Below are 72,089 nucleotides of genomic sequence, written 5' to 3' on the forward strand. Positions count from 1 at the left end.
GCCAGGAGAGGCCGGGTTAACCCCATAAGTAGTTCATTATATCTGAAGCCCATGAAGACAGACGGTGACGCTTTATGAAGGCCCACGGCCCAAAGCCGGTTTAAGGCCTGTAGACATAAACCGACATTAATATGTAAACATGTGTTGTAAGATAGAAGGAGCAGAGACCGAGCCAGACACGTTTATGAGCCGGCCTCGGGATTCAGTAAACCGACGGGCGTCAACCCGTGTATATAAGGGGACGACCCGACGGCGGTTCAAGGGGGACAGAGCACAACTCGAGACTCGGGCAAAGCGTATTCGCTCCCTGGTCATCGAAACCCAAGCAATCCCACAACAACTGGATCGTAGGCTTTTACCTTCACCGCAAGGGGCCGAACCAGTATAAACTCTCTTGCGTCCCTTGTCCGCTTTAACCCCTTTAAGTTAACCCATAGCGATGGCTCCACGACTAAATCCTTTCTCTAGGACATCAGCCGTGACAAAACCACGACAAATACCACAACTTAAAACAAAACAAAGGATTTGGCTTGCGGAATAAGCCGGAAACAAACATATGATAGAGATTTCTCCCAAAGTGTTCGTGATGAGGCCCCACGGGCACGACGTACAGCGGACGTCACGAATGACAAACAAGACGTCCCCGAATCGGCATAGCCAAGGATTCTTTAAGACGCCTCGCGACCACTGTAAATCGACCATGAAAAGCGAACCACTAGACGTTGGACCCCAATCTCAAATCATACATCTGTCGAAAAGATATTCTAGGAGCTACTTGAATTCCCACCTATAAACTCCCGAAACTTTCTGGTTATGCAATCTGGTGTTGGGGATACAGGGGAAGCAATATATCTCACCCAAAGTAACAATCCCTACATCCAGCTGTATCCATCTGTCAACACATAACCAAGAAAACTCCGGAAATCGTGTACCTCAACCTTCGAAAAGCATCCGTTATATGAGTTATGGCAATACTCCCGAACTCCCGTCCCAGTATTGGGTGGCGTCGAGGTTATCTCACCAACAATTACATAAAAGAGATTTTCGATGTCGGCAAACTCAGGTATTCCAGAACTGCAACGATAAAATTGTGACAACAACACCTCGGAGCTCAACTCCCCGGGACACTGCCACAACCCCTAAATGTCAGGAGGCACCAAGAACAATGTTCTCGTCACAAGAATATCAGAATGATCCCAAGATACCCGCGTGATCCTAAATTTTTTTTAGTGAAATTTGAGGAGAGGAAAGTCAAAACATCTACGTCAGGAGACCTCACCAGAGCGACGAAGGGACAGAGGAGTAAAAACAATCCCTCTCCGATATATATAATCCTAAGACTCAAAACATTTTGTTCTAGACTCAACAACGTCAGCGATTCAATCAAGCAGGGGGCTCCTAAGTCGGGGATGGCTCTGATTACCAACTTGTAACACCCACGATGCGGCTATATCTCCCACGTGTCGAGGCACGAGTTAGAGGCATAACCGCATGGTGGTTTTGTCGCAAGAAGGGTCATCTTCACACAATCCCATGTAATGAATAAGAATGGGATAAAGAGTTGGCTTACAATCGCCACTTCACACAAAACATTAATTAAACATACATCATTCAGAGTACACACATAGTCCGACTACGGACGAATCCGAATAAAAGGAAGATAACCCCAAATTCTAGATCCCCGATCGTCCCAACTGGGCTCCACTACTGATCATCGGGAAACGAAACATAGTAACAACCAAGGTCTTCATCGAGCTCCCACTTGAGCTCGGTTGCGTCACCTGTACTGGTATCATCGGCACCTGCAACTGTTTGGAAGTATCCGTGAGTCACGAGGACTCAGATATCTCACACCCGCGAGATCAAGACTATTTAAGCATATGGGTAGGATGAGGTAGTGAGGTGGAGCTGCAGCAAACGATAAGCAAATATGGTGGCTAACATACGCAAATAAGAGCGAGAAGAGAAGCAACGCAATGGCCGAGAAGCTAGAAGTGATCAAGAAGTGATCCTGAAACTAGTTACGTTCAAGCATAACACAAGACCGTGTTCACTTCCCGGACACCGCCGAAAAGAGACCATCACGGCTACACACGCGGTTGATGCATTTTAATTAACTCAAGTGTCAAATTCTCTACAACCGGACATTAACAAATTCCCATCTGCCACATAACCGCGGGCACGGCTCTCAAAAGTTTATACCCTGCAGGGGTGTCCCAACTTAGCCCATCACAAGCTCTCACGGTCAACGAAGGATATTCCTTCTCCCGGGAAGACCCGATCAGTCTCGGAATCCCGGTTACAAGACATTTCGACAATGGTAAAACAAGACCAGCAAAGCCGCCCGATGTCAACAATCCCGATAGGAGTCACACGTATCTCGTTCTCAGGATACACCGGATAGGTCAAGCTACGAGTAAAACCAGCCCTCAAGTTGCCCCGAGGTGGCCCCGCAGGCTGCCCGGTTCAGACCAACACTTAGAGAAGCACTGGCCCGGGGGGGTTAAAATAAAGATGACCCTCGGGTTGGCTGACCCAAGGGAAGGGTAATAGGTTGTTAGGCAAATGTAAAACCAAGGTTGGGCCTTGCTGGAGGAGTTTTATTCAAAGCGAACTGTCAAGGGGTTCCCATAACACCCAACCGCGTAAGGAATGCAAAATCAAGGAACATAACACCGGTATGACGGAAACTAGGGCGGCAAGAGTGGAACAAAACACCAGGCATAAGGCCGAGCCTTCCACCCTTTACCAAGTATATAGATGCATTAATTAAATATAAGAGATATTGTGATATCCCAACATATCCATGTTCCAACATGGAACAAACTTCAACTTCACCTGCAACTAACAACGCTATAAGAGTGGCTGAGCAAAAGCGGTAACTTAGCCAAACAACGGTTTGCTAGGAAGGAGGGTTAGAGGCTTGACATGGCAACATGGGAGGCATGATAACAAGTGGTAGGTAGCGCGACATAGCGATAGAGTGAACAACTAGCAAGCAAAGATAGAAGTGATTTCGAGGGTATGGTCATCTTGCCTGAGATCCCGCAAGGAAGAAGAATGAGTCCAAGAAGAAGACGAACAAACATAGTCGAACGGATCCTCACAAGCGCAACATAACCGGAACTATCGAGAAGAAGCACAACCGGAAAGAAGCAAACAACACGGTAAACAACCATCACATAATCATGGCATGATGCACAAACAAGTATGATGCATGTCCGGTTTAAAAGCATGGCAAAGTGCAACAAACAATACTACAAATTAAGTGGAGCTCAATATGCAACGAGTTAAATATCGACGAAACACCACATTCATTTATTTAGATCTCTCCCATTTATGTACCCAACAATATTAAATGTTGTTAAACATGGCAAGAGGTGAAGCATAAGTAAACTAACTATTTAAGGAAGTTTAAATGAGGCCGGAACAACAAATAACAATTCCGGAAAATCCTCATATGCATATTTCGAATTTGCTACTGTTCTGCCCTAAACACAATTTTAATGTTGTTAAACAGCAAAATAAAGTGCACCATGTTAAACTAGGCATTTTTCTACCCCATTTACATATAAGGTTTATTTAAAATGGAGCTACGGTTATTTAGTTATGGAATAAATCATTTTAACATGGCATTTATGCAAATTAAAGCAAACAGCAAGTTAAACATTTTTAACATGGATGAAAGTTGCATATTATGAAACTAGATGAAATTCTAAGCACTTTACATATTTAAAACATTTTAATCCGATGCACGGTTAGTGAGATATTAAATGCATGAACAAGAGGGTTTTTCTGTAAAACAGTAAACTTCTGGAAAAATTAGCTAAATCCGTCCAGGAAAAAAACATGAGTTGGCCCGAAACTGGCTGACCCAACAGGAACAGGGGGTCTTGCGGGCGATGCTCACATTGGCTGGATCTGGCTGGGCTGGCGGGGCAGATGCGGGTGAAGAGGCCGGCTTGGGGTCGCGATCGATGCAGCGGGACGCGGTCAACGCACGCGGGTGAGCACTCGTCCTCCTGCTCGAAGCAGAGGAAGCAGGGGGCGACGACTGTGGCCGGACTTGGCGACGGGGACGACGAGGCGAGGTGGAGTGCTGGATCTGGCGAGGGGAGGTCGGCACTGGCGCGCGGCCATGGCGGGGCATGCTCCTATGAACAAACTCAAAGAGCGAGAGAGTTTAGAGAGGAGAGATAGCGAGGAGAAACGGAAAGAAAGGCAAGGGCCAGGGGACGGCCTGATGGTTCGGCCGTCGGCGATGGCGAGGCGCTGGTCTGCTCCGGCGACGGTGGGGGTCCTGGAGGTGAGGCTCGGGCGAGCATAGCACGAGGCAGAGGCAAGAAACGGCAGGCGGCGGCGGATCCGGGTCGCGGGAAACGGCAGGGACGGATGGATCCACCTCGGATCTGGCGGGGCAGGGATCAATGGCGCGAATTGGGCTCCTCTTGTTCTTCCTGAAGAAAGAGAGAGAAACCGTGAGGTTAGGGAGAGAGAAGAACCAGGGGAAGAAGGAGAGGGAGGCGACGAGGAGCTGCAGAAGGGCCAGCCTTGGAGCACTGGGGCTCAGGGCGATGAGCATCAGGGAGGCAGGAGGCCTCGGCGCCGGGCATCCACGAGCTCGGGGGCTACTCAACGGCGGGAGGACGGAGATGACGAAGCAAGGCGACGGTGGAGCATCTGGGCACGGGGAAGCGGCCTGATGGTGCGGTAGTCGATGGCTGGCCTCGGGAGAAGCTCGTTTCCTTGGGTCGATGAGGAGGCAGGGACTCCAGGAGGTGCTCGCTGGTGATCCTTGACGGTGGCGGAAGGGCGGCAGCGCGGGAAGCAGAGGATGTTGCGGCTCGGGTGTGGAATGGATCGAGGGGGAAGGTGGAGGCCGGTTAGTTCGGCGCTGAAAACAAGGAAGAGTGGCGGCGGCCGAAAGGGAATGATGGGACAGGAGGCCTAGGTTTTAGGGTTGGACCTCTTATATAGCAAATGAAATTTAGGAAGGGGCTAGAATGACCTTCCGATTTAGATCGGACGCTCAAGATAATTAGGTTGGGGAAGTCCAACAAATAAACGAAGATATTTTATAAATGTTTGGGGATGATCCGGACCCAACGGTAACGATAGTCCGGTTCGGGTTCGAGGCAGTTTCGGACACGGGCAAGGGGGCGATGCACTCTGCAAAGATACTCCGGTTTAGGCAAGAGGGAAAACGAGGAACAAAGTTGGTCTCGGAACGGTCAACAAAAGCAAGGGGGACGCGGCAACTACGAGCGGATGCAATTTTAAAAAAAACAATGACGACAACGAGTGCCGATGCAATGCGGATGATGACATGATGAATGCAGCAAATAAATGAATACACATGACGATAACGAAAAACATGAAAAGCGTCTGAAGCGTCGGTCTCAGGTGAGGAAGAAAGCCCCGGACCGGCAGTCGTGCTCGGACGCGAAGGTCGAGTTCAGGAGGGCGAGGAGCTTGAGAGAGGCCAACAGCGTCCTGTTATTGGAGATGTTAGAAGTAAGTAATCCGTCATCGTAGGTCGAAGTGCCCGTAGCCTCTTGTATGTATGTACTACACACACATGTGTCTGGGGATAACTTGAGCCTACTGACAGCCTAGATGGATATGTGGTGACCTGCCAGCAGCTTGTACTATATTTGAGATTTCCATGTTCCTCTTCTGCTGTGTAGAGACTCTCTAATTGTTTGCCGTGAAATGAAAGGGAAGGTCTACCTGTGTTCTTACGCTCGTCTAACTGAATTTGCTGCTGCAGCAAACTGAATTTGATGTTGAGTGTTGGAAACGAATGTTTTGGCAATGCTTCACGATGTATTGATCGGTGCATAGCGCACGTATATATGGAGTACAAGGTGGGCCACAACCTCAACTATACAATGACTAGGAGGTGGGCCGGGCTATACAATATACATGCACAAACCATATATTCAACACCCCCCGCAGTCAAAGCGTCGCCGAAGACGCAAAGACTGGACCTGAACTCCTCGAAAACAGAAGTAGGCAGTCCTTTTGTCATGACATCGGCAAACTGTTGCGCCGTCGGGACGTGGAGGACCCGGATGCGCCCAACGGCCACCTGCTCACGAACAAAGTGTATGTCGAGCTCAATATGCTTCGTTCGTCGATGGTGGACCGGGTTGTCGGAGAGGTACACGGCGGAGACGTTGTCGCAGTAGACGAGCGTGGCCTTGTGAACATCACAAAGCAACTCCTGGAGCAACTGACGAAGCCAAGAGCATTCAGCAACGGCGTTAGCCACTGCCCGATACTCTGCCTCGGCACTCGAGCGGGAGATGGTGTGGGCTATCGCTTGGAGGACCAAGAGTTCAGAGACGGCCCAAGGTAGACACAGTACCCCGAAGTGGAGCGCCGTGTGTCCGGGCAGCCAGCCCAGTCCGCATCAGAGTAGGCGACGAGGTCGGTGGAGGCGGAGGCCGTCAGTGTAAGTCCCATGGATGGGGTGCCACGTATGTAACGGAGGATACGCTTCACCAAGGTCCATTGAGAGTCACGCGGAGCATGCATGTGAAGGCAGACCTGCTGAACGGCATACTGCAAGTCGGGGCACGTCAGAGTGAGGTACTGCAAAGCACCCACAATGGAGCGATAGAAGGCCGTCTCGGATGCAGGAGAACCCTCCAGAGCGGAAACCTTGGCCTTGGTGTCGACAGGCGTGGGAGCGGGCTTGCAGTTAAGCATGCCGGCTCGATCGAGAAGCTCATGGGCATAACGCTGCTGGTGCAGAAATAACCCATCTGGCCGTCGAACCACCTCAATGCCAAGGAAGTAGTGGAGGGGCCCCAAGTCCTTCAGGGCAAACTCGTCGCAAAGACGAGCAGTGAGCCGCTGGAGGAGCGCGACAGTGGATGCCGTCAGGATGATGTCGTTGACGTAGAGTAACAAGTAGGTCGTGTCAACCCCGTGATGGTACACGAAGAGGGACGCATTGGAGCGAGTCAATGTAAATCCGAGCGTCTGCAGGAATGCAGCGATGCGCCGGTACCAGGCCCGAGGCGCCTGCTTCAACCTGTAAAGGGAACGGGAGAGCAAGCACACATGGTCTGGATATGTGGCGTCGACGAAGCCAGTGGGCTGCTCACAGAACACCTGCTTAGCGAGGTGGCCATGCAAGAAGGCGTCGGAGACATCCAACTGATGCACAGGCCAAGCTCGGGAGACGGCTAGCTGAAGCACGGTGCAGATCGTGCTCGGTTTAACAACCGGGGCAAAAGTGTCGGTGAAGTCCACGCCCGCACGTTGCCGAAAGCCTCGAAACACCCAGCGAGCTTTGTAGCGCTCGAGAGTGCCATCCGGACGAGTCTTTTGCCGAAAAACCCACTTGCCCGTGATGATGTTGGCACGAGGCGGCCGAGGGACAAGCTGCCAGGTGCAGTTCCGTTGGAGCGCGTCAAACTCTTCCTGCATCACAGCGTGCCAATGAGGATCCCGAAGGGCGGCTCGAGCTGACGATGGGAGAGGGGGCGGCTCGGGGACGGAAGCAGCGAGAAGATACTCATCGCTGGTGTACCGCGTACTCGGGCAGAAGGTGCCAGCCCGAGAGCGAGCCATCGGGCGGGGCAGCGAGTCCGGGTTGGCGACGGGCGAAGACGAAGAAGAGCCCGCCACCTCCGATGCCGCGGGCGAGGCCGCGGGCGAAGCTGCCGCGGGTGTGGTCGCAGTCGAGGCCGCCTCGGACGAGGTGGCAGGCGAGGGCGCGGGGGCGCCGAGGAGGCCCGTGCGGCAGCCGGGGAGGCCGATGGCGGCGCGGCCGTCGGGTTGGCCGAGGGCGCAGTGGGCGTCGCGGGCGCCGGGAGGGGTGCAGCCCCTAAGGCAGCCAGCCGGGGAGGAACCTGACCCGTGGCGCGGGGGGCACCCTCAAAGCCGGGAGGCGGCCCAAGAGAAGCACGCGAGCGGCCGTCACCGGGAGCGGGCAAAGCCGCAACATCCGAAGGTACCTGCTGAAACGGAAAAACCATCTCATCAAAGTAAACGTGTCGGGAAGTGATCACCCGGTGTGAGATAGGATCATAGCAGCGGTAGCCTTTGGTGTTGGGGGGATAGCCAAGAAAAATACATGCCACGGACCGTGGTGCGAGCTTATGAGGAGTAGTGGAAGCGATGCTAGCGTAGCACAGGCAACCGAACATGCGGAGCTCGGCGTAGGAAGGTGGCGTGCCGAACAAAAGGTGATGAGGTGCAAAATTCCCGCGAGTGTGACAGGGACGGATGTTGAGGAGTAGTGATGCGGTGGCAAGCGCGTCGGGCCAAAAACGTGGTGGCACATTGGCGTGAAAGAGGAGGGTGCGGACGCAGTCATTAAGAGTGCGAAGCACGCGCTCAGCGCGGCCATTTTGTTCCGAAGTGTACGGGCAAGTGAATGAAAAATCGTGCCGTGTGTGGCGAGAAGGTTGTGGATCGCAAGATTATCGAACTCCTTCCCGTTGTCTGTTTGCAACGCATGAATGGGTCGACCAAACTGCATGGAGACATAGGAGTAGAATGCGGTGAGAGTGGCAACAGAATCCGACTTTCGCCGCAACGGGAAGGTCCACACATAGTGCGAAAAATCATCAAGTATAACAAGATAATAAAGATTGCCCGTGTTACTTGCAACAGGAGAGGTCCAAACATCACTATGAATTAACTCAAATGGGTATGATGCAACATGCAAGGAAGTGCTAAAGGGAAGACGAACATGTTTGCCGAGACGACAAGCATGACAAGTGTGATCGTCGATCTTATTACACGTGAATGAAAAACTCCAAAGAATATGACGAAGGGTGGCGGTGTTGGGATGACCAAGACGAGCATGCCAAAGGTCCACTCCGGCGGAAAGCGCCATGGGTGCAGCGACGGAGGAGGTGGATGAGTGGACCGGGTAGAGCTCGTCGGGGCTGTCACATCGGTGGAGCACCATCCGGGTACGGGCATCCTTAACAGAAAAGCCAAACATGTCAAATTCAACGGTGACAGGATTTTCACGTGTAAGAGAACGAACGGAAATAAGATTTTTAATGATGTCAGGTGAGACAAGTACGTTAGAAAGATATAATGGCATGGAGTTAGAAGGAAAAGCAGCATGGCCGACATGAGTAATAGGCATGGAGGAGCCGTCGCCCACGGTAATGCGACCAGCGGTGTGAACGGGGTGAGTGGTAAGAAGGTTACCGGGGTTGGCGGCCATGTGAGCCGTGGCTCCGGTGTCCATATACCAGTCGCACCGCCAGTGTACTGCTGTGGCGTGGGGGTGGTGTGAAGGGCCGCTAGCAGCGCGGGGTCCCAAGGCGCCGGCGGGAGGGCCGGGGCCGACGGCAGCGGCTGTGGCGGCGGCGCCGCGAACCCATCGGCCGAAGGCAGCCCATAGGCCGCAGAGGGGCCGTAGAGCGGCACCGGCGGATACGAATGAGGAGCCGCGTACAGAGCCTGATGAGATGCCGGGCGGGCGCCAAAGAAGCCGGGGACGGGGGCGCGCGGTATAGGCATGGAGTACGCGTGAACGACACCCGTCCAGGGGTTCTGGCCGGCCTGCCAGGGTGCCGGTGGGAGCTGCTACGGCGGCTGGCGCGGTGCCCCGCCGTGGGCAGCCGGCTGCTGGTGCTGCTGCTTGCGGCCACCTCAGCCGCGACGCCCGCCCCGGCGCTGCTGCTGCTCGGCGGGGGGCGACGGGGGGTGGGCCTGCGGCGGTGCTGGGTAGGGGAACCCGGGCGGCGGCGGTGCCTGGAAGGGGCCCGGGGCGGGCCGCGGCGGGGAACCGGGGCGGTGGGCGGTGCACCGCCGCGGGTACCAGCGGTGTGGGCCGTGTGGGTGATGAAAGGGATGTTGGAGGCGGCGTTCCCGAAGTCTTCGTTCAGGCCGGCGATGAGGGTGCTGAGAAGAAGCTCATCGGAGACCTTCTCGCCGAGGTCACGGAGCTTGTCAACAAGCTTCTTGAGGCGCATGCAATAATCGTCAATAGACGAATCGAGCTGCTGGCACCCAAAAAACTCGCCGTTGAAAGATCGTGGATGTCGCCTAGAGGGGGGTGAATAGGCGCTTTAAAATAATTACGGTCTAGGCTTGAACAAATGCGGAATAAACCTAGCGGTTAATTTGTCAAGCACAAAACCTACAACAACTAGGCTCACCTATGTGCACCAACAACATATGCTAAGCAAGATAAACAACTAGGTGATAGCAAGATATATGACAAGAAACAATATGGCTATCACAAAGTAAAGTGCATAAGTAAAGGGCTCGGGTAAGAGATAACCGTGGCACGCGGAGACGACGATGTATCCCGAAGTTCACACCCTTGTGGATGCTAATCTCCGTTTGGAGCCGTGTGGAGGCACAATGCTCCCCAAGAAGCCACTAGGGCCACCGTAATCTCCTCACGCCCTCGCACAATGCAAGATGCCGTGATTCCACTAAGGGACCCTTGAGGGCGGTCACCGAACCCGTACAAATGGCAACCCTTGGGGGCGGTCACCGAACCCGTACACTTTGGCAACCCTTGGGGGCGGTCACCGGTACCCGTCAAATTGCTCAGGGCGATCTCCACAACCTAATTGGAGACCCCGATGCTTGCCCGGAGCTTTACACCACAATGATTGAGCTCCGAACACCACCAACCGTCTAGGGCGCCCAAGCACCCAAGAGGAACAAGCTCAAGGGCACCAAGCACCCAAGAGTAATAAGCTTCTCAACTTGTAACTTTCACGTATCACCGTGGAGAACTCAAACCGATGCACCAAATGCAATGGCAAGGGCACACGGAGTGCCCAAGTCCTTCTCTCTCAAATCCCACCGAAGCAACTAATGCTAGGGAGGAAAAAGAGAGGAAGAACAAGAAGGAGAACACCAAGAACTCCAAGATCTAGATCCAAGGGGTTCCCCTCACAAAGAGGAGAAAGTGATTGGTGGAAATGTGGATCTAGATCTCCTCTCTCTTTTCCCTCAAAAACTAGCAAGAATCCATGGAGGGATTGAGAGTTAGCAAGCTCGAAGAAGGTCAACAATGGGGGAAGAACACGAGCTCAAGAGATAAGATTCATTGGGGAAGAAGACCTCCTTATATAGTGGGGGGAACAATCCAACCGTTACCCCCACTTCAGCCCCGCAGAGAGCGGTACTACCGCTTGGCCAGCGGTACTACCGGTTGCCCCTACAAGCGGTACTACCGCTCCCCCTCGCGGTACTGCCGCTGGGCCTAGAGCGGTACTACCGCGGTGGCAGGGCGGTACTACCGCAAACGAGCGGTACTACGGCCCCCACTGCCGCGGCTAGTACCGTAAAACCCGACACGAAAACAGACCCCTCGAATCGAGGCGGTACTAGCACGAGACCGCAGCGGTACTATGGCTGGGGGCTACCAGCGGTACTACCGCTCCGGAGCGGTACTACCGCTCTAGAGCGGTACTACCGCTTGTAGCACTCAAGCGGCACTACCGCTCCGGCCCGCGGTACTACCGCTAGGAAACCAAAACTGCCATAACTTCTGCATATGAGCTCCGAATTGAGCAAACTCAAGCTTGTTGGATAGAGGAAGACGAGTAGCATCAAAACAGCGAGCTAACAAATAGAAGAGGCAGGGGAGGTATGCCAACAAATAGAGGAGTGAAACCTCCAACCGAGAAGAACCGGCATAACCTCCAACATCGAAAACATCATAGAAGATGCGAGTGAACTCCGTTTTCGATGAACTCGAGCTTGTCATCAAGATGACCATAAGCTCCAAAACTCACAAAGAGAAGAACCAAACAGGAACCAATAAAGATGATGCAAGGATGCAATGGTTTGAGCTCTCTACGAATGATACGATCAAGCTACTCATCGAGAGCCCCCCTTGATAGTACGTCAATCGATCCTATAATCCGGTCTCCCAACTACCATCATGAGACCGGTAAAATAGAAAACCTATCAAGGGCAAACCTTTGCCTTGCACATGGTCCACTTGAGCTAGATGATGACGATCTTGACTCCCTCAAGTTGGACCACCTTTCTTGGTTGCGTTGGCTCGATGAAGACTAGTTGATTGCTCCCCCATACTCCACTATGGGTGAGCCACTCTTCCGCACATCTTCACAAGTCCATTGTCACGACAATGGACGACAAGCTTCAAGCATTTGATCTCTTCATGATGCTTCACTTGAACTTGCACACCGCAACCTAACCCCACAAAGAACTCTCACGAAGATCATGGGTTAGTACACAAAGCGTATTTGACAATGCTTACCACACCATGGGATCGCTTGATCCCTCTCGGTACATCTTCTACGCTTTGTGAGTTGATCAAGTTGATTCACTCTTGACTTAGTCTTGATCAACCATGAATCTTTTCAACTCTCTTCATTTGGATGATGTCTTGAAGATATGCATGAATGATCACACAATCTTCTTCTCCAAGACATGCTTGCAATAAGCTCAACTCTCACATGACCAATCTTTGGATAATTCCTTAATAACACCTTGGTCACCACATAAACTCCTTGAAACCAACACATGAACTTCAAGAAATGCCTATGGACAAATCCTTCAAATATAACTCAAGGCAACCATTAGTCCATAGAGATTGTCATCAATTACCAAAACCAAACATGGGGGCACCGCATGTTCTTTCAGTCGTGCAAGAAAACCTTGCGTTGGAGCGCGTTGTCGGTGAAGAGGCCGTTGAGCTTAGTCCAAATGGCGTGAGCGTCATCGTCGACGGAGACCACTGTGTGGAAGAGGTCCTTCGAGATGGTGGTGTAGAACCAACGAATCAGAGTGGCGTCGATGGACGTCCACTCCTCATCGTCCTCCATGAAGCGGGAGTCCACGGAGCCATCGATGTGATCCGGGAGATTGTACTCACGGAACACAAGGGAGAAGTACGTCTTCCAGGCATAGTAGGTGGAGGTGAGGTGATCGAGGACGACGGGAACCCGAGCGAGGATGTTGAGATCGCGGATGACGACGGGATCGGGGCCTTCGAACGGGTTGGTGCGGCGACTGCGGGTGGTACCGGTGGAACCGTGGGAGGCCATGTCCGAGAGGGGGGTGCGGCGGCGCGTGGTGAGACGGTGCGGCAAGGGGGGTGGCGGCGCGGCTTGGGGCGGCGCTGCGGTGTGCAGGCGGAAGCGCGGGCGGCGGCGGCAAGGGTTAGGGTTAGGATTGCAGGCATGATACCTTGTTGGAAACGAATGTTTTGGCAATGCTTCACGATGTATCGATCGGTGCATAGCGCACGTATGGGAGTGACTAACGCGCGCGCGAGCGTGGGAGCGCTCGATTTCCGACCGGGCGAGTTGTTCCCGATTAAGTAACTGCATCCAGGACACATTATTGCTAATCAAGAAAAGGAGGGCCCACCCGGCCACCCCGTTAAAATCAGGGGGGGCATGATTAATTGAGGGATGGAAAGATGGGTGAGCCCAGCCGGAATTTCAGGTGCGGTTGTAGATTACACGTGCATGCATGGCTGGGTTAGTTGCATTATCAAAGGAATAGTGGGGCCATCATTTGAATACATGGAAACAACGACTGTGGTTGATTTTGAAAAGAGATATCCGTGTCGGAAGCTGACTATGGTTGCACGAAGCGGATCGCTCGTCGCCAGGCTCGGCCGCGAAAGAGTCTTTTCGCGCACGTATATATGGAGTACAAGGTGGGCCACAACCTCAACTATACAATGACTAGGAGGTGGGCCAGGCTATACAATATACATGCACAAACCATATATTCAACATTGAGCAACTGAATGTGGTGATGGTTGGGCTAGCGGCGCAGGGTTGTTTCTCCAGGAAAGAGCTGTCTTTTACAGTCCTCATGCTTCTTCCTCTTTTGGCAACCTCTATAATTACTGATTTTTCCTGCAATTTGGTGAATTTGCCAAGTCATTCTGTCACATAATCATTTCTCTCTTTCTGCTGTGTGTGTGTGTGTGTGTGATCAATTTAGTTTTTATTTCTTTTCCATGGTTCTATTCATTCATGCCTGACGCATATTCATTGGATTTGATGCCCATCGATTCACTCTGTTGATTAATGATAGCCCTTCTGCCCTGGAGGTATTCGACGAAACGCCCCGCCGCTTGTAAAACCTACCTCAAGCTGGTTTGTCTATCAAGCAATTTGATCCTTCGTGCGCCCACCCTAGCACAATTTCCTGACATTAGCTGATTGCTGTCTTTGAGCTCATTGGCTGTCCGTTTACAGCAATTCCCGCTTCTGTCGTAAGTTGGTTGCTACTTTCTCACCAACGTTTTTACTAACCAGCTTACATGTACATATGTCAATTTTTTTACTAGCCACCAGGTGCACCAGTTTGGCTGTAAGCTTCATTTCATGGTCGTGCGGATAGATAGTCAGCTGACAGACGCCTTCATAAATGCCCCAAGACACTACGCCGGATTACTCATTTGCTGACATCTTCACGGACGGGCGACTTTAGGCCCGTGAGTGGAGACTGGTTAATTAGCAAAGGGGTAAAGGACGACAACCTGAGGGGCTCACAGTCCATGGTGGAGAGGTCGAAGGTTGCTGGATCCATAGCTTGTGCGGTTCTTCTCTTCTCCCTTCACACCTTGGTCGCCTCCTCCCACTTTTGGGGAGCTCGCGGTCGATGACGAGAATGTCAGAGGCTGTCGGATCTAGGACAACGACGTTGTCGGCTTGTGCCAACTGTTGTACTTGGAATGTAGTACAACAGTTTGTACCTCCACTGACAAACCTGATACTCGTTGATGATTGTTTTAAGCACCACTGACCGAAGCCTACAAGTGTTGGGTAAACTAGCGTAGTGAGAGTCTAAATCTTCATCAAGAGTAAATTTTATTATGTCTCCTTGTCTCTTCTCCCCAACAACAGTTATCATGGCAGAATTACGAGCCAGTTCATATTTATGTGCCCTTATGAGTTCGAACTATCTTTTCACCTTTCGAGTGGAGTGGTTGTTTCAGGGGAGGAGGAGCTTACGGTCGGAGGGCGGTGGTGGCAGGAGCCTTCAAGGTTGCCGTCGCCGGAGAGAACCCGGCGTCGCAAACTATGGGCTGGCACTGTAACGGCGTCACACACATATAGGGATGTATAATCCATTCGTGTAAATTTTTCATGATGAAATGTATTTTACTAGGCCTAAAAAACCAAAATATTGAACTTTGGTAGTGAATAGTATGTGCGCTAAAAATTCATATTTCATGTTTTTTATAGATAACCTGGTAAACATAGTTGACCATGAAGCTTTAGAAACATTTAGTATACTCCCTCCGATCCATATTAATTGTCATTGATTTAGTACAAATTTCATATTAATTGTCGCTGATTTAGTACAAGTTTGTACTAAAATTGTATGAAATCAACAACAATTAAAATGGATCGGAGGGGTACATCTTTTTTCATTCTTTTTTATAAAAATTAATAAGCTTTAACAAAGGGTGGCATTTTTTTTAGGCAAACAAGGGCTTGATAATTTTTTTTATAGATGTTTTTGTTAGTGTCACAAGCTAGCTTGATACTCCCTCCGTCCCATATTGTAAGGCGTTTTTTGACAGTACACTAGTGTGAAAAAGCGTCTTACATTATGGGACGGAGGGAGTAATTTTTAGGCGAAACGGAGTAGCAGTGTTTCGTCGGTGAAAAAAATGGGTGTAACATTTGCGGGTGACATTTGTTGTTCAATTTGTTTTTTTTTTGTGCACGCCAAAATGCTTAACCTTGTTACCTAAAAATTTGCAGGTAGCATTTGAATGTGACTGTGACCACATTGTTACCCCTAAAAAAATCAATTTTTTCTTGCGATTTTTTTCACATTTAAAAAATCATTTTCCGTGCTCAAGAGCAAGTGCACCTGGGAGCCGAATTGGATATCTCCAGTGAGCCGAATTGGAGCCGAATTGAGGCAAACTCCAGTGCTGGACCGGGTCAACAACTGGTCTGCTGGCGAACACAGAAAAGGCCGAACGCATAGATGGCCCAGCCCAACTACTGCTTGCCTGCGGAGGGGGATGCGCCGGCGGAGGTCTCCGGCGAGCGAGCGGAAACCATGGAACGGAGCGGCGGCGGCGGCTGCTGCCGAGGGCGTAGTTTTCCTCCACAGCTTCTCCTACCGTGGACGCGTCGCCAGGCCGAGACCCCACAGCGGCCGCCTCAGGTAATCCACCCCCGTGAGTTCCTCTGCTCTGCATCCATTCAGTTTTTGTTCGCTGGTGCCGTAGTTGGTGCGAGAAGTAGGGTTTGGTCAGGCCGTGTGGTAGGGGTACACGCGGGCAGGCAACCACGGTGGGGAATTTGGCCGGCGACCGACCTCTCTCAGATGCCAATGCTCCCGGTGATGTTAATTTGGCCCAAAATCAACCCGGAACATGTATGAATAGAAGTTATCTGCACGCACAACACACCCAAAGATGCTAGTATAAATTAGCCATGGCTCCCGGTGATACGGGGTCAGGGGCAAACATGTTATTGTTCCTCTTCAGTGTCAGAATAAAGGCCATGATAGCTGATTCGAATTATGGAAATTCTTCATTACAGCGACAGAATAGTGAATAAATTCGCTAGACTTGTGTGGTTCCCCATGGTTTAGAACAGAGAGATGGCTACCTTGTTCACGAATTATAAGTCACAGCTTCAAAATTTCACCATTCACCTCTTCGAACATGCATACAGTCACTCATTCGTTCGTTTAGTCATTTAAATCTTTTAGTATGCATCAAGTTGTAAACCGGTCAGAAAGTCATCATCTCAGCCTCGCAAACACAGACCAAGATTTGCTTCTGCTGCCACAGTGCCACGCACTAGGATTGAGGATGCAAGTAGCGAACTATGCCACATCGGAGGAACTATGCTAGTCAAGTAGATGAGCCAGCCTAGGATGTAGGGAGTGACAGAAGGCCACGTTTACTGGAGTTCTACAATTACACTTACTCATACAAGTTCTCTGAAAGCATTCTCATGCTTTTTCCATACCCATTGATAGTTTGCGCATTTGCAAACAAATTACGGCTCAATATACCTTTGCTTACTGATAAAAATCTTTGAAGGTTTCTCTGCCCAATATATCACTGACATGATAAAGAATTCAGTACATTGATCTCTGTTACAATTTTTTTGGTACAATGTTGCTATACTTGAAACATATATGTATATATATGGTCATTCAAAATAATTAGTTCTCATAACACAAACAGAAGATGACACCAACAAATTATGGTATGACAGGTTTCTCTGTCTAATTTCACCTGGGGGCAGAGAGCAATGATGCATTTGGCAGGGTGGAGAGATTGGGTTGACAAACTGGCACAACGATCGCAGGGCTTAGATCGAAGAAATTGTAGTTCAAGTCTGATTCCACATTTCTTTCTCCTTCCATGACCTTCACACCTTCACCACCACTGACATGGAAGGCCTTCTGTTGCTGTCACTCTGCAAGCACCACATTGCAAGCCTCATGATCTCAATCACTTCCTCCTTGTTGCATGAGCGCATATCTTGGCTGTTCTGGTCGATCATATCTTCCAGTTGAGAATTCATTGCCTTCTCTCGTAGTACCATAATGAGCTGAGCACCCTCATCGGGCTGAGAGTAGTCGATGTTCTTTCTTCCACTTAAGATTTCAATGACCACAATACCAAAACTGTAGACATCCACCTTCTCAGTGATTTTTGATGTCAGCCATTCTGGTGCCATGTATCCAGGTGTTCCTCTCATTCGTGTCACCACACGACTCTCATCCCTATCTATCAGTTTGGATAACCCAAAGTCTGCAACTTTGGCATTGAACTTATCATCTAAGAGGATATTCTGTGGTTTAATATCTAGATGAGCAATTCGCTGCCTGCACCCTTCGTGAAGGTAGTGTAAGCCCCTGGCAATATCAGTGATGATCCTACGCCTTATGCACCAACCAAGAGGGGCATTGTTACCCGATTTATTGGAATAGATCCACTTGTCCAGTGATCCTCCAGACATGTACTCAAAAACCAAGAGCCTGTTTCTTTTATCCGCACAGAACCCAATCATTTTAACCAGATTGATGTGATGGATGCTGCCAATTGTCTGAACTTCTGCAGAGAATTCTTTCTGTCTGTGAGCATGTCTGTCCAAAAGCTTTACTGCAACCCTCTCATCGCCAAGCTGTCCATCATAAACTGACCCAGATCCCCCTTCCCCTAGCTTTCTGCTGAAGTCATCTGTTGCTCCTCTCAGCAAGTCAAAAGTGAACCTTGTTGGCATTCCTGGCACTTCACAAAACTCTTCTTCATCATCATCTTTCCTTTGATTACGTATCCATCTAACGACAACAATGACAATACTAGAAAATACGACTGCGGCAGCACTAGCACCAGCTATTTTGTAAGTTACAGCCCCTTTTCTTTTCTTCGCAGAAGCAGATGAATTTTGAGGAGGCAATGAATGGTTGGTGTACACTTTCAGGTACGCTGTTGAGTCTGTCTCGTATCCCTGCATTGAGAGGACCTCAGAGACCAATAAACAAGATTCGCTGGGACCATTTAGGGAACTGTGAAATGCAGCCTTGCAAGAGCAATTTCTCGAGCAGGCTTGCTTGCAGCTCTCTTCATCACTTATTATCACAGCATCGGGGTCACTGAAGCTGAAGTAGGAAACATCAGAGAGAGCTACGAGCTGGTGATCTTGCTCAGCTGGAACAGAGTGACAAGAAGAAATTGGGCGCACTGGAATGCAGCCAAGGCCAGGATTCCAGATGTCAGCCTGCTTGAAGTATAAGGTATCACCGGCCCCAATCGGGCAGATGCACTGCCCATTCCTGCAGATCCCATACTCTCCACAGACAGTTGGGTACATGCAGTAATCTAGTTCGAAGATGTCCTGCACGAATGACCACTGCGAGTACCTTTGATTCCACTCATACAGCCTGAGATGTCCGTCAGACTCGAACCTCATGTACTGGAGTGAGCGCGCATGAGGCAGGTCGATCCCAGCGTTATTGATTGAGTCTGTAGGCAGGGAGGAGGTGGCAAAGACGGACATGCTCCCATTGACGAGCGCGATGTATGTGTGTTCATCGTAGGTGAAATGTCCTGCTTGGTTGTATTCGTAGTAGATCTGGTGCTGTATTGACCCTACAGACGCGTGCAGACCATATTGATGGACGGCTAGATAGAACTGATTGCTGGCAGCAAAGCTGACGTTGTCGATGCTGGGCGTCAGCTTCATCCCTTCCATTAATGGCTGCCGGGGAAGCATAGTGTCAGTTGGGTGATCGAAGGACTGCCAGACTGGCAAGTTCTTGTGGTTGAAGAGAACCAGATTGCCGGACTCTGTGATTTTCATTCCGATGATGGATTGGCCGGAGGTGTTGGTTGACCAGACGAGACTGCCATCAGAATCCCGAAGAACCAAATCCCCGTCGGCGGTGAAGTTGAGGGTGGATCCGCGCTGGACTGGGCGGTCACGGTTGGCGGACCAAACAACCACAACATTATCGCGGTTCCAGGAGCCAGGTGCAAAGACACATATTGCAAAGAAGTACTTGTGGTAGTGGGAGTAGATCGTTGCAGCAAAGGATAGGTTATAACCTCCTGGGACGGAACGGAAGAGCACATACGAATCTGTGCTCCAGACAGTGGACAATTTGGCGGTCGTGTTGGAGGCTTGAGATGATGAACATGCAGCGAGGATTAGGAGCAAGAGCAGCGGTGCGAAATAGCTCCTGGAGCATGGAAGGAAGGAGCCCATATTCGTGCAGCGACAAAGGGCAAGCAAGTGATAACAAACAAAGCAGGGAGCTGGTCTGAGTAGCAGCAGCTGCTGATCAGCGAGGCAAGGAGGAGGGCTTTGGGTATGGCCAAGAGACAACTCTCAACTGCTCTTCTTGTACTCTTCTTAAGTTGACCGGCAGAGCTGTGCTGTCTTTTTTATGTTTTATGCTTTCAGTCATCTAATAGAACATATTTGTGTATGCGTGCATACTCTCAGAGTCCCAATCTCTGCCAAACAACTGCACTACGTACGTCCTTGAAAGGGTAAGATATGCACCTTTGGTGGATATGCACCTGTCTTTTTTATGTTGAGATGTATTTGTTCGGGCCATAAGCCCATAATGCTCTCAATTCTCATGATGATGACAGAGACACACACTTTGACTCCCGTGACTTCTCCACTTAATCGATGCCACGTCGTTGACATTGACCCTGTTAAATACCACTACTATTTATTAAGCGTAACCCCTGATGTGCAATACCCCTTACTATTTTTCTGTTTTACCCTTTCAGTCATCTAAATAGAACAGATTTGTGTACACGTGCATACTCTCAGAGTCCCAATCTCCGCCAAACAACCGCACTACATACGTCCTGGAAAGGGTAAGATCAGAATCATGCCTACATGACCTGCGATCTATGATTTTTGAAGTTTCCACGGTCTTACGGCACCAGCATGCTTTAGATTGCTATAAGGCTGGATTTCCCCATGGTGTCAATTATTTTTCAAAAGCTGGTCTTTTACCTTCGGTCGATATGCACCTGTCTTGTTGATATTGAGATGTATTTGTTCGGACTATTGTGCTCTCAATCCTCTTACGATGATGCTAGAGACACACACTTTGACACCTAGTGACTTCTCCACTGAATCAATGTCACATTGTTGACATTGACCCTGTTAGATATTTATTAAGTGTAACTCCTGATGTGTAATAGCTCTAGATCTGAATAGACATGGTGGGGTATGACAATAGCTTTGCACTGACCTTTTTTTGGACAGGTCATGTTCAAACCTTTTTTTGTCCTTTGAACAGGTCTTGTTCAAACCTTGTGCAAAATCAAGGCAGAAAAGCGTCCCAACAAAGTGTGGCAAAAGGGCAGGATCCGGAGAGGTGATCCCCGGTTTCTGTGCAATTTAAGGTTGCACATGACGGGAAGAGTAATTTGCTAAGGCCTAACAACCCACGTCCTCTTAAAAGCACTACAGGTCTATTATACGGTCTGTCCATTTTTAGCAGCTCAGCTAGAAGAAAAAACTTTACTCACTCCGATCCAGATTAATTGACGCTAGTTTAGTACAAAGTGTACAACTTTGTACTAGACCAGCGTCAATTAATATGGATCGGAGGGAGTATGTTTTTGCTGACAGCAACTTCTGCATGTGTGAGCAGACTGGTGCAGAGGCTGCATGCCCGTGGAGGATTTGGTAAACTTTTTGTGCAAAATTTGTAGCAGGTTTATTTTCTTTTCCTTTTCCTTTTTGGAACTGGGCATCACACCTGACTGGATTAAGCCACAGACCACTGAACCAGCACATAATTCAGATGATGAAGAAGAAGAACGAAACACAGAAAGATAGCTTCTGGGGAGATACCCGCCTTACAGAGCCTCAAGGAAAGTGTTGTTCATTCCCTTGCATTTTCTCATTCGTCTCGAGTCTTTTTCTGTGAACAGTCATTTGCTCACTCTTGTCCTCTCCAGGTGTAGCCTGCATCACGAAGTGCCGTTGTCGCAGGGAAACAAACTATCTCTGGAGGAGAGCAGCCAAACAAAAAGCAAAAGCATCCGTTCATGAACACATCTCAAGAAAAGTACATGGGTCTCCTAAAAAAAGCACAGGGTCGGGGAATGATAAAGCTTTTCTGGCACTACCTCCTTGTCGCAGAAAAGAGCACTGGTGCCGGGCAATGGGACGATTGCGGGGAGCAGGGAGAATTCACCGGAAATGGCCTGACAGTGGCCAGGGTTGAGCTAGAATTGTTTTGGCCAAGTGCATAATATAAACATGCACATAACCCATGCAGGCTTGCATGCAATTTTTTTGTTTGTGCTGGTGCATTTTTCTTAGCCTAACATGGTGCATTTGCTAAGTTTAGGTCCTAATCAGTACTAATAAAAATTCTTGGCCTGGGTGCCTGTGCACCGGGGCCCACTCTGATTGGCCCCCGATGGTGGCGGTGCCCATGGCTACTCTCATAAAAAGGAGTGCACAGTCTATTAAGAAGAAATGCCTTCTGAAAAGCATATCTATTGCCAGTCAAGACCGTCCATCGTTCGAAACCAGAAAGATTTAAAACCTCATGTTTTTTCTCTATGGGTGGCAGCAGCTGCTCGATATCTGAGCAGAGACTGTGTGCCTTAGGAGGATTCAAGCATTCGATGCTTAGCAAACTTAACTTAGAAATTGCTCATGTTTCCTGGATGGCAACCGGCAAGCATCAGTGAAATCTCCAATTGCAAAGGCCTCACAGACAGTATAGTGTACATCGATCTTATGTGTCTCTTTTTTTTTGTTAAACACTGATTCGTCAAGAGAACAAACGATATGATGAATAATGACAACAGCAGAGAAGATATTTGTGTCCAATTATTACAACACATGCTAGATTATTACATGGATATGGGTGGATTAAAAGATCCAGAGAGGGATGACAAAGCAATGGAAGGATCTGCAGATGCATCTGGTATGAAGTTCCTCCAGCGTAACAACAGGTCATCTCCAAGCTGTGAGCCATGAGCAACCAACATAAGCAAGGTAACCAGAAACAAAGAAATTAGCCTAAAATGACAAATATATAAGCCTAATTTCCAGTTTCCACACCGCTTAATTTGTCGTCAATCATGTCGAGGGAAATCGAAGGCGTACAGTATCTCAAGGCTGGGAGCAGTGCGTGTATTTATAAGCTCGATAATGTGCTCCCCTGCATCACCGAGCATCTTGTGCGCCATCTGCAGCCAGACAAAGGTGAGGAGCTCTCCTCCTCTGGCCAGCTGCGCTGCGTGCATCTCTGGCCGGGACTTCCCGGCGGTGTACACAATGAGCCTCACCCACATATCTCTTATTTCCTCTAGCGCTTCTCTGCACGTCGACGTCAACATGTCCTGAATCGCCTCGCCGCTGAGGAAGGCCTCCTTAAAACTTCGCAGAACGGCAGCCTTGTCGCTGTAGTTTGATCTTTCCTTAACAACCTTCCGCATTGCTTCTAGTGCTAGTTCCGGATTGCCGGCGGTGGCCTGCACCATGGAAGCTGGGTGTGCAACTACCAGGTAGAACATGTAGTTGGATAGTTTTCGGCAGACACCAGCCAGAGCAACCATGTCCTTATCCATGGTGCCAACGTGGCTCATGTATACCTCCGTGAAGATATGCAACCAGACTACGAAACCACTGAAATCGGCGACGCCCTCCATCATGCGATTCTTCAGGAACTGGCCGAGATGAGGCCAGTGTTGCTGGCTTGCACTGCTCGATCTATCCATGCCGCCATATGATGTGATCCACTTGGCAATACATTCTGTGATCTCCTTATCGATGGCCTCACACTTGGTATCTAACAGCTTGCTGATCCAAAGCACCTTGTCCTCGCCACCAGCTCCAAATGCTCGTGCCACCTTCCTGATCAGTCTCATCACACATCCTGGCAGGCTACTCGGCTTCTCCTCGCATCCCATGTAGCTCAGGAAGCTGTATTGCCCCATGCTGTTCGACCACAATGGCCTCTCCTCTGGCCATCCAATAATGTTGCTGGATACAAGAGTCCACGATATGTTGGCGAGCCAACGGCATTTCTGTTGGTCCTTCAACCAGGCCCAAGTCCAAGGTGACACCATCACCATCATTAGCACAGAACAAACTTCCAGCAACAGGACTCCGGTAAATAATATGTAGGTGATTAAAATGTCGACTCTGTTGTGCCGTCGCTTATCGCTGGTACAGAAGAGCACAAGAGCAACTGTAGCCGATACTTGAGAGATGCAGCGGAGCACAGTGACGCTCCTTGTCCGCAGCACCGCAGCCTTGGTGTAGAGATCATGATACATGATACCAAGTTCAACATTAACCAGCTTGGCCAACTGTGCTTCATTCAGTACGTGTCCTGCGAGAAAGATTGCTTCGAAGCCTTGTATCTGGTATGGCTTATGTCCAGCGAATAGATGTCGGATGCTCGGTGATGAATCCAGGGCAAAACGAACAATGCTAGAGTAGCTAGCATCCTGATTTAGGTTAGGCTTCTTTCCTCCTTCGCCTTTGAAGCCACTGATGATCCCGTACTTGAGAGCCAATGTCCTCTCCGCATACTTGATGATTCCAGCAACAAACAGAAATACGCCTGGAACAAGAAGCTGCACATTGCGCCAACCAGGTGACTTCCAAAAGACATACAGGGCTAGGACCACTTGGATTATCAAATTCAGCAAATGCCTTAACCACAAGTTGTTGTCCTCGATCGCAAAAGCAGTTATGGTGTCCTGTCCACCAAGATGAATGAGGAGGAAAGGAGCCCAGAAGAAGGCCAGCGGATGGTTTTCTGTTAGTGTGCCAGACTCTTGGGTGGTGTGCTCTTCATTCTTTGAGAGAAAACCCAAGGCATAAACTGCTACCATGTCTGCCCCGAGGTAAGCTATCCAGATGGTGCCTCTAAGGAGCGCGTTGCTGCTACGCTGCCGAAGGTTGCCGCCAGTACCAAACAAGAACATCTGTAGCATAAAGCTAAGAAGCACAAGTTGTTGGATCTCCCACTCATTAAATACTTCCAACAAGCTCTTCATCATTTGGATTTTTAGTCACCGAACCCCTGGGGTGAAAATAGTAAGTACATTAGTGTGGCTTTCACGAAATATGAAAATCGTATTCGCAAGTAATGAAGAGCCATATGCATGGTTGTTGTAGTTCTTAATAAAGAAATAAAAAAAATCAATTAGCATGCAGAACTAACCTATATCCCAAAGATGCAAGCATAACGCACTAAAACTTAAACTATCATAAGTTGTGGTATATGTCAACATTCTAAACCTTACTTTACCGTGTATCATATTTACATGAATAAAACACAGAAAGACTACTGATTTTTTGTCAAAGTACATGAGTTTAATGAACAAATAATTGTTATTCCATCCGATCCATGTTAGTTGTTGTTGATTTAGTACGAAGTTGTACTAAATCGGCGACAATTAATATGGAACGGTGGGAGTAATAAATATTGTCAGTAACTTCATAGTTGTTATGAATCTATTTGCACAAAATTCTACATATTTATCTAATATCACATAGAAATGCACTGATGACTCTATAATTGCCCATCTGAGGCAGCTGAAGTTCTGAAATTTAAAGCCACACATGCTGTTCTAATATTACATACGAATAGCCGGTTGGCTCGATACTTCTATCTGCTAGATGTGCAAAGCTCTTAGTTTTGTGCCTTATAAAAATTGATTGCATCATGTAATGCTTGGCCATCTGAAATGTGATACATACTTGTTTACTGAATAATTTTAACGGAAATACGCATACTCAGGCTTGGTCATTCCTAAATCCTGAATCCTGCACGGCAGTAGGACTTAAGAGTGCGACAACAGAAATGAGAATAACTAAGCCAAGATGAATGAGCATACCTTAGAACAGATGCGTGGATGCTTCTGCTACTTCAAGACAGATGCTGCAATATTTATTCCTCTCCTATTATGGCGTGTGGAAGAACCCCGTCAGCATAAATAAACTTATATAAGCCGAGAAGTGGCCATAGGTCTCTGTTTCTTTCTTCATAGAAGCAGCAGCCAGCAGAGGAGTAAACAAAGCACAAGATCTGGAGTAATGTCCCTTTGTACGTTACTTGCAATAGGAGCAAAGGATAAAGAACTAAAGGTGCGCCAAAGGGGAAAGAGCTAAACGTCTGCTTACTAATGCCTGCTCACTTTATTTTGGGCCATGCAGTTTTAATTACCATTTAACCTTGGCTTATTTAACATAGGTAATAACCAACTTGTTTCCAGCTGACATATTTCTTGCAGTAGCTGAGGAGTAAGATGGAAGCACTAGACCCAGAGGTACTTGCCCTCGAAGCCTTCGTCCAAGAAGATCAACCAGTGAATTGATACGCCACAGTCCTCCTTAGATCACATTTTTTGTAGGATATCCGAGATGGTCGATAGTCATTCTTTAAGAGGGGGGTCATTTACCCTAAAGGTATGCATCACTATTTCCTGGACATTGTGTTCGCCATGTTTCTGTGGATCAATTGTCTCTGTTCATTGATTGTTGTCCAAAGTTTACTTCCAGATTTGATTGGATTCAATGCTACACAAACAGCATGTTATTTTGCTTTGTATCGGACAATTTGACTAGCAATTAAGCACTATTTGGATGGTGGAAGGCAAGAATTCTATGTGGTGATGTGCATTAACTAAGCACCAATGATCAATGTGCATATATAAGTTGTCTCCTGATGGATTGGTTTTATAATGTTAAGTGGCCCAAGTCAAGTGGATCCAGTGAGTGGCATACTCAGAAACTCGGGAGGACAAAGAGGGCACATCCTAAACGGCGCACACCCCTCGTCCATGATGGGCCCAGCCCATTTTTGTTTTTTTTTCTTTCAGAAAAAAACTGCTGCAAAACACGAACAGAGATGGGACCGAACCCGCGCCATGGGCGGTTCCCTGAAACACAATACCAACTCGCACATCCTTTGTTCTTTCACTTTTTTTTTCTTTTTCCATTTTTTCTTTCCTTTTTCAAAGTAGCGAGTTTTTCTTAAAAGTTGCTGAACATTTTGTCAATTTGATGAACCTTTTTTCAAATTCGCAAACTTTTTTTATACAGAAGATTTTCTTTTCAAATTCAATGACCTTTTTTAAATGCAATGAATTTTTCCAAGTATGATGAACTTTTTAAAATTCAATTAATTTTTTTTAATTTGGATGAAGTTTTCTGAACGTTTTTTCAAATCCAGTGAACTTTTTTTCAAATTTGATGCAATTTTTTCAAATTCGATGATCTTTTTCTAAAAATCGATGAAACTTTTTTCAAATTTATGGTTTTTTTTCAAATTTGATGAACTTTTTTAAGTTTCTGAACTTTTTTTGAAAACCGATGAACTTTTTTCTAAACCGGTGAACTTATTTCTCCAAATTCAATGAACTTTTTTTCAATTTTCTTGTACTATTTTGTATTTCCTTAACTTTTTAAAATTTCATGAACTTTCATATCCGTGAACTTTTTCTCAAATGAGTGAACTTTTTTTAATACGTGAACCTTTTATTTTATAAACAAATTCATGAACTTCTTTTTATTGTCCGTGAGCTATTTTTTGGAACAGCGCGGATGGACTGTTTCTTAAGATTTTCGCGGTACTGTTGGTTAGTAGTATCGGGTAGCTCTGGTGGTTACCCTGCGCGCGTGGCAATTCAACGGCGCGAGTTCGATTACTCGCTGCAGCACGGGTGCTTCCTACAAAGAAAATCCCTAAAAAAAACGAAGAGAGTGAGGAATCGAACCTCCACTGGAGCTCAACAATGCTAGTGTCTTAGAGCATCTCCAACAGGCCCCCAGGCCCTTTTTTTATCATCGGCTCGAAAAAATCGGCCCAGTCGCGCTCTTAGAAGCCCAAATTTTGCCGCTTAGGGCCGAAATTGGCGCCGACGGACCCAGGCCGAACCCGGCGCGCTGATGGACGGCTGGGGGAACCAATTTGGAGTGAAAACTGATGGACCCGCCGAGTCAGCGACTGGGCGACGCCGGGAACCTTCATCGTCGTCCTCATCACCTCGGTTTCCCGCGGGAATCAATGCGAAGGCTGCCACCGGTCAGCCTTCCATTGATTCATGGGCGGCGCACGCGCCGCCGTGCGTCCCGTCCCCTCCCGCCATGCGTCCACACTGTTGCTGCCCGCTCGCCGCCCACTCGCCATTATAAAAGCCACCCTCCTCGCCGCTGGCCGCACACTCACCTCCCCACAGCCTCTCTCTCGCCGTCGACGCCCCTCTTTCCTTCACTGCTGACGCCTTCTTTCTCTCCCCATCTCGACGGTCGAGCGTTCCCCCGGCGACGGTGCGGCGGCCAACGGCTTCGGCCGCCGCGCACCTGAACGAGTGGGAGGTGCGCCGCCTCCACGAGGCGGACTAACCGGCGTCGCCCGACATGCGCGTGCCGGGCTCGTGGAGGCTCAGCGTGGGAGGATTCCCCGTGCACCTGCTGCCCGCCGGCACTGACCGCCGCGCCGAGATCGCAAGGATCCGGTCGGCGCTGCCAGAGCAAGCGCCGCAGCATGCGAGGTACGCCCCCGACAACACCAACCTGTGGACGGCATACTTCGAGCGCCGCCACGCCGACCAGCTCGCGTCGACGAACGGCGCTCCGGCACCACGGGGGCGGCACCACTCCGACGGCCGCCGCCAGTGGTGGGGCGTCCCCGGGTGCATCCTCCACGCCGTCCTCGAGTACATCGAGGGCGGCAACTCGCCATGGATGGAGTACTCGGCGCCGTCCTTCTCACGCCGAAGCGGCAGCTCGTGGCTGCCGAGGCGCATGGCAGGTGCCTCCTCGTCTTCCTCCGGCTCCCACTCCTCCGGCACCCCAACGCCGCTCGGTGCCATCAAGGCCGAGCCCCAAGAGACGTCGGACTAGAAAACGGCGACGCCGCCTGTCGTCGTCAAACAGGAGCACATCGACATGGCCGCCGACCTCGAGACCGGTCTGAAGTGGGCGCGGGACGACTACGTCTGGGAGAAAATGGAGCGCCAGCGCCGCGCCCTCGAGGAGATCGCTGCTCGGCGCCGCGGCCGGGACGAGGACGGCGTCATCATCCTTGATGACAGCGATGAGGAGGCGCCGGCGCCGTCCAACCCCGTCGGTGTCGGGCGACCCAGGACAGGACTGCAGCAAGGACTGCGGCGTCCAAGATGGCGATGGCGACGGCGGCGGCGACGACGCCGGCGGCGACTACACCGCCGTCTACCGCCTCCTCGGCATGCAGTAGGCTCGGGGTGGCGCCGGCAGCGTAGTTTTTTAGTTATGTCTTTTAAATTTGTACAAATGAATGAAAACCGCGTGAATTTGGTCCTAATTTGTGTCATTTTCGTCAAAATTTAGCCAAATTTTAATTTCAAATAACGGCGTCTGGGGCCAACTTGGGGCGGCGGCTGGGAACCCAACCGCCCCCACGGCGGAAATAGCGTGGGCTAGCCCCCAGGAGGCCTTATTTCAGTCCCTGGGGCGCCGAAGCGGTTGGAGATGCTCTTACAAGTGCGAGAGGTCGGCTATTATCTGTTTCTTTTTTTTGCGTTTTTTTGTTTTTGTTTTTATGTTTCTTTCTTTCTTTTATTTTTGTTTTAGAAAAATCGCAATTTCAAAAAAAGTTCAATATATTCAATACTTTGGTCAGTTTTTTTAAATGTTCGAATTTTTTTGTCCAGGTTTCAGAAAACATTTCGTTCTTTTCAAAAATTATAAAATTTGTTTGTGATTTTCTATTTTTTTTCGCATTTTCAAATTTGTTCAAATTTTTAAATAAGTTTTGAAATTTCTCATTTGTTCCCATTTTTGAAAAAATTCGTGATTTTAAAAAATGTTCGCGTTTTCAAATTTGTTCAAATTTCCATTTTTTTGGAGTTTCACATTTTTTCCCAGTTTTAAAAAATTGTTGGTGTTTTTCAAAAAATTGTTGGTTTTTTCAGAAAATGTTCACTGATTCTGAAAATGTTCACGTTTTCAACTTTTGTTCAGAAATTTTCAAAAAATGTTCCTGTTTTTAAAATTGTTCACATATTCAAAAAATTTGTTTGGAGTTTCAAAATTTGTTCGCGTTGTTAGACAAATGTTCGAACTTTGAAACATTACTTACCTTACAGAAAATCGTTTATAATTTCCAAGATTTGTTTGAATAAAATCAAAAAGTGTTAGAGTTCTGGCACTGTTGTTAGTTCTTACTCCCTCCGTTCCAAATTAGTTGACTCAGATTTGTCTAGATGCGGATATATCTAGACATGTTTTAGTGTTAGATACATCCGTATCTAGATAAATCCAAGTCAACTAATTTGAAACGAAGGGAGTAGATATTAGCGTTGCAAATCAGTCACTTAGAATCATCAGCTCCCACAGCCCATGAGATGAGCATGGTGGCAGAAAACGGAGACTATTGGGCTGGGCTGGCCGCATGGGGGAGAAATTCTGTAATTCAGTTCTTACCGAAACATTGCTGTTTTGTAGCGAACTAACCGAGCCCAAGATAGTGTTATACTTCATCATAATATACACGAAAATAGAATAGTAACAACAAAATCCAGTTTGGTTCAGTTTTTCTTTTGTCAGTTTCGATATGCATGACCTTAAATAAAAGTGCCTAGTGCTAAAATGTGTGTATGCGCTCTCTGGCGTTGGTCAAGCTTAATTTTTTTGCGCAACATCTCCTTTAGACTATCGGATGTGTCAAGGTTTCCACTCAAGTTTGATAGATTGCCCTTGCCCAGATTTGGTGTATTTACTTAAATCAAAGGAAGGTATAAGTGCCATCTTCAATGAATCTACAAAAAACCAAGAAAATATGATCAAACCCCATGCCCCTTCTGGCTATAACCTAATGATGTTGTAGGTCGTCTTGTGCAAACTCTAGACATAACTGATAAACATTCGGTGTACACGGACACGACCGAATGGCATTCCATGAGAACTGGCTGCAAAGTAATTCTGCTGTCGAGTCTGAGTTGTTTCCTTTTACTTCATGCGGCATCTAGAACAATTTGTATGCCGATTTCACAAAGAAAGCTCCTTTTGGATCCGAGTGTCATGCCCAAAAATTAGCCATATCACCACATACTGGAAAGTCATGTATTTCCCATGCACCTTGGAATGCCAGGTATTTCTCGTGCACCATCACGACATACTAGAATGGCAAGTATTTCCCACGCACCATCCAACCACAACTAGTCATTTACTAGCTCTCTGTTTCAAGTGCCGGACACTGGACTGATGCATTCGGATGCATAGTAGATCATCATGTTTTTCTTTGGAGTGATGGGCATTCGTCCTCCTGTGTGTGGTATCTACGAATTTCTTCGCACGTCCACCATACTGCCATCTTCGACAGGTTTGATCACGCCTACTTTGAGGAGTTGTACCCCTTTTAATTTACTTCTTCGAGTATATGGCATAGCTCTTTTGCCTGAGCTTACAACACATCAGTGTGCAGAAAGTACTTGGCCTTCAAAATGCTAAATTTCTTCAGAAACTTGAGTTTATCCCATCTTAGCCAAAGAATGTTTCTTGTTGTCCTCGTGCACCCACCAGTAGAGACACACCATCGCGCTTATCTGATTACATAGGACATTGGTCAAATCAAAGCAAGACATAGCAGAAAATAGGGATAGCTTGACGCATGCTTTAACCAACACTTCTTTCCCAATCTTGGACAACCACTTCTACGTTCACCCACTTAGTGATATGCTACTATTGTGTTTTTGCTGAATATAATCGGCCATTTCCAAACATCTATAGTTTCACTACTGCGGGAATGCCTAGCAGTGACGGGTGGGAAAAGCCCCACAGTGGCGAGCGGGGCTCCCAGGGGCGCCCGCCACTGCTATAATGGCATCAGTGGCGGGCAGGCGCCCGCCATTGATAGTGTTTGTGCAGTGGCGGGCGTGCCCTGCTACCCGCCACTGTATTATATTGTTAGTTGTGGCGGGCTTTATAGGGTACCCGCCACAACTACTTGTTCAGTCGCCAGCACAAAAATCTGACAATTGATAGTACACAGCAGCCAATACACTAGGTCATACACATTACATTTAACATAACAATAATCTAAATTCAATACATTACACATTAGAGTACAACAACTTACCTCACATCGTTAGTACATATAGCCTTCTCAGCGAAGCCTTCGACATATTACATACATACAAGACCTCATAATAACAATAACACCATAAAACAATGAACTGGATAAAGATAATCAAACTCTTTATTCGTCCACTTGTCCACACGGTCTTGCATACTTCATAGTTGATTTTCTCTTTGCGGATGTAGTTGCGTAATGATTCTCTTCTTCTTCTTTAGCCATATATCCTTTATAGCAGTTGTTCTTGTAACCGTCCACTTGTTCCTTGCATATCTTCCATGAATCATAAGCTCATGGATTCCTCCCGGTGTACACCACATACCAGTTCCACTTCATCTACGAAGATAAATAAAGAAGCTAACAAGTAAATTTCATAGTTATCCAATCACAGGGCAAAGTCATATAATAATCTTCATAGCATCATAGACAATCCAAATGACCACGTTGCACTTCACTAGTAGTTCAGAAGCAAAAGTTTAGGTCCATCATAACAACTTAGAAATTAAGTTCACACGCATCAATCATACAGATCACATGAAGGCAGTGCACTAGTTGTTCAGAAGTAAATGTTCAGCTCCATCATGAGCTCTCCTCACATTCCATCATCTTCGTGATCTCGGCTTGGGTGGTCCTCGCAGCCTTGACGGCTACTCGCGCGCTTTCGGCGGCTGCTCGCGCACTCTCGGTGGCTGCTCTAGTGCTCTCAGTGGCTGTTCTAGCGGTTTCGGCTATGCTGCATCACTCTTGATGTATGCCTGAGCGCTCTTGGTGGCTGCTCGAGCACTCTCGACATAGGCGAGCACGATCTCCGTGTACCGAGCCACCCTCGTGACGATGTCTATGGCAGTAGGAGTTCCGTCTACGGGTGTACGAGTCCTAACGAGGCGTCTCAGCTTCTCCATCTAAATCGTATTAAACAAGTTGATATTTAGATAAAAAACATTTTTTGAAACCAAATTGATGACAATAAAAAGACAAAACTCTTACGACAACAGTACTTCATATTTGTCCTTCGGGTTGACATTTCTCGCTCTTATGTTGGTACTTCGACCATCGGTGATGGTCGTTCTTCCCCCTCTCCTCCTGCTTTACCAAGGTACTAGAGGAAGAAGAGGGAGAGGAACGACCCTCTACGACAACAGTCGGTTAATCTCTCAAGTGGTTGTATAATGGTGTACACTCACTCACTGTATTTACGACTGTCGGTGATGGTCGTCCTTCATCTTCTCCTCCTGCCATACCAAAGTCCAAGAGGAAGAGAAGAAGAAGGACGACCCCTACGCCAATAGTCGGTGTCCTCCGCCATAGAAACAACTCTCATCTCACTTTGTGGATTAAGAGTAAGTATTGTCCATCCGAAGGAAAATACAATTAAGTAGTTTTTTCATAAAAAGTAATAAATTTACAGAGAAATTGGACATATTGAGTGCCGGAAATTAAGTGAAACGGAACTTAATCCATGTTTCGTGAAAACATTGGTACTCATTATGAATCCCTGCATCATGAAGAAAATATTGTACTATATGTTGATCTAAATGTACTGCATAGTACTCTAGCACAAGCACTCAAATTTAAGACATCTACTTACGAACATTCAAGGGTACATCATATAACTACACTAGAGAACAACTAAAATCGGGCATGTACAGAGAGAAGGGAGGTGTGCTTACCAGGCTGGAGTCGTACGACGGTCAGGACGGGGTTGTGGACGATGGTGGAGGCGTCGGCAGACGGCGAGTTCGACGGACACGCGGACGACGTTGGATGCGGAGGAAGGCGCGCGCGATAGTGACAGGGAAGTAGTTGGAGGTAGCGTTTCACGGTGAGGCCGACGAACTTCGAGGAGGTGATGGACGACGCGTCCAACGGGGAAGATTGGGTCCGTGGCGCCGTTCGAGGCTGTGGACCACGACCTCGCCGGTGGCGACGGATGACGCCATGACGCTGGCGATGGCGGTGAAGCAAGAGAGACAGAGGGGAGAAAGGAGATGTGTGTCCGAATGGATCTGACTGGCTATGGGTGGGGGGGGGGGGTGGATAAGGTTATGTATAACAGTCGCGGGGGACGTATAGTGCCTGCCACAACTATATATGAGTGGTAGGTGGCAGTGTGACAAAACATAGCTGTGGCAATCGCACAACAGAACCCGCCACTGCAGACTCTGATAAAATTTGAAACCGGTTGGCGCGTGGGTACCCAAATATAGCTGTGGGGGACGCTCAGAAGAGCCCGCCATTGTTTTGCGTTTAGCTGTGGCTGGCGCAACTCCGTGCCCGCCACTGCTGCTTTTCGCTCATGAAGAAATTAGAAAGCGTATAGCTGTGGCGGGTCCCCAAAAGTGCCCGCCACTGTTATGTGTGTAGCTGTGGCGAGCGGCTCTTAGGACCCGCCATTGCTTGTTTTCCAAAATAGCTATGGCGGGTGTGCTGCCGTGCCCGCTACTTATTTGAGTTCACCTGTAAGGCTTTTCGTAGTGTTTGCCTCGGGCACTCATACAAACTAAGGATATTTTTGAAATGGTATCCAATCTTTTCTCCCACTTTCACTAGTATTAGAATCATCCACAAAGAGTAAATGGTGGAAAGTAAGTGCATGTGGCGCCACCCTAACACCCTCCAACCTTCCATCATCTTCTACACCAAGTAACAAGCAGGAAAACACCTTGCTGCAAATCAAAAATGTGTACAGGGAAATGGGACCCACCCTTGTCGTAGACCTCTACCCGAAATCACAACCTCTGTTAAGCCTCCATTAAGCTTGAACCAATACTTCACACTATCACAACATTTCACAATCCAAGCTATCCACCTTTCACGAAAACTGACTTCCCTCGTCATTTCCTCCAAGAAATGCCATTTCATCCAGTCATGTGCCTTGCTCATATAAAGTTTTAAGGCGGCTTACCCAATCCTCTCATGTCACTTATTCTGCATATAATGAGTTACGTCATAACCAAGGAGGGTATTATCTGTCATTAGGCTGTCGGGAACAAAACCACTTTTATTTGGAGAAATATGATCAGGCAAGATGATATTTAGTCGGTTAGACAACACCTTGGGTATGAGCTTATACAAGACACTACAAATAATTACTCAAGCATACCTTTGACTAAGGGTGTTTTACCTTTGGGATTAGGGTAGCCCGCATGTCATTCCATGTCTTGCGCATAGCACCACCACTAAGTGGATTGCAAGAACCTCCTCCACCACACGTGGTTAGACAATATTCCAGTGATGTTTACAAAACATAGACTACATACATATAGAGCCAGTGCCTTGAGATTACCAATCCCCTTAAGTCTTCTTTATCTTTAAGCAAAAATGTCATTCATTTCTTGTGTGACTCAAGCTTTACTTGGGGGGGGGGGGGGGGGGGGGGTTGATCTCGTTTGTAAACATTCAATTGCAGTGGGAGTAAAATAGGATGAAAATAATTAGTAATCATCGTCGCCATCTTCTTCTCTCCCTCCACCACCACTCCGTCATCTCGTCATAGTCTCTTTATCTTATTTCCCCTCCTCTGTGAGGCATAAGCAAGGAACTATTTAAAGTTCCTACCACCCTTTTGTGACTAGTGAACATGGGCTCGCTGCCCCAAGGTTCCTAGGAATCCCTTGCCACGTCACCTACACTGCCTCCCATGCATTCAACTTCTCTCTCCCATGCAGTTGTCACCACTTCTCGATATCTCTTATCCTCCAATCACCCGGATTTCAAAAGAAAATAGTGAGCCCCCACAACCATCCTCCCTCTTATCTTCTCCTTTAGGTTGACTATGATTTAAGTGTTTTGGATCTCCATTCGGCACCCTAAAGAAAGAAACTCTAACACCAATTCTTTATAGAAACAACTCGGTCGAGTTATTCTCTTATGTAGCAACTACTGTCATGAGTTCAAGACTATTTTTTCTACACATAAACAAACCACAGAAAAAGCCCAGATCTTGCAACCCACATACCTCCAATGCTTACTTAAACTTATCCATGTACTCTTGGGGCTGAGCCACCACACCTTCTTTCTCCCATGCACACAAGACATTATTGAAAGCACCGACACAAATTCAAGTCAGATCATAGTGATGTCGAATTATCCTGAACAACGTCCATGTCGCCTCCTTTTCATCCATCTTTGGCTACCGATAAATACCAGCAAATCACCACCTAAAGCTACCCATCTCTATAATTTATACTTTAGAATGATATTTATTTACACCTGCTCCAGGTTTACTGAACTCTGCTAGAAAAGAGCCAGCTCTCCACTCTGGCTAACACAATCCTTTGCCACTATATCTGTTAAACCAAGTTTTTGCCCCAAAAGTTCCAACCACTAGCTTCGCCTCCATCTTTGTATTAGACAGAAAAAGAACATCCGGGTCCTCCCTCTTCCAGACATCCAGAAGAAATGGATTGTCGGGTCATTCCCTAAACTCTCGCAATTCTCCTTTATCCTTGTTCCCAGTTTATTTTTCAAGTAGCACCATTCTTCTATTCATTTTCTATTAGATTGAATCAATATCCATCGTCAATCCCTTCGAAGGACTTGAGACCTCCTTTTCATCCTCCCGATTCTCTTTCTCTTTCTCATTATTTTTCCACATTAGGGCATCACTTCCTATCCTACTGCCCTTCTTTGAATCTTACTAGTATTTTTCAACGAACCATTTCCACCTTTATCCAACTCCACTGACTTTGGTGGTATGAACCTCATAGCACTATTTTACTCCTTGTCCTCCACCGGCTGCAGCTTTATAGTACGCTGCCTCTCATGGTGGCCAATCACCCCACAACTATAACAAAAATTCGGCTGGACTTCATACTCAAATGACACTACCTGTCCCGCATCCTCATTATTCTCGTCCTTCTCCTTCTATTCTATTCTTGTTTGCTTATCATCCTCTTCATGCAAAAACATGTCTCTTCCCAGCGGTTCGGTGATATGAATATGTTTTCGCACACCGAGCACTGGTCCATATGTTCTGCCATCTTCGTCCACGTCAACCATCAAGGCCTCCTCCACCTCAGATCTGTCCCTTTCCCCGCTCCACATTCATCGTACCCATTGGTAAGTTCCACACACACACACAAAGAGAGAGAGAGAGATAACTCCATCTCTTATCTCTTCTAAAGATTTGCTCACGTCCAAATCCCTCATGACTAACATTTACTAATTAAGAGTCCATGACCCCTCATCGAAAGCCTCCAATAACCCGATGCCTGCCTATGTGAAGAGGAACAAGTTCTTGCCTGCATTGCATCCTTTTGATGGGCAACCAAACCTTTTCCACGGTGTACGCCATTATGTCAGCTGACGCCAACATATCGGACACTAAATCTTTTAGTGTCTGCATATCATTCTACTTCAACAGAACTTCATTCCTCCTCCATATCAATTTGCTTCTTCCCAGGTGTCAACAAGGCCATCTTCTCAACCCCATGTATCATGAACTAATCTAGGACAAACATAAATACCAGGATGGCTAGGGATGTGTGGCGTATGATTTCATGCCGTCTAGGGAAATTTCATGCCGTCTAGGGGAACATGAAATGCTCATGGAGTTGAAGGGCTCTATAAGAAAACCCATTTTACAGTTTCAAGGGGAACTAGGGTTTTCAGGATCATTTAGAAAATGACCTAGAACCTAGAGTTGGAGAGTGGGTGGGTAGGAATTGCAAAGACGGTCTTGGAGCAAAGGGAGAGGGAAAAAAGTGGCAAGAGATCACCATAAGTCTCCGCTAGAAGAAACCTGCTTCGCTAGGGAAACCATGGTGCCAGGATCCTACATCTGTTGCCTTGTTTTATGAGGGGCAATCGATGAGGGACTTACCACATAAGTTATGATGGGGATGAAGATGTTCCGAAACAATTCCTTCCTAATTACCATCCCATCCCATGCTACAAAAACGGTGGAAGCTAGACTCTTAACTCCCATACCAAATTCCCAAAAAGCTACCAAATCTTTAGTAAGTTCTGCTTCCTTCCAACCAAACAAGTAGTTAGTGATGCTATAATAAATCTAAATCATGGGAGATATGCGACTTGATTCCTCTGTACATTTTGCCCACTTTTATTTAGAACATGTACTTGTCCTTTTTCTGACCCTTACAAAATTTCCAGAGGCATTTCCTCCTAATTAATCAGATGAATAAGCTAGGATTATAGATGTCGAAGTATTGAAATGAGAAATGTCATGTCTTTTGATATACACTTTTTCAATAATAAAGGTCAAATTCATCTATAAAATATTGAGAACTATATGTACATGACTAAAATATAACCACCCCCTTTATAAACTTTGTTTTTTTATGCTACAAGTAAGTTGTCAAAAAAATATTTGAAGCTGTATCCAAACAGTACTTGCACTTTATACGCAAACTTTTCCTTTCTTTCATATTTTTCTCAAAGAAGGTTGCTGCAATTTGGCTAAGCTTCTACTTGCTCTAGGTGTTTGTTCTAAGCTCTTATGTCCTTCTGTAGGTGTTAGTAGGTTACTTTTGCATCAATGAAGATTACCTAGAAAACATGACACTTTAAGTTTCTGCACCTTGCAGCTAGCTGCTTCATCATCACCTTGGCTATGATGACCTCATTGCTTATTGCTGTTGGAACATGTGTTTAGAGTGCAACAATGGGATCTGTATAATAATTGTTTCACAGTGCATATGGTGACTGCATCATGTACTTTGCTTTCCTTTAGGAGGCTTGTGATTTACGACAATGGCAAGTCTCTTCTGATGCCTTATTCATGTACTTTGCTTCCTTATTCTGACAAAATGGGCACCGGTCCCACCAATGATACAAAGAAATCGTTGTATCAACTTCAACTTCTTTCAAACTCCTCGCAAACAAGTTTCCTCTAGTCCAGGTTGCAAGAATTTTTTTTTATGATACTGACCATTAGGCATACTCTTTACAGAAGATAAACATAATTTTCCTTTTCCTCTATACCTCCATCTTTTCATCTTATCAGTTTTGATACTTTCGTGAACACAAAATCAATTAGCTAGGTAATTCAACTCTAATGTGTCTATGAGTATTTATAAGTTGCCCCATGTGATATGAGGGTGCAAACCTACAAGTTGATATGTAGGGGAACGCAGCAGAAAAAAAAATTCCGACCTACGCACCAGCCCAGGACCACTATGGAGACTGCATACAAGGTTTGATCTTTTTCGTTACCGACTCGTAGCGCAGCGGGAAGTAGAGTCGATGACGATCGGCGGTGCAGATCCCCGCAGCTAGGATTTACAACCTCCCAACTGCGAGGATGTATACCCTCATCTGCTCCTCAGATAGCCCTCCGGGAGGTGGTCGAACAGCCCCCCGGACGGTGTCGCGGACAGCCCTTCGGGAGGACCTTCGAAACTCGAACGGTCACTCGGACAGCCCTTCGGGAGGACCTTCGAAACTCGGACGGTCACACGGACAGCCCTTCGGGAGGCACTCACGAACTAAGACCGAAACTACGATCTCTCTACAGAGTTGCACACATACGGTGTCATCTATCCGGTAGGGCTTCGCCGTCCAGAACTAGTTCCTGCCGGAACCCAGACAACCTTACGGCTCTACGAAACTCTTTTCGTGGGAGGGAGAGAAGAAGCCAGATAATGCATGGCATGTGTATGAGAGCAAGGGATTAGTGTGGAGGGCTGCCCCTCCACCTCTATTTATAGGAAATCCCAAGGGGGTAGGGTAGTTTCACAAAAAACCCAAAATGCACATGAATGAAGTCCTTCCACAAGGACCTAGGAGTGAAACCAAGGAACAAGAGGGTCCCCAAGGGGGGATACCCCATGTGGCCGGCCACACCCCCATGAGGGGCCCAAAAATGACTCCTATCCATCCATGTCATCCCCAAGATCTTTTGGAGCAAAGCCCCAAAAGGTGGCTTTCCATAAAGTAACCATAAAGCTGATTTTCACTATTCACGACGACATTTTTCAGCGTCTGATCGAACTGAAAATATTTATGTGGGCTAAGAACATTTCCAGTACCCACTAAAATGATTTTCAACGCGTTCCGAAACAATTTCGGTTTTAGTGATTTTCATCTGCGAAACGCATCTGAAGTGGCTCCGGCAGCTCCGGAACATTTCCGGTTTTTATCTCAGAAAATTCCAAAAAGCTTTCAGAATGATTCTGGCATCCTCCAAGAATTATCAGGCATGTGCCGAAACCAATTTGACTTAATGGTGTATCCCGAAACAACTTTTCGGTATCATCGAAACTTATCCGATGACCTCTCTCTGCTGTACGATTCCGCTGTCCGAAACTTTTCGGTGTCCGAAACTTTTTCGGTGATTTCCTCTCAGACTCCCTGTCTAGTATTCAGCAGATAGATGACCCTTAAGCGTGTGACCCTATAGGTTCGGTGAAGTATAGACATGACCCGGAACCCCTTCCGATCAATGATCAACATCGGAGCCGTGGACACCCATATTGACCCCTATATCCACACGAATAAATATTCGAGTGAACCTCCAGTTGCCGTGTGCTATTCCTGTTGCTTCGCGATATGTTACAAATACCCGAGGTGAGACATGTTGGCATTCCCGTGGATCAACAACTTGTCCACTATGCTAGTTACCTCGTTACCGGTATTGTTCTCTTTTCTCGTTATCGTGTTCCGGCATCCCCGTGATCAAATCACAAAGTGTCTGGCCAGACGATGATGGATACCGTAACACCGAGAGGGCCCAGAGATATCTCTCCATCGTCGGAGGAGCAAATCCCAATCTTGAGCTATCAAGTTACTTGACACACTTTTCCATGAACCCGTAAGCCGCCGTAATAGCCACCCATTTACGGATGACGTTTAACAAACCCCAAAGTTCATGAAGCAAGCATGAAGAAACTCGATACTCTCATGGTCTTAGGAATCATGCAAACGTTAACCATCTCTGTGTTATGTACCAATAAACTTGTGACGAATGAATCTCATAGCATAACATCAATCCGGGTCGATTCAACACAAATGTTCTCTTAACATTGTGCCCTCAAAGTTGCTGGCATAGACATGCCCATGACCAGGAAAACAGAATCATCATGCAACACTTGAGCTAGTCTTAGAGGCGAGACTAGGAATACTTTTTACCGTTTATTATTCCACACGTGCATTTGAGTCTTCCTCCGAGCCTCGTGGATATTGCAGACTCGAGAATCATTGCAGTTATAGCATGGAACATAAACATAATTATGAACTCGGAGATAAATAATATCATTTATTATTGCCTCTAGGGCATATCTCCTACAGACTCCCACTTGCACTAGAGTCAATAATCTAGCTTATGCTAATGCACTTCACACCTGTGGCACACCGGTGTAAATATGCTTCGCTTGTGGTATAGCCTGATGTCCAATGGATCTGACGACTTCAGTTCCGTGTGTATCTTTGCATGTCCTCGCGTTTTCACGTTTTCACAAAATTCATATTTTGTGTGGACTTGGCTTTGTATGTATGTGAATCACAGGTCGAACCTGGATTCCTCAGACTGAGTTATGGAGCAACTACCTGCGGTAGTGTCCCATTGTCAAAAGCCATCTTGGAACTATACTAAGTTCATGAATGAACTATATGATTCAACATCTTCTTTGTCGCTTCTAAAGCGTCAACATACTTAGCCCTTGTTATAGAATTCGCCACAGTAACTAGTTTGAACAAATTCCAACTAACTGTGCCACCACATTGTGTGTTACACAAAACCCTTAATTTAAATCGAAAATCGCATGGAGAAAAGATGAAGACTCTATCGATGTAACATTTTACAACGAACTCTTCATGATCTCTGCTTGCGAGAAAACCATGTCATCAGTACTTACTCTAGTACTCTGTGACATCTTTCACTGTTGTCCCATGATCAGTAATTTGATCACTTTGGTATCCATACTCGCAACACCTTGGGAGTATCGGACATATCTGGTTGTTTTACATACCATGGAATACATGATTAATCCAAACACAAAAGTGTGTGGAATCTGCATCATGTATTTTACTCATCAGTGTTTTGGGACACCGAGTCTTGCAAAAACTCTTTCCATGTGACTTTGGCAAGAATCACTCCTTGGCGTTTTAAATGCTAAAAGGTTTTAGCATCTTGTCAATATGTATTCATTGCTTAGCCCCATTAGGTAAATCTATCTGCATAGATCATCCTGCCTAATATTGAGGCTATTTAGCCTAAGCACTTCATCGAAAAAGTATTTTCAAATGAAGTCCTAATTTGTGTCAAGAAATTTATTTCCAATTACCAATGTGCCAAGCACATAAGGTTTTTAGAAATATTATTACGCTCCCACTTACTTTCTTGAATTACAAGCATCTTCGTTACCCATTGATGAAGTCAAAACCCCTTTAACCATTTCATCAAAACACGAAGATTCCAACTCCATTTTGCTCTCTTCTGTCCATTGCTGGAACTCTGAAGTTTGCATACCTACTAGCATCCTCTGGATTGACAAATTACTTTGGACTGTATCATAGACAAGTCCTAGCTTTCATTTCCATCAGATGGAAATCCTTTTATCATCCATGTTTCATATCTCATGATTGAAATATGTATTAATTGCTAGTTCAACCCGAACCGACTTTAAGCATCGCTACGATGAAAACAACCTCATCGTATTATTTCAACAAGTCGAGCTTTATGGATAAAACATTTTATCCGTATCAGTTTTAAGTTCCATAAATATTCGTTAGACTCTAAGTCTTCCGAAAGGTGTATCAAGGTTTTAATCTTGAATCACTTATATGGAAACTAACTCAGGTTGTATTGGCATTTAGCCAATTCCGGAGTCAGGGCCCATCAACACTTCCTTGTGTATCGTAGGTATAATGTTGTCTAACAACAATATCTCGTTTGCGCACCTGAGAGGTTTGCACGAGCCTTGCCTACGTGGTTCAGCTGCAAGTTCGACCGAAGTTCATACATTTTATTGTAGAGACTTCTGTATCAGTCGCAGTAGGAAACTCTGGAATTTCTTCCAAGGTCTCTTTCCTTTGATCTGATGAAGATACTGTTTATCTCGTCGAGTTGCACTATTCTCCCACTCACCTTCTAGAAAGAACCATTCTCTTTAAAAGCACACCGTTTCGCGGCAAAACTATTTGCCTCGGTATAGTGAGGGAGGAATACCCAACATTTTGGTATAACCTACAAAGTAGCACTTGTCTGATTTGGAATAGGTTTGTAACCTTTTACACAAGCCCCATATTCCAAATGTTAAGAAAAGATATAACATGGTTGGGCGTACCATACCATGGCTTCATTTCAACAGACCCGATGTAGCTCTTTTCAGTGTAAAAGCCGCAGTCTCTAAAGCATCACTTTAAAAGGGATAATGGCAAATTTATTTATGTCATCTTTGACCTTACCATGTCATAAATGGTTTGATTACATCTCCACGGACTTTCCACTTGCAGTGGTGTTCCGGGAGGTGCAAGTTATGAAACCCCTTTCACAACTCATCAGACATTCGCTAAACATGTAACTCAAATATTCCTTTGTGCAATCAAATTGCAGAAATATAATTTTCTTGTTACAATAACTTCTACTTCATTTTTGAGAACCTTTCGAATGATTTCAAAAGATCCAGACTTACGTCTCATCAAGTAAATATCCATATATCTACTTGAGTCATTTTTGAAGATAAATAAATCCACCACTAACAACACTTATCGGACTACACACATCAAATGTATGATCACTAATAAGTTTGTTGTTCGTTCCTTATGGCCTGTGAACGGTATTTTAGTCACTTCACTTTTCGGAGGAAAGTTGCAAGTGTCAGATGATTCAAAATCAAAAAGACTTCAAAATCCATCATAATGGAATTTTCCATGCGGGTTTCTCCAATGTGACCAAATGTAGTGCCACACTTGTGTGGTATTCTTTTAGTCTTGCGACATTTAGCGTCAGTGTTATGGATGTATCATATTATCCTCAATATTCATAACATACGTCCCATCGATGATGGAAGTATGGCCCTTCTGTTATTCGTAATACTTAACAACAATTGTTGTTTTATGAACAACTCTTTTGCAACAAACATTGTGCAATGGGCTAGAGTGTATGAAACTCTAAAATGAATTATGAAAGTAAACCCAGAGGTATTGTATTATTATCAATATTCATAACATACATTTCATTCATAATGAAAGTATGGCCCTTGTGTTATTCATAACATCGAACATAAAAAGTTCTCTTATGAACAACCTTCTTGCAAGATACCTTATGCAATGGGATAGAGTTTGTAAAACTCTAAATGAATTATGAAAATAAATACAGACGGCAATACACCGATGGAAGGTATAGTAACATTTACTATGTTCCCTGTGTATACCTTAATCTCATTTCTAGCTAGTCTTTCAGGCCATAGTAGTTCTTACATCGAGTTGCAACAGAATGCAATCGAGCGGGCATTTTTGTGATGAACTCACAATAACCAAGAATTAGTGATTAACATGTTTAACCATAATTCACAAGAACTATATCTTTGACCAGCCTTCTATACATCAAAAACTTGTATGACATTCATACATGAGCTGGATATTCCGGTCTTCTTTCCTTTTGCCTTTATACTTCTAACAGTTTAACTTTTAGTACTTCTCCTACTCTCAGAAGAAGCACCCAACTTAAGAGTGGCATTAGCCCCGGACTTCCTAGGCGTATAAGTCATACTAACACCCTTTGGACACTTCCTTTCTCTTTAAGTTGTTGTTTTATTCACCTTTCATTATATGACAGGCGTTCTTCTGGATCCCTTTCCCAACAGTCAAATGCATAGTAAACACTTTTACTAATACTTGCAAACAAACATTGCTTTGTTTGTATCTGAAAATGATTTTCAGTTCCATGAATATAATATAACTATCCCAACTTTCAAAGTTTGGGTTTCATGGAAGCAAACATATTCCACTTGACCGTAACAGAATTCTAGCTTTTGGATCGAAGGACGAGAGTCACATGATCCATAGCATTAGCGGGAGGATACGGAAAGCATGCGATAGGACAAAGTCCTTCTCGACACTTTTGAGGACAATCCTCATATTACGTTACCAATCGTAAAGTTTTAACCAGATATTTAACAGCTATTCAATTTTAATAGGGAAGGTGGAAATGCGAGCCATTATTCTACAACTATTATGCAAGAAACACTTAGACAGTGTTCATAATTAATTGCACTGAGAATTAAACATGTTAATTCAACAGTGCGCTCCCACTCAAATCAATATCTCTCACAATTAATTTTGAGTGATACAAGATCCAGACTTCAATTCATCGCCATAGAATCATCATCTCATAACGAGAATTTTAATCGGTAGGCCAACTTGCCGATCACATCTCTATGTGACTCTTGCTCATCTTTCGATGCGTGTGTTCCGAGCTCAGGACGAACCTGCCATGAACGTCAAGACAACCAAGTGATCTTGCTGCGAGGTCTGACCTCACCCGCCTCACACTTCTCTAATCGTTCGTACCCATGCATCCATGGCGCACCCCAAAAAGATAGGTGCCGTGACGGTGCTACACTTGGGAGAACACTAACTACTTGATATTTTAAGTGAGAGATCACCCTAATAAAAGCGACTACCGCGCAATCAAGAAGGGTGCATCATAAGGGATAAACATCTCAGGCAATTCATAATAGCATGATATGGTAGCCCTTTTTGACGGAGAAGTATTTCATTTCTTCGTCTTCGGCATTCGCGTCGGTGTTCACCTTCGCGAAGATTGCCACCACCTTGTCGATGCACCAGATAATATTGCTATCTCTATAGCTAACAAAATAATGCATTACAACAAGGTTGACACGCAGGTCATTAAAGTGCAATCATATGGCTCCAGCCATCATGCCGAATCATGACACACAGGTCATGTTAATCAAATTACATCATATAGTCATCTCATACATAATCGAATTAGTATGAGCACTGCTATACCACATCACATGCACATCCTGCAAAACCTAGTTAGACGCCTCTAATAGGTTTATGCAAAATTTTATTTTACGTGGCTTCTAAGGTTTTGACTTAAACCGCAGCTACCAACGTTTTATCATCAAGTATGATTATTCAGGTTGCTAGATTAACATCTCGGGGTGTATGAAACACGGGATAATTAAATCTCGAGCCCCATACTAAACTTCGTCATACGCATGACCCCCGTGCAGATCATATCTGCAATGCCCTTTCATCTGCGAATTTCATCTTTCTTTTGACTACGGCAGAACCCAAAGAACTGATAGCACTTCCATGATCAATCAGGATCACGGATTGCCAGAACTTTGTCAAATTCCACCATGCTGTCTCGAGATTGAGCAAACGCAAATTCTAGGGAAGCAACAAGAACCTCGGGTAACAGATTTCATCTGTCACCCGCATAAATAATTTTCAGCAATAGATCTCATCTACTACAAAATTATATTATGCAATACCCATACATCTCTATGTATTCTAGATCGCAACCTACATCTACGCATAGCACGGCTCATGATGCCACTGTAGGGGAACGCAGTAGAAAAAAAAATTCCGACCTACGCACCAGCCCAGGACCACTATGGAGACCGCATACAAGGTTTGATCTTTTTCGTTACCGACTCGTAGCGCAGCGGGAAGTAGAGTCGATGACGATCGGCGGTGCAGATCCCCGCAGCTAGGATTTACAACCTCCCAACCGCGAGGATGTATACCCTCATCTGCTCCTCAGATAGCCCTCCGGGAGGTGGTCGAACAGCCCCCCGGACGGTGTCGCGGACAGCCCTTCGGGAGGACCTTCGAAACTCGAACGGTCACTCGGACAGCCCTTCGGGAGGACCTTCGAAACTCGGACGGTCACACGGACAGCCCTTCGGGAGGCACTCACGAACTAAGACCGAAACTACGATCTCTCTACAGAGTTGCACACATACGGTGTCATCTATCCGGCAGGGCTTCGCCGTCCAGAACTAGTTCCTGCCGGAACCCAGACAACCTTACGGCTCTACGAAACTCTTTTCGTGGGAGGGAGAGAAGAAGCCAGATAATGCATGGCATGTGTATGAGAGCAAGGGATTAGTGTGGAGGGCTGCCCCTCCACCTCTATTTATAGGAAATCCCAAGGGGGGTAGGGTAGTTTCACAAAAAACCCAAAATGCACATGAATGAAGTCCTTCCACAAGGACCTAGGAGTGAAACCAAGGAACAAGAGGGTCCCCAAGGGGGGATACCCCATGTGGCCGGCCACACCCCCATGAGGGGCCCAAAAATGGCTCCTATCCATCCATGTCATCCCCAAGATCTTTTGGAGCAAAGCCCCAAAAGGTGGCTTTCCATAAAGTAACCATAAAGCTGATTTTCACTATTCACGACGACATTTTTCAGCGTCTGATCGAACTGAAAATATTTATGTGGGCTAAGAACATTTCCAGTACCCACTAAAATGATTTTCAACGCGTTCCGAAACAATTCCGGTTTTAGTGATTTTCATCTGCGAAACGCATCTGAAGTGGCTCCGGCAGCTCCGGAACATTTCCGGTTTTTATCTCAGAAAATTCCAAAAAGCTTCTAGAATGATTCTGGCATCCTCCAAGAATTATCAGGCATGTGCCGAAACCAATTTGACTTAATGGTGTATCCCGAAACAACTTTTCGGTATCATCGAAACTTATCCGATGACCTCTCTCTGCTGTACGATTCCGCTGTCCGAAACTTTTCGGTGTCCGAAACTTTTTCGGTGATTTTCTCTCAGACTCCCTGTCTAGTATTCAGCAGATAGATGACCCTTAAGCGTGTGACCCTATAGGTTCGTTGAAGTATAGACATGACCCGGAACCCCTTTCGATCAATGATCAACATCGGAGCCGTGGACACCCATATTGACCCCTATACCCACACGAATAAATATTCGAGTGAATCTCCAGTTGCCGTGTGCTATTCCTGTTGCTTCGTGATATGTTACAAATACCCGAGGTGAGACATGTTGGCATTCCCGTGGATCAACAACTTGTCCACTATGCTAGTTACCTCGTTACCGGTATTGTTCTCTTTTCTCGTTATCGTGTTCCGGCATCCCCGTGATCAAATCACAAAGTGTCTGGCCAGACGATGATGGATACCGTAACACCGAGTGGGCCCAGAGATATCTCTCCATCGTCGGAGGAGCAAATCCCAATCTTGAGCTATCAAGTTACTTGACACACTTTTTCATGAACCCGTAAGCCGCCGTAATAGCCACCCATTTACGGATGACGTTTAACAAACCCCAAAGTTCATGAAGCAAGCATGAAGAAACTCGATACTCTCATGGTCTAAGGAATCATGCAAACGTTAACCATCTCTGTGTTATGTACCAATAAACTTGTGACGAATGAATCTCATAGCATAACATCAATCCGGGTTGATTCAACACAAATGTTCTCTTAACATTGTGCCCTCAAAGTTGCTGGCATAGACATGCCCATGACTAGGAAAACAGAATCATCATGCAACACTTGAGCTAGTCTTAGAGGCCAAACTAGGAATACTTCTTACCATTTATTATTCCACACGTGCATTTGAGTCTTCCTCCGAGCCTCGTGGATATTGCAGACTCGAGAATCATTGCAGTTATAGCATGAAACATAAACATAATTATGAACTCGGAGATAAATAATATCATTTATTATTGCCTCTAGGGCATATCTCCTACATGATACACAATGTGTAATGATCAAATTTCAAATCACAGGGATCTAGAAGGAAGAGTATTCCTAGTTTTCTTCTCTAGCTTCAATTCCCTGGAATTTGCCATAATTTCAACTTGAAATGCCGCATCAACGGACGTACTTCTTTCCTGATATATGTCAAACACATGGTAAACAAGTTTCATCTAGTTCATTGTGCTAGATTTTTGTTGTTATTGATACTGAGAAGCAAGCACACTTTTTACCCAAGCTAACATCGAAGCTTATGTTCCTCCATATCTCCACATTTGTTCTGACTAATTTTGATGCTTTCATGAACACTAAATCTACTAGCTAGGTGTTGCAACTTTAGCTGTCCATCAACAATTGTGCCTCGTGTCATGTCAGATTAGAGGCAAACCTAGAAGTTGATAGAAATCATAATATGATGAAAATTTTAACTCACAAGGATCTAGAGAAAATAGTATTCAATTATACTTCTCTGATTTCAATGCCTTTCAATTTTCCAGAAGTAATCCGACCATAAGTACAAATTACAACCATGGAGTTTGCAGTAGTCAAAATCTGTCATGGTAGTAAGGGCAACTCACAAGCGCCGACGCATTTTGTCCACCCGCGTCCATTTGGGTCCACACAGAAAAATTAAAACACAACCCAACGCGCCGACCCAAATGGCCTGGTGTCTGTTTTGCTGTCGCTTGGACCCATATCCAGCCCAAATTTGGGTTGGATTTGCACCCTTGTGAACATGCAGTGGACGCCCGTGGCGTCTTCGCTTTGTCCTCCCCTGGCCCGACACACATGCCATTCTTCCCACTCCCCAACATCCTGGCCTCTTCACCATCGCCACCGCCACCCAACTTTCGGCCTCTTTGCCATTGCCCTAGCCCCCGCTGCCGCATCCACCGACGGTCGCACCGCCACCACACCCACCAGTGCCCACTCTGTCGATGCCATGGCCGCCTTTTTCCACCGATGAAGTAGTACAAGGACCGCCTACCTAGGATCTTTGGCAGCCCTCGGCATACCAACACTACTTCCATGGTCACCATCGCAGGACGCAAGTTTTTATAGCCCTGCAGCCTGAATGTGACAAGTAAGAGGCCACTCACCGGATGCGGCTCATCAACTCCCACATCCATCACGGCCCACAAGGTGTTCGGCGGTTTCTCTGGCCAGGTCGAGGCTCGTCCACGCCCAACGCTGTCTAGTAAGGTATGGATTCATCACTCCGAAGGATCATGGCGGATAGCTCAGATGAGTTTTTTTAAATAACACCACATGTTCATCATGGTCCAACGACGATGATGCTGTGGTTGCTCCTGTCATTGTCAATGAGCACATTTCGAGGCAACGACCATTGTTTAGGGGATTGATCCTGGGCCATGCTCCAGGGTTGAATCATATCAGAGAAAACGACCATGTCCTACTCTATAAGATTATTTCAATTTCACAGACCCACCATTCTCTAACAACTTTTCTGACGACACTTCCAGAGGGCGAGACCATTGTTCAGCCGTATTCAGGAGGGATTGATTTATTTGTTTATTAATGTGCAATTTGATTTAGTTGTTATTTGTTTTTGAATGACAATTCAAACAAAAAAATAGACAGGCGGACAAAATGTTCACCCTGTTGGGTTTGTTGCCTAGGAAAGCGTGGATAGGGGCGGACGCCTGCCTTTCCGGGACACAAACGCACACAAAGCGGACAAAATCTGGTTCGTTTATCCGTTTGGGTCGGTGCGTTGGAGTTTCCCTAAGAAAGATGTGTTCATGTAGAAGTGTATCTAGAGCTTGGGACTTGCCCTTAAATGACCAAAATAATTTATTGTGGCACATTGCTGGCCCGAAAGCGGGAAATGGCCTACTTGTTTCAAGAGAGCTCTGTTGGGCTTCTGAGTGCTCTATAACCAAACAATTAGTTGGCGATGCTCCAATATCTCTTAACCAAACGATTGTTTAAATTAATTACCTCCAATCAGAACAATTAGTTCCAACCAAACAATTAGTTCGTGATGCTCCAATATCTCTAACTCATGGGAGATTTACCACTTGATTCCTTTGTATATTTTGCCCACTTTTATTTAAAACGTTTACTTGTCCTTTTTCTGATCCTTACAGAATTTCTAGAGGCTTTTCCTTCTAATGAACCAGATGAATAAGGATTATGGAAGTGAAAGTACTGAAATGAGAAATGCGATGTCCTTCGATATGTTCTTTTTCATTACTAAATGCCAAATTCATCTATAAGAAAATTGAGAACTATATGTACATGACAAAAAATATCTTTGACACACCTTTACAGAAAACATTTCCATGCTGCAAGTAAGTTGTCAAAAATATCCATTGTATCCAAACTGTACATACACTCTATACACAATTCACCTCAACTTCGCCTTTCTTTCACAGGTTTTTCAAATAAGGTTGCTGCAATTTGAGTAAGCTTCTACCTTCTCTAGGAGTTAACATGACACTTTAATTTTCTGCACATTGCAGCTAGCTTCTGCATCATCGCCTTTGTTGTGATGACCTCATTGCTTATACGTATTGGAATATTTGTTTAGAGCGCAAGGACCTGTAAATAATTGTTTCAAGGTGCATATTGTGATTTGAAGGCCCCTTGTTGGTATAAGGCAGTATAAGCTTGCCTTTAGGAGGCTAGTGATTGATGACAATGGCCAATCTCTTCTGGTGCCTTATTCCTATAAATATTTCTAGCATGTACTTTGCTTCCTTCTTCCAAAAAAGTGGGCACTGTTACCGCTAATATCTTCTGATGCTTTGTTCCTACAAATTGTTCTATCGATAGGTGAACTTCTTTCAAAGTCCTAGTAAACAAGTTTCCTCTAGTTCTGGGTGCAAGATTTTTCTTGTGATGATACTGACCATTAGGCGTACTCTTTACTGAAGACAACATGTAATTATTCTGTTCATGTATATCTCCATTTTTTTCTTATCAGTTCTCATAATTTCGAGAACACAAAATCTAGCTAGATATTTCAACTCTTAGTTGTCTATGCACATTTACGAGTTGCATCATGTGATATGGGAGTGCAAACCTAGAAGATGCAGAACATGTAATGATGAAATTTTAACTCAGAAGGATCTAGAGGGAAGAGTATTCCTAGTTTTCTTCACTAGCTTTATGACGAGGGTCAAGATGCTCTGTCTAAAACAATTCACTATAAGTCCCAACCCCTCCCATGTTATTAAAATGGTGGGAGGTAGACTCTTAACTCCCATACTAAAATCCCTGAAAAAGCATACCAAATCTCTAATAAATTCTCGTTGCCTCCAACCAAATACGTGGCTTTATATATCACAAGTAATTAATTCATATTCTTCTTATTAGTTACCTCCAACCAAACAATTAGTTAGTGATGCTCAAATATCTATAACTCATGGGAGATATACCACTTGTTTCCACTATACATTTTGCACACTTATATTTGAAACATGCACGTGCCCTATAAGAAAATTGAGAAAAATATGTACATTTCAAAAACATCACGACCCCCTTTATAAAAATTATTTTTTATTCTGCATGTAAGTTGTCAAAAACATCATAACCAAACTGTACATACACTTCGTATGCAATTAACCTCAACTTCTTTCTTTCACATCGTTTCATAGAAGGTTGCTGCATTTGAGTAAACTTTAGACAATGCCCAGAAAAATTATACCACTACTGAAAAAAAAATTAGCAGTTGTATTTGCTTGTGATAACTTCAGACCTTATATTGTTGATTTTAAAGTAACTGTTCACACTGATCATGCTGCTATTAAATATCTTATGGAAAAGAAAGATCTAAACCTAGACTTATTAGATGGGTTCTCCTACTATAAGAATTTGATTTGCATATTATTGATAGGAAGGGAGCTGAGAACCCCGTTGCAGACAACTTATCTAGGCTAGAGAATGTTCTTAATGACCCACTACCTATTGATGATAGCTTTCCTGACGAACAATTAGCTGTCATAAATGCTTCTCGTACTGCTTCATGGTATGTTGATTATGCTAATTATATTGTTGCTAAATTTATACCACCTAATTTCACATACTAGCAAAAGAAAAAGTTTTTCTATAATTTAAGACATTACTTTTGGGATGACCCACACCTTTATAAAGGAGTAGATGGTGTTATTAGACGTTGTGTATCTGAGCATGAACAAGAGCATATCCTACGCAAGTGTCACTCCGAGGCTTATGGAGAACACCACGCTGGAGACAGAACTGCACATAAGGTATTGCAATCCGGTTTTTATTGGCCTACTCTTTTCAAGGACGCCCGTAAGTATATGTCTCGTCTTATGATGAATGTCAAAGAATTGGTAATATTAGTAGACGTCAAGAAATGCCTATGAACTATTCACTTGTTATTGAACCATTTGATGTATGGGGCTTTGATTATATGGGACCATTTCCTTCCTCTAATGGGTATACACATATTTTAGTTGCCGTTGATTACGTTATTAAGTGGGTAGAAGCTATTCTAACTAGTAGTGCTGATCATAACACCTCTATTAAGATGCTTAAAGAAGTTATTTTTCCGAGGTTTGGAGTCCCTAGATATTTAATGACTGCTAAGTATGATGTTTTTCATAAAATGCATGCTAAGTATGATGTCAATTATAGAATTGCATCTCCATACCATCCACAATCTAGTGGTAAAGTAGAACTAAGTAATAGGGAGATTAAATTAGTTTTGCAAAAGACTGTCACTACAAGGATACCCCTTATAAAGCAACAAAATTTTTACAACAGTTTGACTATATGTTGCAAAATTCATACTAGATACGTATATAAGGGTTGGAGCATATGCGTTGTACAGTTACAGCCCATGACCCTTTCATGGTACATATATGAAAAAAAAACAGAGAAAAGGAGAGAGAGACGCACGAGAAACAGAGTCCTGGATTCCCCTCATCTCTCCCAAATCGCCGCCATCCATCGCCTCGTATCCCTCCTCCGACCCACCTCGCCGCCGGCCCTCCCCCTCCGCTCCTCCCACCTCGCAGCTCCAGTGGCTGCCGGATCCGCCCAATCCCAACCCACTCATCCCTCTCGCGTCCCATCTCCCTCTCTTCACGCGGCTCCTTCTGCGCCACCTGCGGCGGTTGACCCAGGCGACGTCCGGCGAACCCCGCCTGAGGCGCCCTCGCACCGCGGCGCCCTCCCATCCGGTTAGATCCGGCGCTCGCGGTCACCAAAGCCCACCCGCGACCCTCCCCCCATGGCTATTAGGGTTTCAGGTGTCGGCTCCGGTGGCCGTCGTCCACCTCCCGTCCGGTGAGTGCATCCCCTCCCCTGGCTTCATCCTCTCTCTCTCCCTTTCTCTAACCTGCTCTTCTCTTCTTCTGTACACGTGCAGGGAGGAACCGCCAGTGGACATCCTTGCAGCTGCTCGGGACAAAGCAGCCATGGAGCTTCCTCCTGCTCCTCTGGCCTCGGGCGAGTTGGTCCACTCCTCCCCTCTGCTCTGGTTCGTAGCACATCAGGACCAGTAGTGGCTTCAAATTAACCCCGAGTTGCATATTCTTTCTAGGGCAACAACATTGTAGGGAACGATTGTCTTTCTAGTAAGCTATTCTGAAGCCCATCTACGTCTTGGAGCAGCAACCAGTGTGTTTGAGGTAATTTGTACAGAAAACACCAGGTATATGGTTAGGAATCAGGTCGGAGTCTAATTACAGTATCTCCCCAAGGCCCCAATCCTTTTCTTTTCCAATCTATAATATTCTACTGTTAAGGTTTTTACAATGCAAAAATCCAACATATGTTCTTTTAGGCTAATTACTAAATAAATCTAACGATAGTCCATGTGGCGGCGGAGGTGTAGCGATGGTAGTTTGAAGCAGATTAGGCGGCCGCAAGCGTCTTTGGCGCCAAGGCTGTTGAGTGAAGGAACTGGTCGTGTGGCGATTCGTTTTCTATTCTCCATCCTTTAAGGTCATAACAGAAGAAAGAACTATGTGTTGGAACCGCAGCGCTCTAGCTACCTCTCCTCTCACTCAAACGGAGGTGGAAGAAGAAGAACAGTGCACACAAGATTTTCCGGCCGGCGCACGAACGCCCCAATCCTTTTCTTCCTTACAATGGCTACATGGCTACACCCGATTCACGCAACCAGCACAAAGGCAGGGGATTTATATCCGGTCTAGCACAGACGCACGCACAGCACTAACCCCGGCCACCACGCACGCACGCCTACCGGCCACCTACCTGCTGACTCCTACATGCATGCACGATCTGTCCGGCCGCGCGCATAGCGCGCCACACTACAAGCACTACACCACCAGCTCAAACAGATTGACTGGCTCCCCGCTACTCCCGCTCAGCTGGACGCGGCCACACACCGGCCTCCGGCTTGAGCCTAGACACACATATGCGGCACACATACGTGCACCTATGCGCCATCCACACACACATGGCTTATTGCCAACACTATGCAATTGACTTGATCACTATTGTTTTATCTAGAAAAAAAATATGTTTTGTACGCGTGTATTGATGAGTACTCCTCTTGACTCGATTGTGTTGCACGGAGTGAAAGGAAAGCATCCAGTTGGGGTGGTCTGCAGCTCTGATCACCTCCAGCAGCACCACATAATCAAAGTTCCAAACAGTAGTGCTGCACTTCTGCCTCCAGCCAGCATTTCACTTTCATGTTTATAGGTGGCTTAACATGATCATTTGATGTGTATCTTATGTAGAAGATTTGAATGATGTACGTGTTTATTTCAGAAAAAATTTCTTAATGACGCCTTGCATATATACAAGACAGATATTCATGTACATTAGCTTTAGTTTTGTTTGTTAACTAGAAACTGTGGTTTCCTTTTTTAACCGAAATCACTAAAGCATGGGATGCATTTGGGGTTTCCAGATAGCTAATATTAGGAGCACACAAGATTTAGACTCCTGCTATGTAATTAAAGGAAATCAGAACATTCACCAATATCTTCTGTATATTTTCTAGCCTTGGGTTCCTGACTTTTTCATACAAATTATAATTTGGAAACTTTATTTATAGGAATGATAAATAGTATGTACAAATGCCTTTACTAAAATTAAATTTACTTTAGCCACATGGAAGCCAACACAATATCACATGTAATATTTCTCAGTTAGTCAAAAGTATGCTTCTTTTAAAATTTATGGTTCTAATATTGTTTTTCTCACATAAATATGTTCCAGTTATATATGGTAAACTAAAACTGTCTAGCCTATGCAGAAGCACGGGTTAATGACTAGTCTAGCTAACTCGGGGATAAATTCATTGAGCCAGATGTAAAGTTGCCAAGGTAGTAACTAGTACACATAGAACATGAGGAATATAGGTTGCTCTTCTTTTATTAAGTACGAATTGATCTTGATGAAGTTTACTTCTTTTGCACTGTTCTAGAGATGCATGAGACACCTGTAACCTTTTTCCCTTGGTTTTGAAGCTACACGCACGAACTCGATGTACGGTGACTCCATGGAGCAAGTCGAGTTCGTGGAGCAAGTCATGGACGATGCCATGGAAGGTATACTCTCTCCCTCTCCCTACCGTGGTACTGCTCATTGTGTCCACGACCATTGAGCCATGCTAGGTTCTATGCTGCTGTCCATGCCAATTTATAGCATTTGGGGTGTAGGTTTCAGTGGATTTATTTAGCAATAAATAATTCTGTTGGTTCACACAAAACAGTTTGACTGTAGGTGTACAGAATTAGCAATGGATCTCTAGGCTGGTGATGACTATGTAAATTTGTTTCAGTGGATCTGGGGCTGTAGTTTTGTTCCAAAGCGTGGTGAGCACCTTTAGGTTTGTTTGTTTCCTGTTGGATGACTGAAACCAACTAGAGCTAAATGTTTTGGTTCAGTTTCAGATGACTAAAACCGTTTTGGCTCAGTTTGCTAACTAAATGGAGAAGAGAAAAGAAGTGGTACTGTCACTCACAATTGCCCTTGAATGCACATCAGCACTTAGGCTACTCTCCATATAATTTTATTAAGCCATGTTTTTCTGCAGGCTGTGTCATATATTGTGGCGTCCTGATTAGTCATCAATGACAACTAACACTCATGCCGGTATCTTTTCACAATCATAATAGGGACGTAGCTCTTGCTATAGTTGTAAGTTGTGATCCTAAATTTAAACATGATGATGCTAAAATGACAAATGAATTCTTGGTAGTGCATGTCGATATGGCACTTGTGAAAACTGAAGATTTGGTACGGAGTCGCGAAAGCTGCAATACTCTCGATAATGCAGAAAAAAAAGATTGCATGGCCTTCAACCTTTGTACGTGCCTAATATCCTGCTGCCTCTATCACTACATTCATCATGTCAATGCATTGTGTATTAACAGTTCATTTTGTTATTTTCTTTGTAGATTCAAAAGATATATGGATGATTATAATGGTGCGTGGCAAGTATATTGCAATGACGATGATGTTCCGGTTCATGATGATAATGATGTTCCGGTCCATGATGATGATGATGGATGCTATCAGTTTTAGTTAAGTTGTAGGGATGATGTTTCTGTCGGATGGTGTTCCCCGGTTAAGTTTAGTTAAGTTGTAGGGATGTTGAAGGATGCTTTCTATTTAAGTTTCGCTGTCAAGAAAATATTTAGGTTATGCATCACATTTCGATGATGTTTCCCTTGTAATATCAACCATTGTAATCCAACAGCTTTATCCAATATATGATTTCTTTCTCTAATGAGTATATTCTTTTATTTTTTTTCCACACTTCATATACATAATTATCACTGTTATGTTGAGCATTAATTTAATTGTTATATAATTTACGTTATATATGTAACAACACATGAAGCGTTGAAAATTCCTAGTTGCCAGAAATGAGATTTGGATTCGTGTACGTTAAGCACCAACATATAAAACTGTTGTAAAGGTCGGCTTTATGTGTTGTACTCTTGCAACGGCTCCTTTTACAAACGGCGGTATAAGCGTTGCATTATGCGCTAGCAACACTGGCTACGCATCCCAAACCGTTGGTAAAGACAATTACAACGCATATTTGGACTTATAGATACGGAAAAATGCGTTGCTATTGGTGGGGTATTGTTGTAGTGTGTTAATAGATCTAGAAAGAATTGGTCCAAAAAACTTGATGATGCATTATGGGCCTATAGAACTGCATATAAAAATCCTATGGGTATGTCTCCATATAAAATGGTTTATGGAAAAGTATGTCACTTACCTCTCGAACTAGAGCATAAGGCATATTGGGCCATTAAAGAGCTCAATTATGATTTCAAACTTGCCGGTGAGAAGAGACTATCTGACATTAGCTCACTTGATGAATGGAGAACCCAGGCCTATGCGAATGCCAAACTGTTTAAAGAAAAAGTTAAAAGATGGCATGACAAAAGGATACAAAAGCGTGAGTTTAATGTAGGTGATTATGTTTTGCTATACAACTCGCGTCTAAATTTTTTTGTAGGAAAACTCCTCTCTAAATGGGAAGGTCCTTACGTTATCGAGGAGGTTTATCGTTCTGGTGCCATAAAAATTAGCAACTTCGAAGGCACAAATCCGAAGGTGGTGAACGGTCAAAGAATCAAACATTATATCTCAGGTAACCCAATAAATGTTGAAACTAATGTTATTGAAACCCCCAGAGGAATACATAAGGGACACTTTCGAGAACGTTTCAGACTCCGAAAATGAATAGGTATGTGGTACGGTAAGTAAACCGACTCCAAAACAATTATAATAGCAATTTTTCTCCGTTTTGGAATATTTAAGAAAATAGAAAAATAAGAAGTAGTCGAAAGAGGACACGAGGCATCCACGAGGGTGGAGGGCGGGCCCTACCCCCTGGGCGCGCCCCCTGCCTCGTGGGCACCTCGTGGGCTCTCCGGACTCCGTTTTCTTGCATGATACTTCTTTTGGTCGGTAAAAATTCATTATATAATCTCCCGAAGGTTTTGACCACCGTACCACGCAAATATCTTCTGTTTTTGTTTCGAGCTATTTTCTGCCAGAGTTGTCAAAGTCAGGCATCATGTCGCCCCCCTCCTCCAACAATGAGGGCAACGATGCTTGGCTAATGAAGATAGAGCTGAGGAGAGAAGAACCCGGGGAGATCAACAAGGATGATAGGATCTAGGAGGCCACGGAGGATCAAGCTCCGGCAGCAGAAGAAGAAGACACCCTTCAACCTCATTACAATCTTCTTACCCCAACTGAGATTGAAGCTTTCAAGATGATTGAGTTGGCTCGCATACAAAACAAGTATCTCACACGTGAAAATATTTTGTTTTGACCAGAAACAGTAGGAGTACCTCCCACTGTAGTATATATTAATATAAGTTAGTGGTTATGTACATTGTAATTACAATCCATCCCCCTTTTGGGGGTGGGATGCAGGAGCTAGTTTACAGGGATGCAAGGATGAGTTGAATGTATTGTTTGTGTTCGTCCCTAACCCTATGAATGAGCAGGGAAAAATCAGCCTTAAGTCTATCCAACCAGGATGTTTTGGAGGGTATGATCCTTCTAAAGTGCTTGTTATTGCGCTCCTTCCATATACTCCAGGCGGCCAACAAAAATAGTTCCATAAAGAGTGGCCTATTCCAGTCCTCTTTTGCTTTGGAGATGTTGTGTAATCTTGTGTTGCCCGGAAGCCAAGAAAGACCAAGGTGGGACCAGTAATCAGAGCTGAAGTGGCACTCGAAGAAGAGATGTTCCAATGTCTCTTCAATTGGTAATCCACAAAGAATGCAGTCGTGAACATCTCCAATATTGTAATGTCGTCGTTTGAGCATATTCTTGGTGTTGAGACGGTCAGAAAGTAACAGCCACCCGAAGACTTTGATTTTCATGGTTGACTTAGATTTCCAAATCCATCCGAAAGCTTCGTGTGCTTGAATTTCTCTGAAGTAGAATGTATAGTATTGTTTTGCAGTGAAGAGGCTGGTGTCCCAAATATATGTCCACCGGTCAAGCTCATTGGAGAGCTGCACCTCCATAACCTCCAATTGTAGCTGTCTCAGTTCTGCATGCGTGAAAATATTTTGTTGAAGGAGCATATCACCGCACTCAAGGGCATTATCCGCAAATTGGAGGATCTCCTACGCTCGATGTGCGACACTACATCATCAACAACTCCTTCATCACCACCTCCGAGGAAGGAGACATAATCACATGGGTATGGGCACTCCCCTTGGCAACTGCCAAGCTTGGGGGAGGTGCCCCGGTATCGTGTCACCATCACACTCCTATCTTTACCATTTTTCTTAGTTCGATCCTTTTGGTAATATCTTGATCTAGTGGAATAAAGTTTTAGTATGATCTAGTTTTGAGTTTTGCTTTATGATCCCTCTATGTAATCGAGTCCATGAGCTATATATAATAAAGTTTAGTTTTGAGTCAAGGGCTTGATTATCTTGCTATGATCTTGAGGGAATAAAAGAAAGAATAAAAAGAATTAAAGAGATCATATTGATCTTATAGAGAGTAATGACTTCACATATAAAAGAGTATGATGAATAAAAGTTGTTGAGAGTTGACAAACATAGTTTTGGTCAGCATTGCAATTAATAGGAAGTAATAAAGAAAGAGAGGTTTTCACATATAAATATACTATCTTGGACATCTTTTATGATTGTGAGCACTCATTAAAATATGACATGCTAAAAAGTTGATGTTGGACAAGGAAGACTACGTAATGGGTTATGTTTTCTTATATCCGAAATAAAGTATATCGTCATGGATCATCCAACATGTTGAGCTTGCCTTTCCCCCTCATGCTAGCCCAATTCTCTGCACCAAGTAGAGATACTACTTGTGCTTTCGAATATCCTTAAACCAAGTTTTTCCATGAGTGTCCACCATACCTACCTATGGATTGAGTAAAATCCTTCAAGTAAGTTGTCATTGTTGCAAGCAATAAAAATTGCTCTCCAAATATGTATGATCTATTAGTGTGGAGAAAATAAGCTTTATACGATCTTGTGATGTGGAAGAAATAAAAGCGACGGACTGCATAATAAAGGTCCCTATCAGAAGTTGCAATATAAAGTGACGTTCTTTCGCATTAAGATTTTATGCATCAAACCATAAAAGCACATGACAACTGTTGGAAATATGCCCTAGAGGCAATAATAAAATGGTTATTATTATATTTCCTTGTTCATGATAATTGTCTATTGTTCATGCTATAATTGTGTTATCCGGAAATCGTAATACATGTGTGAATACATAGACCACAACATGTCCCTAGTGAGCCTCTAGTTGACTAGCTCGTTGATCAACAGATAGTCATGGTTTCCTGACTACGGACATTGGATGTCATTGATAACGGGATCACATCATTAGGAGAATGATGTGATGGACAAGACCCAATCCTAAGCATAGCACAAGATCGTGTAGTTCGTTTGCTAGAGCTTTTCCAAATGTCAAGTATCATTTCCTTAGACCATGAGATTGTGCAACTCCCGGATACCATAGGAGTGCTTTGGGTGTGCCAAACGTCACAACGTAACTGGGTGGCTATAAAGGTGCACTACGGGTATCTCCGAAAGTGTCTGTTGGGTTGGCACGAATCAAGACTGGGATTTGTCACTCCGTATGACGGAGAGGTATCTCTGGGCCCACTCGGTAATGCATCATCATAATGAGCTCAATGTGACCAAGTGTTTGGTCACGGGATCATGCATTACGGTACGAGTAAAGTGACTTGCCGGTAACGAGATTGAACAAGGTATTGGGATACCGACGATCGAATCTCGGGCAAGTAATGTACCGATTGACAAAGGGAATTGTATACGGGATTGATTGAATCCTCGACATCGTGGTTCATCCGATGAGATCATCGTGGAACATGTGGGAGCCAACATGGGTATCCAGATCCCGCTGTTGGTTATTGACCGGAGAGTCGTCTCGGTCATGTCTGCATGTCTCCCGAACCCGTAGGGTCTACACACTTAAGGTTCGGTGACGCTAGAGTGGTAGAGATATTAGTATGCGGTTAACCGAAAGTTGTTCGGAGACCCGGATGAGATCCCGGACGTCATGAGGAGTTCCGGAATGGACCGGAGGTAAAGATTTTTATATGGGAAGTCCTATTTTGGCCACCGGAAAATGTTCGGGATTTTTCGGTATTGTACCAGGAAGGTTCTAGAAGGTTCCGAAGTGGGGCCCACCTGCATGGGGGGGCCCACATGAACGTGGGTAGGGGGGGCAAGGCCCCACACCCCTGGTCAAGGCGCACCAAGATCCCACCTTAGAAGGAATAAGATCATATCCCGAAGGGATAAGATCAAGATCCCTAAAAAAGGGGGATAACAATCGGTGGGGAAGGGAAATGATGGGATTTCTTTCCCCCACCTTTGCCAACGCCCCAATGGACTTGGAGGGCAAGAAACCAGCCCCCTCCACCCCTATATATAGTGGGGAGGCGCATGGGAGCAGCACCCCAAGCCCCTGGCGCCTCCCTCTCCCTCCCGTGACACCTCTCCCCCCCGCTGAGCTTGGCGAAGCCCTACCAAGATCCCCGCTGCTTCCACCACCACGCCGTCGTGCTGCTGGATCTCCATCAACCTCTCCCTCCCCATGCTGGATCGAGAAGGAGGAGACGTCGTCCCCAACCGTACGTGTGTTGAACGCGGAGGTGCCGTCCGTTCGGCGCTCGGTCATCGGTGATTTGGATCACGACGAGTACGACTCCATCAACCCCGTTCACTTGAACGCTTCCGCTCGCGATCTACAAGGGTATGTAGATGCACTCTTTTCCCTCTCATTGCTAGAAGACTCCATAGATTGTTCTTGGTGATGCGTAGAAATTTTTTAATTTCTGCAACGATCTCCAATAGTGGTATCAGAGCTAGGTCTATGCGTAGTTTCTATGCACGAGTAGAACACAAACTTGTTGTGGGCGTAGATGTTGTCAATTTTCTTGCCACTACTAGTCTTATCTTGTTTCGGCGGCATCATGGGATGAAGCGGCCCGGACTGACCTTACACGTACGCTTACGTGAGACAGGTTCCACCGACTGACATGCACTAGTTGCATAAGGTGGCTAGCGGGTGTCTGTCTCTCCCACTTTAGTCGGATCGGATTCGATGAAAAGGGTCCTTATGAAGGGTAAATAGAAGTTGGCATATCACGTTGTGGTTTTACGTAGGTAAGAAACGTTCTTGCTAGAAACCTATAGAAGCCATGTAAAAACATGCAACAACAATTAGAGGACGTCTAACTTGTTTTTGCAGCATATGCCTTGTGATGTGATATGGCCAAAAGGATGTGATGAATGAAATATATGTGATGTATGAGATTGATCATGTTCTTGTAATAGGAATCACGACTTGCATGTCGATGAGTATGACAACCGGCAGGAGCCATAGGAGTTGTCTTTATTTTTGTATGACCTGCGTGTCATTGATTAACGCCATGTAAATTACTTTACTTTATTGCTAAACACGTTAGCCATAGAAGTAGAAGTAATCGTTGGCGTGACAACTTCATGAAGACACGATGATGGAGATCATGGTGTCATGCCGGTGACGAAGATGATCATGGCGCCCCGAAGATGGAGATCAAAGGAGCAATATGATACTGGCCATATCATGTCACTATTTGATTGCATGTGATGTTTATCATATTTTGCTTCTTATTTGCTTAGTACGACGGTAGTAAGTAAGATGACCCCTTATAATAATTTCAAGAAAGTGTTCCCCCTAACTGTGCGCTGTTGCGAAAGTCCGTTGTTTCGAAGCACCACGTGATGATCGGGTGTGATAGATTCTAACGTTCACATACAACGGGTGTAAGACAGATTTACACATGCAAAACACTTAGGTTGACTTGACGAGCCTAGCATGTACAGACATGGCCTCGGAACACAAGAGACCGAAAGGTCGAACATGAGTCGTATAGAAGATACGATCAACATGAAGATGTTCACCGATGTTGACTAGTCCGTCTCACGTGATGATCGGACATGGCCTAGTTGACTCGGATCATGTTTCACTTAGATGACTAGAAGGATGTCTATCTGAGTGGGAGTTCATTGAATAATTTGATTAGATGAACTTAATTATCATGAACTTAGTCTAAAATCTTTGCAATATGTCTTGTAGATCAAATGGCCCACGCTAATGTTGCCCTCAACTTCAACGCGTTCCTAGAGAAAACCAAACTGAAAGATGATGGCGGCAACTATACGGACTGGGTCCGGAACCTGAGGATCATCCTCATTGCTGCCAAGAAAGATTATGTCCTAGAAGCACCGCTAGGTGACGCACCCATCCCAGAGAACCAAGACGTTATGAACGCTTGGCAGCAGCGTGCTGATGATTACTCCCTCGTTCAGTGCGGCATGCTTTACAGCTTAGAACCGGGGCTCCAAAAGCGTTTTGAGCAACACGGAGCATATGAGATGTTCGAAGAGCTGAAAATGGTTTTCCAAGCTCATGCCCGGGTTGAGAGATATGAAGTCTCCGACAAGTTCTTCAGTTGTAAGATGGAGGAAAATAGTTCTGTCAGTGAGCACATACTCAAAATGTCTGGGTTACACAACCGCTTGACTCAGCTGGGAGTTAATCTCCCGGATGACGCGGTCATTGACAGAATCCTTCAGTCGCTTCCACCGAGCTACAAGAGCTTTGTGATGAACTTCAATATGCAGGGGATGGAAAAGACCATTCCTGAGGTATATTCAATGCTGAAATCAGCGGAGGTGGAGATCAAAAAGGAACATCAAGTGTTGATGGTGAATAAAACCAATAAGTTCAAGAAAGGCAAGGGTAAGAAGAACTTCAAGAAGGACGGCAAGGGAGTTGCCGCGCCCGGTAAGCCAGTTGCCAGGAAGAAGCCAAAGAATGGACCCAAGCCTGAGACTGAGTGCTTTTATTGCAAGGGAAGTGGTCACTGGAAGCGGAACTGCCCCAAGTACTTGGCGGACAAGAAGGCCGGCAACACCAAAGGTATATGTGATATACATGTTATTGATGTGTACCTTACCAGCACTCGTAGTAGCTCCTGGGTATTTGATACCGGTGCGGTTGCTCATATTTGTAACTCAAAGCAGGAGCTGCGGAATAAACGGAGACTGGCAAAGGACGAGGTGACGATGCGCGTCGGGAATGGTTCCAAGGTCGATGTGATCGCCGTCGGCATGCTACCTCTACATTTACCTACGGGATTAGTTTTAAACCTCAATAATTGTTATTTAGTGCCAGCTTTGAGCATGAACATTGTATCAGGATCTCGTTTAATTCGAGATGGCTACTCATTTAAATCCGAGAATAATGGTTGTTCTATTTATATGAGAGATATGTTTTATGGTCATGCCCCGCTGGTTAATGGTTTATTCTTAATGAATCTCGAACGTAGTGTTACACATATTCATAGTGTGAATACCAAAAGATGTTGGTTGATAATGATAGTCCCACATAATTGTGGCACTGCCGTCTTGGTCACATTGGTGTCAAACGCATGAAGAAGCTCCATGCAGATGGACTTTTGGAGTCTCTTGATTACAAATCATTTGACACGTGCGAACCATGCCTCATGGGTAAGATGACCAAGACTCCATTCTCCGGAACAATGGAGCGAGCAACCAACTTATTGGAAATCATACATACTGATGTGTGCGGTCCAATGAGTGTTGAGGCTCGCGGAGGCTATCGTTATGTTCTCACTCTCACTGATGACTTGAGTAGATGTGGGTATGTCTACCTAATGAAACACAAGTCTGAGACCTTTTAAAAGTTCAAGGAATTTCAGAGTGAGGTTGACAATCAACGTGACAGAAAAATAAAGTTCTTACGATCAGATCGTGGAGGGGAATATTTGAGTCACGAATTTGGCACACACTTAAGGAAATGTGGAATAGTTTCACAACTCACGCCGCCTGGAACACCTCAGCGAAATGGTGTGTCCGAACGTCGTAATCACACTCTATTGGATATGGTGCGATCTATGATGTCTCTTACCGTTCTACCGCTCTCATTTTGGGGCTATGCTTTAGAGACTGCCGCATTCACTTTAAATAGGGCTCCATCGAAATCCGTTGAGACGACACCGTATGAATTATGGTTTGGGAAGAAACCTAAGCTGTCGTTTCTAAACGTTTGGGGATGCGATGCTTATGTCAAAAAACTTCAACCTGAAAAGCTCGAACCCAAGTCGAAAAATGCGTCTTCATAGGATACCCTAAGGAAACCATTGGGTATACCTTCTACCTCAGATCCGAAGGCAAGATCTTTGTTGCCAAGAACGGGTCCTTTCTGGAGAAAGAGTTTCTCTCGAAAGAAGTAAGTGGGAGGAAAGTGGAACTTGATGAAGTACTACCTCTTGAACCGGAAAGTAGCGCAGCTCAGGAAGATGTTCCTGTGGTGCCTGCACCGACTAGAGAGGAAGTTAATGATGATGATGATCAAGGTACTTCGGATCAAGCTCCTACTGAACTTCGTAGGTCCATAAGGACACGTTCCGCGCCAGAGTGGTACGGCAACCCTGTCTTGGAAATCATGTTGTTAGACAACGGTGAACCTTCGAACTATGAAGAAGCAATGGCGGGCCCAGATTCCGACAAATGGCTTGAAGCCATGCAATCCGAGATAGGATCCATGTATGAAAACAAAGTGTGGACTTTGACAGACTTGCCCGATGATCGGCGAGCGATAGAAAACAAATGGATCTTTAAGAAGAAGACAGACGCGGATGGTAATGTTACCATCTATAAAGCTCGACTTGTCGCTAAGGGTTATCGACAAGTTCAAGGGGTTGACTACGATGAGACTTTCTCACCCGTAGCGAAGCTGAAGTCCGTCCGAATCATGTTAGTAATTGCCGCATACTATGATTATGAGATATGGCAAATGGACGTCAAAACGGCATTCCTTAACGGCTTTCTTAAGGAAGAATTGTATATGCTGCAGCTAGAAGGTTTTGTCGATCCTAAGAATGCTAACAAGGTATGCAAGCTCCAGCGCTCCATCTATGGGCTGGTGCAAGCATCTCGGAGTTGGAACATTCGATTTGATGAGATGATCAAAGCGTTTGGGTTTACACAGACTTATGAAGAAGTCTGTGTTTACAAGAAAGTGAGTGGGAGCTCTGTAGCATTTCTCATATTATATGTGGATGACATACTGTTGATGGGAAATGATATAGAATTCTTGGGAAGCATAAAGGCCTACTTGAACAAGTGTTTTTCAATGAAGGACCTTGGAGAAGCTGCTTATATATTAGGCATCAAGATCTATAGAGATATATCAAGACGCCTCATTGGTCTTTCACAAAGTACGTACCTTGACAAGATATTGAAGAAGTTCAATATGGATCAGTCCAAGAAGGGGTTCTTGCCTGTATTGCAAAGTGTGCAATTGAGCACGGCTCAATGCCCGACCACGGCAGAAGATAGAGAAAAGATGAGTGTCGTCCCCTATGCCTCGGCCATAGGGTCTATTATGTATGCCATGCTGTGTACCAGACCTGATGTAAACCTTGCCGTAAGTTTGGTAGGAAGGTACCAAAGTAATCCCGGCATGGAACACTGGACAGCGGTCAAGAATATCCTGAAGTACCTGAAGAGGACGAAGGATATGTTTCTCGTTTATGGAGGTGACGAAGAGCTCGTCGTAAAGGGTTACGTTGATGCTAGTTTCGACACAGAACTGGATGACTCTAAGTCACAAACCAGATACGTGTATATTTTGAATGGTGGGGCAGTAAGCTGGTGCAGTTGCAAGCAAAGCGTTGTGGCGGGATCTACATGTGAAGCGGAATACATGGCGGCCTCAGAGGCAGCACAAGAAGCAATCTGGGTGAAGGAGTTCATTACCGACCTAGGAGTTATTCCCAATGCATCGGGCCCGATGACTCTCTTCTGTGACAACACTTGAGCTATTGCCCTTGCCAAGGAGCCCAGGTTTCACAGGAAGACCAGGCATATCAAGCGTCGCTTCAACTCCATTCGTGAAAATGTTCAAAATGGAGACATAGATATTTGTAAAGTACATACGGACCTGAATGTAGCAGATCCGTTGACTAAACCACTCCCTAGAGCAAAACATGATCAACAGCAGAACTCTATGGGTGTTCGATTCATCACAATGTAACTAGATTATTGACTCTAGTGCAAGTGGGAGACTGTTGGAAATATGCCCTAGAGGCAATAATAAAATGGTTATTATTATATTTCCTTGTTCATGATAATTGTCTATTGTTCATGCTATAATTGTGTTATCTGGAAATCGTAATACATGTGTGAATACATAGACCACAACATGTCCCTAGTGAGCCTCTAGTTGACTAGCTCGTTGATCAACAGATAGTCATGGTTTCCTGACTATGGACATTGGATGTCATTGATAACGGGATCGTGTAGTTCGTTTGCTAGAGCTTTTCCAAATGTCAAGTATCATTTCCTTAGACCATGAGATTGTGCAACTCCCGGATACCATAGGAGTGCTTTGGGTGTGCCAAACGTCACAACGTAACTGGGTGGCTATAAAGGTGCACTACGGGTATCTCCGAAAGTGTCTGTTGGGTTGGCACGAATCGAGACTGGGATTTGTCACTCCGTATGACAGAGAGGTATCTCTGGGCCCACTCGGTAATGCATCATCATAATGAGCTCAATGTGACCAAGTGTTTGGTCACGGGATCATGCATTACGGTACGAGTAAAGTGACTTGCCGGTAACGAGATTGAACAAGGTATTGGGATACCGACGATCGAATCTCGGGCAAGTAACGTACCGATTAACAAAGGGAATTGTATACGGGATTGATTGAATCCTCGACATCGTGGTTCATCCGATGAGATCATCGTGGAACATGTGGGAGCCAACATGGGTATCCAGATCCCGCTGTTGGTTATTGACCGGAGAGTCGTCTCGGTCATGTCTGCATGTCTCCCGAACCCGTAGGGTCTACACACTTAAGGTTCGGTGACACTAGAGTTGTAGAGATATTAGTATGCGGTTAACCGAACGTTGTTCGGAGTCCCGGATGAGATCCCGGACGTCACGAGGAGTTCCGGAATGGTCCGGAGGTAAAGATTTATATATGGGAAGTCCTATTTTGGCCACCGGAAAATGTTCGGGATTTTTCGGTATTGTACCGGGAAGGTTCTAGAAGGTTCCGAAGTGGGGCCCACCTGCATGGTGGGGGGGGGGCACATGAACGTGGGTAGTGGGGGCAAGGCCCCATACCCCTGGTCAAGGCGCACCAAGATCCCACCTTAGAAGGAATAAGATCATATCCCGAAGGGATAAGATCAAGATCCCTAAAAAAGGGGGATAACAATCGGTGGGGAAGGAAAATGATGGGATTTCTTTCCCCCACCTTTGCCAACGCCCCAATGGACTTGGAGGGCAAGAAACCAGCCCCCTCCACCCCTATATATAGTGGGGAGGCGCATGGGAGCAGCACCCCAAGCCCCTGGCGCCTCCCTCTCCCTCCCGTGACACCTCTCCCCCCGCTGAGCTTGGCGAAGCACTACCGAGATCCCCGCTGCTTCCACCACCACGCCGTCGTGCTGCTGGATCTCCATCAACCTCTCCCTCCCCATGCTGGATCAAGAAGGAGGAGACGTCTTCCCCAACCGTACGTGTGTTGAACGCGGAGGTGCCGTCCGTTCGGCGCTCGGTCATCGGTGATTTGGATCACGATGAGTACGACTCCATCAACCCCGTTCACTTGAACGCTTCCGCTCGCGATCTACAAGGGTATGTAGATGCACTCTTTTCCCTCTCGTTGCTAGAAGACTCCATAGATTGTTCTTGGTGATGCGTAGAATTTTTTTAATTTCTGCAACGATCTCCAACAAGAATGATCATGATGCCCTCATGTCCGTATTTTATTTTATCGACACCTCTACCTCTAAACATGTGGACATATTTTTCGTTATCGGCTTCCGCTTGAGGACAAGCGAGGTCTAAGCTTGGGGGAGTTGTTACATCCATTTTGCATCATGTTTTTATATCGATATTTATTGCATTATGGGCTATTATTATACATTATGTCACAATACTTATGCCTTTTCTCTCTTATTTTACAAGGTTTACACGAAGAGGGAGAATGCCAGCAGCTGGAATTCTGGGCTGGAAAAGGAGCAAATATTAGAGACCTATTCTGCACAACTCCAAAAGTCCTGAAACTTCACGGAGGCACGTTTTGGAATTAATAAAAAATACTGGCAAAGGAATCAACTGAAGGGGGGGGGGGCACACACCATCCACGAGGGTGGGGGGCGCGCCCCCTGCTTCGTGGACCCCCTGGCAGGCCTCCGGTGCCCATCTTTGGCTATATGAAGTCTTTCGCCCTGGAAAAAATCAGAAGGAAGCTTTCGGGACGAAGCACCGCCGTCTCGGGGCGGAACCTTGGCGGAACCAATCTAGGGCTCCGGCGGAGCTGTTCTGCCGGGGAAACATCCCTCCGGGAGGGGGAAATCATCACCATCGCCATCACCATCAATCCTCTCATCGGGAGGGGGCCAATCTCCATCAACATCTTCACCAGCACCATCCCATCTCAAACCGTAGTTCATCTCTTGTATCCGATCTTTGTCTCAAAGCCTCAGATTGGTACCTGTGGGTTGCTAGTAGTGTTGATTACTCCTTGTAGTTGATGCTAGTTGGTTTATTTGGTGGAAGATCATATATTCAGATCCTTTATGCATATTAATACCCCTCTGATTATGAACATGAATATGATTTGTGAGTAGTTACGTTTGTTCCTGAGGACATGGGAGAAGTCTTGCTATAAGTAATCATGTGAATTTGGTATTCGTTCGATATTTTGATGACATGTATGTTGTCTTTCCTCTAGTGGTGTTATGTGAACGTCGACTACATGACACTTCACCATTATTTGGGCCTAGAGGAAGGCATTGGGAAGTAATAAGTAGATGATGGGTTGCTAGAGTGACAGAAGCTTAAACCCTAGTTTATGCGTTGCTTCATAAGGGGCTGATTTGGATCCACATGTTTCATGCTATGGTTAGGATTACCCATAAGGTAGAGTAAGCTTGCCTTTAGGAGGCTTATGGATTGTGGTTGATGACAGTGGCAAATCTCTTCTGATGCATTGTTCTTGTAAATATTTGTAACATGTACTTTGCTTCCTTCTTCTAACAAAATTGGCACTGGTCCCTCCAATGATACAAAAAAAAATTTGTTATATCAAGTGCTGAACTTGGTTCAAACTCCTCATAAACAAATTTCCTATAGTTCAGGGTACAAGATTTTTTTTGTGATGATACTGACCATTAGGTGCACTCTTATTGAAGATAAAATGTCATTTTTCTGTTCCTCTATATCTCCATCCTTTTAGCTTATTAATTTTGATAATTTCATGAACACAACATCAATTAGCTAGGTGTTTCAATTCTTAAGTGTCTATGATCATTTACAAGTTGCATCATGTGATGTATGAGGGTGAATAACCTAGAAGTTGATACATAACATATAATGATGAAGTTTTAACTCACAAGGATCTAGAGGGAAGAGTATTATTCGCTGGCTTCAATGCCCTGGAATTTGCGAGAAATAAGTTGGACTTGAATTGCCGTACCAACTGATGAACTTCTTTCCTCATATATATCAAACTCATGGTGAACAAGTTTCCTCTAGCTCATGGTGCTCGATTTTTGTTGTTGTTGTTGGTACTGAGAAGGAATGACACTTTTTTGCCCAAGCTGACATCAAAGCTTATGTTCCTTCATATCTCCACCTTTGTTCTGATTAATTTTGAAGCTTTAATGAACTCCAGATCTACTAGTTAGTTGTTGCAACTTTAGGTGTCCATCAACAATGATGTGTTGCATCATGTGAGAATAAGGGCAAACCTACAAGTTGATAGAAAACATAAAATGATGAAAAATTTAACTCACAAGGATGTAGCTAGATACAAGAGTATTCAAAGTATTCTTCTCCAGCTTCAACGCCTTTGAATTTGCCAGAAGTAATCCTAGGATAAGTAGAAATTATAACCATGGAGTTTGCAGTGGTCAAAATCTATCAAGCTAGTAAGAAAGATGTGGTGATGTAGAACTGGATCTAGGGCATGGGGCTTACCTAAATGACCAAAATAAATGCTTGTTGCGCGTTGCTGGCTTGAGCGCCAGAAATAACCGACTTGTTTCAAGAAAGCGATGTTGGGCTTCCGGCGCATTATGTAGCCGCGCCAATTAATCTGGGCGAGTACTAGGCGCCGGCGCACCGGCCCAAAATTTCAGCCTGCGTGATCTGTCGGATGCGATCCGCGCGGGCCATTGGATCTGGCTGAAAACGGGTTGCCCCCGAGCTTCTCCTTCCCCGCGCTGGTCCCGCATCTCGCACATCTCGTCGGATGCACAGCGCCGCGCTTTGTCGCCTCCGGTCGCAGCACCGTGGCGCCTGCCGCTCTACGCTAGACCGCCGTCCTGCTAATCGCCGCGCTCGTCGCCATTGCTGTGGCTCTCGGCAACCTAGCACCAACATCTCGCCACACGTGAAGCACTGTGGGGGTTTCATGAATGGATGTAGCAAAAATGTCGCCGGTAGTAGGAGAAAATCGGTACGGTTGCAGCAAAAACGTCTGTCGTCATCACCGGTTGTAGCTCGCCATGCAGGGTTGTACCAAATGACATCGCCGGTTGTAGCTTTCTATCCTCCCCTTGCAACTTTTTGTATTGCCGATTCAAGCAAAAAATGGCGGCAACAACGCGGCCTGCTATCCACAATCGGAACAATGGCCGTGGCCGGCTCCAAATTTTTACGTTGCTGGTTCCATCTTTTTGCGTCGTGGTTTATAGCACTACCCCGTGCCGGTTTGCAGCTCGCCGGCCGCCGGTTGTAGCGCTGTGCCGTTCCAGTTGCAGCTTTTTACGCCGCTGCTTACAGTTGTTGCATCGCTGGTTCGAACATTGATGGC

General features: G+C 45.6%; 1 protein-coding gene, 3 long non-coding RNA genes and 1 pseudogene across 11 annotated transcripts; 2 read left to right on the top strand and 3 right to left on the bottom strand.

The window, feature by feature from the left end:
- Positions 1-1,191: 1,191 nt before the first annotated feature.
- On the bottom strand, positions 1,192-4,942 carry LOC141023254 (uncharacterized). The gene is made up of 3 exons (XR_012183895.1): positions 3,911-4,942; positions 3,038-3,126; positions 1,192-1,808 (listed from the first exon to the last, which is right to left on the bottom strand). It is a non-coding gene; the product is annotated as an uncharacterized lncRNA (long non-coding RNA).
- A 10,939-nt stretch (positions 4,943-15,881) lies between these two features.
- LOC141023255 (uncharacterized) lies at positions 15,882-21,972 on the top strand. Its single transcript, XR_012183896.1, has 4 exons — positions 15,882-16,122; positions 20,225-20,314; positions 20,746-21,137; positions 21,231-21,972. It is a non-coding gene; the product is annotated as an uncharacterized lncRNA (long non-coding RNA).
- LOC109780568 (G-type lectin S-receptor-like serine/threonine-protein kinase SD2-5) lies at positions 17,193-20,216 on the bottom strand (annotated as a pseudogene).
- Positions 21,973-22,280: 308 nt separating the features above from the next.
- Positions 22,281-25,706, bottom strand: LOC109780569 (uncharacterized). 2 transcript variants are annotated; one of them, XM_045228249.2, is made up of 3 exons: positions 25,325-25,706; positions 22,533-24,507; positions 22,281-22,435 (listed from the first exon to the last, which is right to left on the bottom strand). In XM_045228249.2, the coding sequence occupies exon 2, from the start codon at positions 24,482-24,484 to the stop codon at positions 22,547-22,549; it is 1,938 nt and encodes a 645-aa protein (XP_045084184.1). In that variant the 5' UTR covers positions 24,485-24,507; positions 25,325-25,706; the 3' UTR covers positions 22,281-22,435; positions 22,533-22,546. The 2 variants fall into 2 exon arrangements, with proteins under 2 accessions (XP_045084184.1, XP_020194738.1); XM_020339149.4 differs by having other exon boundaries at positions 22,281-24,507.
- A 27,383-nt stretch (positions 25,707-53,089) lies between these two features.
- LOC109780556 (uncharacterized) lies at positions 53,090-56,916 on the top strand. 7 transcript variants are annotated; one of them, XR_012183902.1, is made up of 10 exons: positions 53,090-53,492; positions 53,575-53,662; positions 53,749-53,836; positions 55,438-55,507; positions 55,652-55,732; positions 55,897-55,999; positions 56,072-56,134; positions 56,221-56,279; positions 56,386-56,493; positions 56,585-56,916. It is a non-coding gene; the product is annotated as an uncharacterized lncRNA (long non-coding RNA). The 7 variants fall into 7 exon arrangements; XR_012183900.1 differs by having other exon boundaries at positions 53,575-53,658; XR_012183903.1 differs by having other exon boundaries at positions 53,575-53,658; positions 55,908-55,999.
- Positions 56,917-72,089: the final 15,173 nt, after the last annotated feature.

The sequence above is a fragment of the Aegilops tauschii genome, chromosome 5 (genome assembly GCF_002575655.3).
Source record: "Aegilops tauschii subsp. strangulata cultivar AL8/78 chromosome 5, Aet v6.0, whole genome shotgun sequence".
NCBI lineage: Eukaryota > Viridiplantae > Streptophyta > Magnoliopsida > Poales > Poaceae > Aegilops > Aegilops tauschii.

What these genes read in the sequence shown, in the direction of transcription:
- LOC109780569 (XM_045228249.2), bottom strand. Translation starts at nt 24,484, where the DNA reads ATGATGAAGAGCTTGTTGGAAGTATTTAATGAGTGGGAGATCCAACAA.